We start from the raw sequence: 72,089 nt of genomic DNA, 5'->3' as shown, positions 1-72,089 counted from the left end.
TCTTAGAGTCAGCTCTCTACTTCACTGTGTCATAATGTTTCTAGAGGTTCACAAATCCATGCTAACCACTCCATAAGTTCAAAATATGTTTCTTCCAATTCTGGTCCTTTGTGCTTCCTATAGCTTTCCACCACTTGACGGAGACAGGGAGCAAAGTAAGATAGGATTATTTCAGGCCATTCAAGTTTCATAACCTTCAAACAATTCTCTTCCAGTTGTTTACCAGTTATTTTACCTGCTATCATAAGTTTCAACAATAACACTTCTAGTCTCTTCCAACTCTTCTTGGGTTCTTTGGAGTTGCATAACAACTTCAGGTTACGAGAACACACCAAATTTGTTATGGCTGTGCACTCTGGAACCTCTATCCAGAATTGAGCAAACATATCCAGAACTTCCTCTGTGCACACTTCAGGAGCATGAGTGACTAAGGTAACTGCCCAGTCAACAGTTAAGACTATTATGGCTTTTTTGGCAGAGGACACCAAACTTTTCCACTTTAAGAAGGTTAGTCTCACTGCTTTTATCAATTGAACCACTTCAACGTCACTGTTGCCACATCCATTCCCTACAAGAAGTCTTTTAACAGCATCTTTTATTTGGTTAATAACATCAACTGGTGAGGAGCAGAAGTCCAGTGATTCTTTGCACTGATGTGATGAATCTTCTTCTAAGTTTGAACTTGCATATTCTGACAAGTGAGATTTGAGCAGTTTATCATATTCAGCTTTAAGATCACTCCTGGTGTAGGTATGCGTGATGTTTACCTTCACCCACTGCATCACTTTATCCAATGCTATCCTAGTGGATATCTTCTGAGCCATTACCAACACCAACTCTAAGGTGTCTTCTGATAAAAGTACTTGAACTGCTTTACCAGCTTCTTCTGCACAGTATTTCTGACACATGTGAATAGCTTTAGCCTGAGTTTCTTCACAAAACTGTTTAGCCAACTCATCTATTTGAGATTTTTTACAGGTTGAAACTTTAGATGTGTCAGCAGTATCTGCTTGCAAGTTATAACTCCTAAGTTTTTCTAACACGGAGGTCTTCTCATTAGGAATAATATTTTTCTTGATAGATTTAATGGCTTTTGAAGCTATTCGATCACCAACAAATTCTACTGTCTTTTTCATGGAAGCTGAGTGGATATGGAAGAAGTTTTCTTCCAACTGATACTGAAGATGTTTATCTGTTCCACTCAAAGAACTGGTGCTTGCTGATATTGGTGTTATTTTCCTTACTTCAGCCGTCTTACTTCTGACTCCTGCTAGAAATGTTCCTAATAGCACTTTCAGTTCACTCAGATATGGACAGCAAGAGTATATAATCTGATGATCAATCAAATCAAAACAGTCAAGTTCTTCTCCGATGTTTGATATGTTTTCACTTGGAATAAGCCCAACTTCACTTTTCCAGTTATCTCTCAGAATATCTAAGATTTCAGTGAAGAATTGTGACTGCGGAAAGTTTGGTGTGTCAAACAACCAACCAATCATAAGCCTCAGAAACAAGTGATTTCTAAATGTGATGCTCATGTGACCAGGTACAACCCCTCTGTAAATACAAACTAATAATGAAATTGTGGACTTGTAGCTGTCAAGCTTTGGAGCAACTGGATCCATCATACTTAAAAATTCAACAACCCAAGGCACAGTTAATACAAGACGTCTTTTCAGGTAAGCTTTTTCAACAATTGTAAACAAGTTAATCTGTGGAGATGTTTTGTTTCTCATAGTTTGCTGGCTCACTAACAAGTCTCCAGGAAGACAATCTAAAGTTCTATAAGGGAGAAAGGTAATAAAACCCATAAATTTTCCAAGTAAACGTAGCGTGTGTAATGCAGTAAAAAACTGTTCTCGGATTTCCAGGTCAACCCCAGTTTCTGAATCTGCTGGGATAATTTCTAGTCTGTTTACCTCATATATCTTAGATGCCAGTTGGTCCAGTAAATGTTGATTAAGGGGAGCAGAGGCAGCAGCCACTAAAAAATCATGAAAAAAACCTTGAGCATAAGGAAAACTAGGATTTGGACAAGGTCCTCCAACTTGGGAAGGGGCTGTAAATCTTTCTTGCAGCTTTTCAAATTTTTTGGGAAAAGCTCGTTTTAAAGAAGCAAGCAAATCTTCTGTGCTATCATCTTCTTTCCAATCAACATCTCCAAAACAGGTTGTGAGCAACTGAGAGTGAATTAATCTAGCAAGATGTGCATAATTAGCTGGATTAGGGTTAAGGTTTACTATCTCATGGACTCTCAACCGAAATTTTTCATGTTCTGTCCAACCTGGTGTTAAGTGATGGATCTCCCAATCTCGTAAAAGCTCATAAAAGAGATCTCTCTGTTTTCTAAACATGTGGAATGAACGATCACTGGGAAAATTCTTACGGTTATCTGTTTCTGCTTGAAAAGATACTCCCTGTATAGAAGATACATGAGGCTTTATGGACGGACTCACTTCTTGGTAAAGATGAAGTAATTTGCTTAATAACTTTGAAGAAAAATTCTGGACATTTGGATTATCTGCTAGTAATTTCAAAGTGGCATGGTCAAGAAGCCTCAACAATGGTATTTGATTTTCCAAAATATTAACAGCAAAGAATACACAATTGTGCACAGTGCCAAATAAGTCTTCACCATGCATAACTTCTGACTGTCCATTACACAACTGTTTCAGCCGTGGAGAAAGCAACTGAAACAGGAAATGCAACTCAACAGTTATATTTGGTAGAAGATTTTCACTTAAACAGCCAGAATACAGTTGTACCATTACTAAAATCTCTTCTCTATGTGTGACCATGTCTAACCGTGGTGTTAAAAACTCTTGCTGTGGTGATACATTTTTTGTTGAATCTGATGATAAAAACTTTATCTCGCCTTTTACAGGACTCTGACTATTCTGATCTAGTTCCAACTGTGATTCTAAATGATTAACTGAACAATGATTTTGCACATTTCTTAAAAGCTGGTGTTCTTTTTCAAATCCCAGCTCTTGTTCACCTTTCAGTAGTGTGCCACTAAATACACTACTTGAATTTTGAATTACAGAGGTAGAATTGGTACACAATGGTGAAGTGAAACCAGTTACTGATGTAGATGACTGGTTGGTTAGCTGAATAGCCGTGATTCTACGAGGTGTATTCCTTATGGAACTATAACTACCCATTGGTGGGAATGCTTCCATGTCATTGACATTTGGGGGTGGGTTGGTATCTACTTTAGAAACATTCAACTTTCTTTCCCTGTTTCTTCCACCCCTTCGGCTATGGTGACCAGATATGCTTCCTCCAGATACATTATGTTGAGATTTGGCATCAACATTATGATGTAAAGATTCTTCAAAACCTACATTGTTGCTGTTGTTAAAGTTGTGCAACAGGTGCAGAGATTTATTATCCTTTGAATAGTTTAAGCCTTGATGAAGAAAATTATTTGTGTCAGAAAGTGAACGTAAATGCATCTTTCTGGTATTTTTACAACTATCTTGTGATAATCTTGAATCATGCTTTGTAGCCACAGAATGTTCTTTACATACCTGACTTGACTGATTTCCTTGTTCATTGGAATTGTTTGCATTTATAGCTAAATTACATAGTCCAGTAACTGCTGTGCTGTAACAATATATGTTAGCAGTCGTAGTAGGTTTGGGGCACGTGGTAACTGGAGAAAACTTCAATTCTCTCTGCGATTTCAAATGTCCCTTCTTATTTGTATGTTGTTTAATTTTAGTTGAATTCATAATCTGTTTCATATCACTTTTTAGTTTTGGGTTACATACCACAACCTTGCTACATTTGTTTTCTTTAATACAGTGTGTCCGTCCGCGGTTATATTCAGATTTTTGTACGGTCTTAATAGGAGTTTGGCCAGCTCGAGATGTGCTCTGGGTGATCCACGAACACTCTTCTCGAATGTAATTCAAGAAAAACGGCAAAAATTCCAAACGCAAATCTCTGAGATCTTGTAAATTATTTAAAAAACAATCATCTTTAAAATCACGACCTAATAACCACGTTAAAACTTCAGACGGTGTTATAACCTTCTGAACCAACATATCCAGTATCCCTTCCATCACGAACCATCACATTAAACACTACAGCACCATCTGCTTTTATTAAAAAGGCATAAACATTATTTTTTCATTTTATGAAAATTAAAAATTTATAAATCTGTCTAATCACATTTCCTTTTTATATCGTTTATAGATATAAACGATATCTTACTTAGGGAAGAGGCGGATCATAATTAGAGTTAAAAATAAAACATACAAAGTTTGAAACGACTGTTTTTACATATTACAAACAATTTTTCACAAATCATGGAAAGTTGAATCGAGTTTTCATTAACTACGGTAAAGACAATGTAAAGGTGAACACGATTGTTAGCAATGTATTGTAAATTACATTTCTAATACTTGCTAGAGGGAGAAGCTAATCGCAATGACAGCGTAGTAATCGGGATATATCGACTAATATTTAAATAATTGGTCATTTTGTTATAAACACGAGTGATGATAAGGTTAGTTCAGTGATTGGAATGAGAACTTAAGTAATTAGAGTAAATTCGTTTAAAGTTAACCACAAAAGCTACACAATTGGATATCTGTACTCTGCCTACCACGGGTATTGTAAGTCCGCTAAGCCTTACAATTAGAATGGGGAATTGTTTGTTTGTTTTTTGAATTTCGCGCGAAGCCTCACGAGGGCTATCTGCTCTAGCTGTCTCTAATTTAGCAGTGTTTGTTTGTTTTTGAATTTCGCGCAAAGCTAATCGAGGGCTATCTGCGCTAGCCGTCCCTAATTTAGCATTGTAAGACTAGAGGGAAGATAGCTAGTCATCACCACCAACCGCCAACTCTTGGGCTACTCTTTTACCAACGAGTAGTGAGATTAACCGTCACATTATAACGCCCCCACGGCTGAAAAGGCGAGCATGTTTGGTGCGACCAAGATTCGAACCAGCGATCCTCAGATTACGAGTCGAACGCCTTAACCACCTTGTCATGAAATTATTCTGTAATGATGTGATCCAGATGTCTCGCTTTTTGGTCTTGGACGCAGTGAAATAAGTAGTTAGCGTGCCACTTTTGCGACGCAATTGTAGGTTCATATTACATGTTAATTAATAATTAATGTATAATTACTTCTTTATTAATTAAGGATTAATTAATTAACTGCAAATTATACGCAATTTAATAATTAATGGATAATTAGTCAAAGATTAATTAATTAACTATTCAATTAGATGATAAAAGATATGCAAAATAATAAGTAATATCGAATTAATGGTTTATTAATTACAGGTTAATTCTCGAGACAGCTGATATGGGTGCTAAAACATTATTATAATAGTGTTAATTCCCATACAGTCGTCTTGAGATACATGTTTAGGCACGGCATGGCCAGATGGGTTAAGGCGTTCGACTCGTAATCTGAACACTATTCGTTGGTAAAAGAGTATTTTAAGAGTTGGCGGTGGGTGTTGATGACTAGCTGCCTTCCCTCTAGACTTACACTGCTAAATTAGGGACGGCTAGTGCAGATAGCTCTCCAGTAGCTTTGTGCGAAATTCAAAAACAAAACAAAGGATACATGTTTACTTCAAATGGGCTTATTATCATAATGAATTACAGGTCAATTAGTTAATCGGATGATTAATATGTAAGTACAAATCAAATTAATATCAATAATAAATATACAAGACCCTGACGTTAGAGGACACTCTTTCAAGAAGAATGTTTCTGCTACCAATTCTTAAAAATCGTGTTGTTTCTACTTCGATTGTCTAATCTAATGTATAAGGTTGGTACTTTAGTAATAGGTAAACATTAAACACGCGAGCCCTTGTGACCAGATGCTGTTTTCCAAAAATTACAAGACGGTTTTCACAAGCAATCCGTGGAAATCAGCCTGTGTTTGTTCAATTTCTAAGTTTATTATGTTATCGTGAGCAAACTCTGTATATAAAGGAAGTCGAAACATTCATTCACTCCTGTTCAGTTCTTCTAGTTGGTGAGGACAACACGAAGGTAAGTTCTGGTTATTTGTAAATCATTACATAACGTATTAAGTATCATATTTTCTCAATTAACTCTATAATTATTATGATATAAATCTATATTTATTATGATATAAAGGCAATGTCTTTTTTAACTGTCATATGATTTATTTATTTCCTTTTAAAAAGAAATGAACCACCTTTTTAATATCACTCATATCCACTTCTAAATGACCTATGTAGAGCAATTATCTCATCTAATGATAATTTGAAGGCACATATTAGTTCTCTAATATAAAAGTTTAGAAAAGAGAAATCTAAAACATGTGATATTAAAGATCCCAGTTAAGATTTCCACACGTTCATCGTGTTAGGGGGCATGATGAAGGTATCTGGTTATATCTAAGTGCTGACCTGGCTCAAGTTGGCAAAGCTATTATACTGGTTGTATGTTAAGATAGAACTAGTAAGTTAAATTTATATGAATCTATGGGGTACAGTTGAGATAGATGAGTGTATTCAAGAGTTGTCAGATTTTATCTGTAGATCTTTCACACATTATGAGATCAAACTCTGTTAGATAATGTAATATTTAACTTCTCTTACTGTGTGTACTGTATCATCATTCTGAACAAAGAAAACATGAGATGTATTTTTTGTGTTTATTTATATTATTTCACACGTGGATTGCAAACAATGATAAATACATGAAACGAACGTTCACATGAAAATGTTTGTCAACAAACTTATCAAACGTTGTATGATTACATTCTTGTCAGAATTAAGTTTCTTTAACACTATTTTTATAATCCACGGAAGTTTCTTTAACACTATTTTTATAATCCATGGAAGTTTCTTTAACATTATTTTAATAATCCATGGAAGTTTCTTTAACACTATTTTTGTAATCCACGGAAGTTTCTTTAACACTATTTTTATAATCCACGGAAGTTTCTTTAACACTATTTTTGTAATCCATGGAAGTTTCTTTCACACTATTTTTATAATCCACGGAAGTTTCTTTAACACTATTTTTATAATCCATGGAAGTTTCTTTCACACTATTTTTATAATCCATGGAAGTTTCTTTAACACTATTTTTATAATCCATGGAAGTTTCTTTAACACTATTTTTATAATCCACTGAAGTTTCTTTAATACTATTTTTGTAATCCACGGAAGTTTCTTTAACACTATTTTTATAATCCACGGAAGTTTCTTTAATACTATATTTGTAATTCACGGAAGTTTCTTTAACACTATTTTTATAATCCACGGAAGTTTCTTTAACACTATTTTTATAATCCATGGAAGTTTTCCACACTATAAATGTACAGGTGGAGATGATAAAGGGCTCACAGTTTGTATTTTCACATGCTACAATGGTAATAAGTAAAATATTGTTGACACACGGTCCATGAAGTTCTTTTTAAATATAATTCCACATTCGACAATTCTATCTGATGAATCTACTAATGTTGAGGTTGTCTCGAAGGAGACCTAGTGGATTGAAATATTTGTGTGTTTTTTGTCTTTTGACCAACGGAAATACAGGCCTAATGACTCTCCCAGTTTATGACTCAGATCTAGTTTGAAGATCTAAATCTGTTTGTTTGCACAATCAGGTAGCTAGCAAAAACACCTCCAGATTTCTTTCTGATATGCATATCTTAGGGAGTATTGAAAAAATATCTAAAGTGTTCATAGTTTCTTACATATCAGTTATGATGTTCCTAGACTGATTAATTTTTTAAAGTGGGTTGTAACTCAGCACAAGCAATAATATTTATATTATCGAAGTGCTCTCACCAATTAGATGAATTGTGTACTGGTGAACGAGTGTTTTGACTTCCTTTAATATAACACCTTGTTTTGGAACGACAAGAGACCTGTTGGTCTATCTTGGCTGTCACATCCTAAAACTCAATTATTATAAATTGAATTATGTCCAAAAATATCTAGTTTTTCAATGTTATCTCACCCACACCTTGTTTCATTATTTATTGGTGCTTTCGTACCTACTTCCTGATTTATTAGTTATTTTTTAAACAAACTTGTATCATAGCTTTTCTTTGGTACTAAGTATCGACTAGGCTCTAGGCTTATTCTTCTCGTAGTTTTTTTTTTAATAGAGTTATCTCTCGACGTTTCTTGGTTTTTGCAGCTATCTTTGCTACAGAATTTTTCTTACAATTAATTTAAGGTTTGACCTGTTTGAAGGTATCAAGTGGAGTTCAGTTTCACAGCCCTGTGAGGTGGGGGTGGTCCACGAACCACCACAACTTATAGTATACAAACTGAATTTTTGCATACATATATATTTTATTATAGGTACAGTTATGATACATACTTTTCCAAAAGCTTTTGCATTTCGAAAAGTTTACAAAAAAGCCGACGAGAGTCTCTTATTTCGATTATTTGATGACGTCACAATGTATGTTGATGCCGGAAAGTAACACAAATCTTGAAGATTGACGTATCACGAAGTAAGCTTTCAATGAAGTAGACCTGTATAAATGATATGACGTGGTAAGATTGTGATGAATGATCTATAAATTTACATATGTTTTTGAATGTTCCATAATAGGAGCGTTATCAATGTCTCCTCATATGACAAATCCTCCATCCCAGACATGATAATAGTAACCCCTCCTCTGATCTTTTCCAACATTTCGACATCCTTTCTAGAACGAACAGCTCAGGATTTAACACATTACAATGAATGAGATCTAATAAATGGCGTATATAACTAACTATAATTATAACCTCTTCAGACTTGTCTTCAATATTTCTGTACATACAAGCAAAAAATTCTATTTGCCCTACTATTAGCAACTGCACACTGATTGAAAGGCTTGAGGGAGCTATAAACCATTATATGAAGAGCTCTCTCTTACAACACAATGTTTTTGTTATTCCCATCTAACTTATCCTTATAACTCAAGCTATAATAACGCAAATGCATATCTTACGTTTATTATAAATAAAACCCATTTGTCATATATTTGCCCAATTAACTAAATGATCCAAATCCTTTTGTAAAGCAGCAGCATTCTCATCACAGGTCCCCTAGTGGCAGAGTGGTAAGTCTCTTGACTTATACCACTGACACCGCGTTTGATACCTGTGGTAAGTGGTGAACATATAATCCTTTGTGTAACTTTGCGCTTAATAACAAATAATAACAACAGAATTATCTTCACAGCTAGTAACACCGAATACCTTAATATCATCAACAATTTAACAAATGTATTTACCATTCCTTACATTATTGGTGCAAATAAAGAAAAAGAATAAATGTACTGAGACCGAGCCCTGAGCTTGTGAGATTAATCCTATTGTCCACAACATAACTGTTTATTTTATGTGTGTACGTATATGGTACTGCATTACATTTAAAATTTAAATAACCACTTTACTATCAATGAAATTAACACTATAATGCATGTTATAATTTGAATATTTGATGCTGTTTAAATTTTAATTATTTAAATTGCTATTTTAGTGCCACCTAACACACGCATTTTGAAACTTTTCGACTTATGGCAGCAGTTTACTCGTAGCAGCATAAGCTGGTAACGTACCTGAGTATACCAACGCTAAGTATGTAATATTCAAAACCCTAAAACTGTATTCAGTGAGAAAGAGAAATAAATTTGCGAATCCTTGAAATTTACAACTTGCATGTACTTAGTTGACACCAGTGTGTATAGTCGCCAGAAAGAACTCAATTTGAACTTTCATTTGTCAACATTGGTCTTTTGGTTTTGTGGACCTGGAAGGTTCAGGTGTGGTTTGGTCTCTTCCTCTCTCTATGTATGTTCTTATAATAGAGACTTGTAGTGGTTTCTTTCTTTTTTGTTTTGCTAAATTATCTTTATCAGAACCATGTACATGAATTTTTATCCTGCGGTTGATGTAAGTGACGTTGTGGTATGGGGTTACTTTTATTTTCCTTGGCTTTAGATACTTAATTATTTGTTTGTGTAATATAGGGGCTCATAAAAATTCGGATGAAGTGTGGCAATACATGTATGAAGTATTGTTTAACTGTTTCTATCTAATGCGGATGAAGTATGGCAATACACGAATGAAGTATTGTTTAACTGTTTCTATTTATAGTGTGATACTTCTGCAATAGTTTGAGGGTTTCTGTACTGTTCTATGAAATCTGTGATGTACTTTTAACGACTTCATTCACAGGATTTGTTTATGGACTTTTCGGTTCAGTTACAAATTAATTGGTTGTTGGTTTTCCGTAACTGGGCTTTTGTTGTTTGCATGTTGTAACTGTTTGTTTTTTCTGGGGCCGTTTTGTTGGTTTCTACTTTTGTTGTTGCGACCGTATTGCTTCAGTGTAGGTGCATATTGTAGTCTGTTCAGGTACGTTCTGTGTAGATAACTATATGGTTTTCTGTTATAGATTATTTTTGGTGTGTGTTTGCTTCAGTTTGCTTTGACATACTGTGATTATTGTATATTCTATTTTTGATGTTCTTATATTTAGGGCATCCTTTGTAATTAACTATGTGTTACTGTCGGCAGTTACACCAATTTGAATTACTATGTTCTTTTGGGTGTTCTAAGTTATGATGGTCTTCATCACAGCTCACACATCGTGGGGGCTTTACAAACTGCAACATATTGAAATGTGCAACACCAAGTTATCTCAGGTACCACAGAACAACACCTTCAGATATAAAACCTTGGATGTCCTGCAGCTGATGTGTAGAAAATGTGATTATGTTTGTTGGTGCTTTTCTTCTGTTTGAGACACTTCATTCTGTTCTCATGGATGTGATACTCATTTGTACCAGTTTATGTTCTATTTGTTTCTGTATTAAGATGAGCACTTTTGATTATAAAGGCTTTAACATTTTGTCTCTGGGTATATGTACTGTGATGTCTTTTAGTTTAAATGTGTACGATGGCCATTGTTCTAGAAATAACTTATTTATAATTTAAGTTTCCTTTATCTTTTATAAAGTAATATTTACTGTTCATATACTTTTCGAAAGTCCTGCCAACGGTTAATGTTTATATAAGATAAATTGTACTTCAAACAAACCAAGAATTACCAAAATAGTGCCCGAACTAATTCAGTTACTAATGACAATTAATGAATGCAGAAAACTTTGGTTACTATTTACTGGAAATACAACTAATCATCTTTAGCTAGTCAAGTAACAAAAGAAAATATCGATTTTTAAAATTCTAAAAATCTTATAAGATTTAATTGCTTACCAAGGGTGTATCTAAATTATTTGGCACCCGAGGCAGATCCTTCCTTTAGTCCTCCCCCAATAAATAATTTCAAAATTTAAACACACAGAAAAATATAGCACCTTTGCTTGCGAGTACATTTTTAAACAGTACAGTACTGTAATAAGCAAATTAGAAACAAGAAAAATGCAGGAGATTAAAATTCAGTGAACAGGTAATACTGCATTTTATTTTATACAAAAAAACACACAGAAAATCCAGTCTCAACACTCAGACTATTCTTCACACGTAAATAGAGAGGATTCACAGTTTATGCTTTCGAGCTTTAGTTTCTGCAAATTGATCAACCACCTCATCGAAATTCACGTTCTTTGGATATTCATGTTCAATTGAAAGGAAAGCCAGATTTGTTGATTTTGTCTGACTCATGGTCGTCGAGCGAAATAATTTTTTTGTCAATTTCATTTTGAAAAGAAAACTTCTTTTACCAGAAGCAATAGATAAACAGACAGTCAAAAAGAATCTCAAACAGTGACAAGCTTGTTAGAGAGTCAAGAAAACCTATTTCACAATAAACTCCAGAAACTGCAATGCTGTCCATTTCTTTGCCGCTTCAATATTGATTTTGGCAGCTTCTAAATGCCTTGGAAGTTGTTCAATTGCCACACCGATATTTGCTTCAGATAATTCATTGAAAATCTGAGTTAAATTTGGAATGCATTTCCGAAGTTCTTCTTCTTTTGTAATAACCAAATTCTTTGGTTGAATAACAGCGAAAATGAACAGAATTTGATCCATTGCCTTAGAACGGATCTTTGATTCTTGATGAAACCGATCAAGACATTCAAACATAGCCCTTTTTACTTTATTCAGCAATGTGAAATCAGCATCCCTTGCCTTTTATCCTGACAATGTGAGACCAGCATCACTTGTCGTCTATTCTGACAATATGAGACCAGCATCCCTTGCCGTCTATCCTGACAATGTGAGACCAGCATCCCTTGCCTTTTATCCTGACAATGTGAGACCAGCATTTTTTGCCGTCTATCCTGACAATGTGAGACCAGCATACATTGCCGTCTATTCTGATATCCTTTTTCAGAGCTTTACTCTCTCTTCTCTCTATAGAATTGTTCATTTCCTCACACTTTGTAGTTACATAATGAATGGCCCTTTTCACGGTTTCATTGCAGTGATCTTCAAGAAAGAGTTTTAGAGCTTGGAGCTTCACAATGCACTTTTCAAGACTGATTCAAAATACTTACAAATACTTTTGTGTGATATTAATTTATTCCAATACTTCATACCAGAAAGAAAGAAAACTAAAAAAGAAAAAGAAAAATCACATACAGCAGACAGTAAATTCTGAACTGATCCTTTTAAATCCATATTTCTTTGGGATCGCACAGTACTTCAAGAACTGAAGTCAGATTTTAAAACATATTGGCCTCCCACTAGTACAGCGGTATCTCTACGGTGTTACAACGCTAAAATCAGGGGTTTGATTCCCCTCGGTGGGCTCAGCAGATAGCCCGATGTGGCTTTACTAAAAGAAAAAAACACACACACACTTAAAAGATACTTTCACAGGGTTCACAGAATCATGGTGAACACTCCATGTTGTCTGGGAAAATCTTTTAACTGTCGTTCCTACATTCTTCATCAGCATTTCCTGTTGATGAGGTGAGACTGAAAAGAAGGAATAGACTCTCTCAGAGGTTACTAAAAAGTCACACATGAATAAATACTTCCAACTGAGTTCGCTCTGCAAAGGTTCAGAGGATGATTTCTACAAGGCACAAACAAAGCCTTGGAATTAATTTCTATGATTTTTGCCTGAACATCACCATGAATCCCAGCCATAGTTGAAGCATTGCCATATCGTTTACTACGGCACAGATTTATGTTCAGGCGGTTTCTACAGATGTCTTAGGATATCCTCTGTGAACTCAGCAGCAGTCTTTCCAGTAATAGGGAAGAAGCCCAAGAATGATTCCTTTACTTCAACTTTGTCATGTTCATTATGGAAGTAATTGATCACTTCACACATCTGGTGTGATGTCAACAAGAATCCCGAAATATTTTTGCTTTTTTCATATCAGCCACTATTTTCCCTTTGATATAGTTCTTCAAAAGGCAGGTGAACTCATTCTGAATCTTTGAAGATAAATACGAAGCCACTCTCATTCCACATGGAATAGAATGTTTAAACCTTACAAAATGTTCTGTTAAAACTGGATTATAATTTGACAGCAACTCTACTACTTTCATGAAGTTTCCTTTGTTTGTTGATGAAATATTCTCTTTGTAACCACACAAAAAATAGAAGATTCTGATGAGCCAGAAAGAAGGTTTCGTCCAAGAAGCGATGTAAAATATCCTCCCATTTCTTTCTCACATTGTCCATTGCTGCTTGATGAACTTAATCAATGGTATTTTGAAGCTTCAACCCTACTCTCAAGGTCCTTTGCTTCTCCAGGCATGAGAGATGCTCATCACGGTCAGACATCTTTGGGTTTAGTTTCCACCACACTTGAAACCCAATGACAAAGATTGATGTTCAATTCTTTTGTCATCAAGGGCAAACAGTTTGCAGTAAAAAAAAAAACTTTCTTTTGATGGAGAGTAAACCATTCATCATCTCAAAACACTCTTGCCATTTGGCAGAGCTTTATAGAACCAATGCAGTTGTCAGCTGTCGACTCTTTTATGTAATTTTTATCAAATATTTAATTTTTCGTTGTAAATTTTGTATCGGCAATACAAATAAAAAAATATTTTATAGCAGAAACTAACATTAAGCTGTTGCAATAGTATGAACGTTTTATAATTTTATTTTTTACGTTGGCGAAGTTTACATTTGGTTCGAAAACTTGTACTGGTATTTCAACTCTCCTGATGGTAACTGCTCTCTCGGCTGTCACCGGGGGAGGATCGTCCCCCTCACACCACCCTTGGTATACCACAATTGCTAACTTATTACTTGACGGTAATATTTATTTCTGGCCTTGCATGGCCAAGAGGTTAAGGCACTCGATTTGTAATCCGAGGGTCCTCGTTACACCAAACATGCTCGCCCTTTCAGGCTAGCGCAGATAGCCTTCGTGCAGCTTTGCACGAAATTCAAAAACAAAACAAAGAAACAATATTTATTTATTCCTCTGTACTTTTCATGTATATACAATATATAAAATTCTTATAAATATTCAAAATCTGTGATTGCAAGGTGGCGTTATTATTTGGTAAGGAAGGGAATAACATCTATCAGTAGGATATTCAATTTGAGTTTTAAAAATTATTTTATTGGTAGTTTAATGCTCACACGCAATTCATTTTGTAGCTTAAGTATATTAGCAAGGTATACTATGCATTAAAAACTATCTAAGGCTTTAATGTTCCTTAGTGGAGCTACTTTCAAATTAAGAGAACAGAGATGGTAGAGTAGATATACACTTATAGTATAGTATGCTGTATAATACAGTATATAAAAAATGCAATGAACCTGTTGCAAGTTAGTTTACACATACCACTTGAAACCTCGCTTAGGCTAACCATAAAATACGGTTTGTCCGATTAGAACTATTACTATCGTCGGTTATAGGGGCAATAGGTTTACGTCAGCAAAGCATAAAAGACGGTGTAACTGTTATGGAAAAACTACAAGTCATTGCACTATAACAGTCAATTGTAAGCTGGTTTTGCCAGTATCAAGGCGCGAAAAAAAATTACACAGTTACATTGTGAATGTTATTTTACAGATATTTGTTGCAAATATAACCTAACTGCTTTAGCTTGTTGCCATTGGTATTACAATTACCTGAGGTTTGAATGTTACAGGTAAGTAAAATGAATCATTATTTAAGATATTAATTTATAAAATAGTGTAATGTAGCTCATGATTTATGTACTGGATATCATCACTTTTCACTAATTAACAACAAGAAGCATCTAGACTTATTTTGTTAAAGCAACATGAAGAGCAGTATATTTAAAACAGTATAATTTACTACAAAAAACATAAAAATAATTTACATATTCATGAATACAAAGTTATAGCAGACCAAAGTTTAATAACTGTACTTGGGCCCTATTAATACTAAATATAATTTAAGGAAGAGGAACCAGCTTATTGTTTTACAGTCATAAAGACTATATGATACATTTCCTGTGTATCACAAGCTTCTATAGGTTGTGAATCTAACCAAGGCCCACAGAAGTGGAGGGAATATGGACAATTTAATGAAAAATGGTTAATTAAGTAAATAAAAAAAGTTGATAAGTTTAATAATATCTTGTTTGTTTGCCAGTTAGTACTAATAATCTGTAGTATTTATTAATAGAAGTAATTTATTGTCTAATATCAAGTGTTACTGCTAGATAACCTTTGGTAAATTGTTACTATATCAATACAGTGCTTATTAATATAGTTTTAGAAATTTATTATAGATATTTATTTTATAATTTATTGTGTAATGAAAAAGTTGTGAAAATTGTGTGGGTGTAATAAGAAATCACCAAAACTTGGAACATGTTGCACGTAGTGCATATGATAAACAAAAGTAGTGTGTTAGCTAATCACTGGAAAATAATATTTGTTTAGTTCATATCTTTGTTAGAGATTTATCTGTAGGACATCTTGGTTAACACGTTGGCTCCAAAGCCTATTTTGCTAACACTTTCCATGGGCCACACTAGTCATTTTATAATTACTTATGTTAGAAAGAGTGTATATGTAGCTGTTGTGTCCCAGCCAATAAGTGAACCTTTAATAAGAAAATAGAGCACGACTCACTGTCAAGTGGGAACCAGCACGTTAAGTTTGAATCAGAATATTTAATCCTGTATGAATGTTAAATGCTCCAAAACCTAGTTTCCTGTATAAGGAGGTTGTGATAAAATTATTATTGTTTGTTGCTAAGTGTGAAGTTATTTTGGTAGAATGAGCTGTAGACTAGTGTTCATCATCCAGAATTGTGGATAGATAATTTATAGATAAGCTCAAACCTCCCCAAGTTCACACTGATTGTAGTTATCAGTAGACCTATGTAGTAAGATTCAGTTTCTAAAATTAATTTTGAAGTTGTTGGTTCATTGGATCATTAGTGTGAAAATAGAAATGTTTAGTTCACAATTGATAGTGAATTATGATGGCATTGAATGTTTCCATAATGTATGTTTAACAGCTGTCATTGTTAAAATGTTGCATACATCTCAGTGATTGCACCAGTGATCAAAATATGCTTTAAAAACTAATGTTACTTTAAATTATCAAAACTATTTCCATGATCTGTAGATAAGTGTGCTGTGTTTATAAGACTTACTACAAAACTATTTCCATGATCTGTAGATAAGTGTGCTGTGTTTATAAGACTTACTACAAAACTATTTCCATGATCTGTAGATAAGTGTGCTGTGTTTATAAGACTTACTACATGTGGCTAGAGGGAAGGAACTTGCTTTAGGACCACCATTATATAGTTTGTTGGAGACTTTGATAGGAAAGACTGTTGCTAATAGTTATTTGATAGTTTGACTTAATAAGAATGAAAACATACAAACACCCTTGCTAAGGTCTATTCTGTATTCTTCTGCTCTAATGCTGTTAAAGCAGCCTGTTTTGAGTGGTGTTAAGAACACAGGTTGATCAGACAACAAATACCTTCATAGATGAATTGTGCTTTAGATTGTAGCCACAAACATGTGCCCATTTAGACAAGGATTGACAGTAGGACTATGATGTTCTGATGTCTTTTAACCTTTGTGTGGTATTACATCACACTATGATTTCTATATGTTTAATTTATAACTGTTGGTCTGGCCATAAGTAAAATCATTTGGTGAGATTGTTTTTAATGGATGGTAACATGCACCTACTCTACTCATTAAGTTAGCAGCTTCCTGGAAGAAGAGAATGTTCAGGCAGTGGATTGTCTAGTATGCTTAATGTATGTAATACATGTAATCAAAGCAGTGTTGATGAACTAGGGCAGCTGATGAAGTGGGTTATGAACACCCACACCAGTGCACAAACTGTTTAGTGTCTGAGGTGACCGTTTGCCTTATTCATAAACATTCTCAGGTTATTTATTTGGCTGAAGGGTCTATGGTACCAAATAAGTAATTATGTTTTCATAATTTTCATTTGTTTATCACATCACACCTGGTTATGAGAAACATTGTATGGTTAGAATATAGAAAACCATAATTATCTTTCTTTGTTTTCACCAACGTGATTCATACACATTTTGTATGAGTGTAAATAATTGTAGACTGTTGTGAATTTCTCTTTGAGTTACTATAGGAATAGTAAACTATTAAGTCCAGAGTTTTTTATTGTATAAATTGTTTTCAACGGTTCAGTATTAAAAGGTCATTTTAATTTCTGTGTGTTGCACAGAAAGTTTTGAAGGTTACTTAACCATTGGTCGTTTCTATAATTTAACTTATGAAGTGGAACATAAACTGTTTTTATTGCATTTGAGTTTTTTAACCATATTAATAAAATATTGTACTTTGCTTTAAGATAGAAATTGTCAACTGAAAGTCTCAAAGAAAATTTAAAACAGTGTTTCCATTATGAATAATTCTTTTGCTGTCTCTCTCATATAGAAAATGACAATTCTGACATTTTAAACATAAAGTCTGAAATGTTCTCTTCAAAACTCAAAGGAAATTCAGGAGTGGTGAATTGTGTTAATTTTGTTTGAAACCTCTTATTTTAATAACTTGTTTTAGTTTCAACTAATAATGAGTGAGAATCATTGAACTGAACTGCATTGTTTTCAAGATTTACTAACCAATAGAAAGTGTCATAATGTAATTAGTGTTTCCAAACAGCACACTTGAATCAACATTTTTTTTTCTGAATCGATTAGGTTCCTCTTCGTTTGTAATGAGCACACTGTGTGTGCAGCAGATCACCAGTTGTGGTTAGATTACTTGTGAAAGACATAAGGGGGAAGTCCATTAAATATTTTTGAAGACAAACAAATAAACCAAAATGTCTGAACTAGCTCAGGTTAGTTCCTTCCCACTACCTCCATTGCAGTTTGTCAACTGGTATACAGATGAGAACATTGAACGAGGGAGGGCGCCATCTCCTCCAAAGCCTGTCCTGGATTCCTATACAATGTTTGGTGTTCATCTTCACACTGACGATGTCATAATAAGACCTCTAGAAAGTCAGGGAATCCGCCGTCTCTATCCTCAGAATTATGATCATAAAAGAGAACTAAAGAAACTGAACCATTCAATCCTGGTGAACTTTCTTGATTTGCTTGATATTTTGATACGGTGTCCAGACACTTCAAAACGACAGGAGAAGGAAGATGATATAAAATTACTTTTTATCCACATGCATCATCTGATAAACGAATATCGGCCTTACCAGGCAAGGGACACTTTACGTGTAATGTTGGAAGTACAAAAACGACAACGTTTAGAAACTGCTGAACGTTTTCAAAAACACTTGGACAAAGTTAGGGAACTACTACATAACACGCTGTCAAGTCTTCCAGAAACAGCAGGTCTGGATAGCACTCTGTTAGTACCTGTAGAAAACATGGATAGTACTGAAGCTTATAAAGGAGACAGCCAGGACTGTTACAGACTAGACAAATTAATGTGTAACATTATAGATGCAATTTAAAGTGTTGTTCAGGTTTGCATAATGAAATGATTTATAAAGTAGTACAATTATAAAAATGTGTTGTATTTTAGTTAATGTTCTATGCAAATGGTTCAAAGCAAGAACTTTAAATTAGAGTTATAATTTGTATGTGTATTGTACATTATTGAATGTGTGATGTAGATATTTCTAGAACAAGTGGTGCTGAGAGAAATTGAATTTAAAATTCTAAGTGTTATAGAAATCTTACTAAATATCTTGTAAAGTCACTGGGATGTGTAAATTTGTTCTTCTTGAGTTCTCCAGTGACCATGTTCACAAAGTCCAGAGTAAAATATTTGTATGTACATTTGTTAAACACATGAACTTATGGAGTTCATGAGTACATGTATATAAATATTTGTGTCATCAATATTGAAATGTTAAACAACTGATTATTAGAAATGTGTAGAACATTATAAAGTTTAGCCATCTTAAAACTGAAACGGAACAAAAACAGCCATGAAGAATTGATAATATATCAACTTGTAGATCTATAATATATGTAATGTCACTGAAGACAAACTTGGAACAACTGATATTGTTGATGGGGACTACTGACCAGCAATAAGCCAAGCCAACATTCTCAGAAACAGTGGTTAATGTTCTTGTGGGTCAACATTCTCAGAAACAGTGTTAATGTTCTTGTGGACCAACATTCTTAGAAACAGTGGTTAATGTTTTTGTGGATCAACATTTTTAAAAAACTGGTTAATGTTCTAGTGGGTCAAAATTCTTACAAAAATAATGGTTAATATTTTAGTGGGTCAGGATTCTTACAAAAAGAATGGTTAATATTCTAGTGGGTCAATATTTTTAAAAAGAGTGGCTCAATATTCTTAAAAAAACTGGTTAAAGTTCTAGTGGGTCATCATTCTTGATGAAACAATGGTTAAAGTTCTAATGGGTCAACATTCTTAAAAAAACAGTGGTTAATGTTTCAGCTGGTAAACATTTTTAAAAACAATGGTTATGTTCTTGCACCTATATGTATATGTACAAGTGCTTATATATGATTTAGAGATGACTTTTGTGTGTAGAAATACTAAAACTGACAACAATCTTTCAGTTAGAGGTTATGGGGTATTCTTATTACTATGTATCTAGTTATTGTTGTTTTAAACATTATAGATTTGGTTCTTGTGTCTAGAACATAGAAAATGTTTAATCTTCAAAACCATCAGAGTCTTCAATAGTACATTGTAAATAAAAATTGAGATCTTTGGAAAGCTTTGTACTTGTTAAAATGAAAAATACAGCTCTCATTGATATTGAGGTTTGTATCCAGGAGAGAGACAATTGTCTCTAGATAACACAGAAAAAGAATAAATAAATTTTTTGCAGTAACAAAAGAAAAATGACAATGATATGGTTGGAGGTGAACAGTATATTTAAATTATTGTTTCTTCATATATAAACTTGTAATAAGTTCACGACGTACAAGAAGAGAACTGTGTATATTTCTTCTTAATTGTGTAATCCCCAAAAATAAAAATTCGTGTTTAATTAAGAAAACCTGTATTATACTGACACTAAAATACCTTATATTTCTAATTTTTATGCACAAGTGAATTTCAAAATGCAGTTGAGTAACAATTACAGTACAAGTAGTTTTCAGTTTTTATACAATAATTTCTGCTAAACAAATGTGTACACTGTCAAACAATGTGACTGACATAACACATAAACTTGCACTCATTTTAAATATCATACTAAAATATGATTAATATTCTTACCTGCCAAGAAAGTTTAACATAAATATTCATATACTAATTTTCACACTTTTATAATCTGAAGTAGATGTTAAAAACATGTGTAAAGAGGGCAGTTGGAAATTTGTAAAAAACATAATTTGTGTTTGGCGAAATACTTATTCTGATACAATTGTTAAACAGGACCAGAAAATGTGGTACTGATACTACGGTCTGAAAGGATGTATATAGGACAGGAACAAATAGTACTGACATTGCAGTCTGAAAGGATGTATATAGGACAGAAACTGAAGTACTAATACTAAAGTCTGATAGGATGTATATAGGACAGGAACAAGTGGTACTGATACTACAGTATGAAAGGATGTATATAGGATCAGATGAAGTGGTACTGATACTATACTACACTCTGAAAAGATGTAAATAGGACCAGAAGAAGTGGTACTGACAATATAGTTTGAAAGGATGTTTATAGTTCAGGAAGAAGTATTGATACTACAGTCTGAATGCATGTATATAGGACAGGAAGAAGTGGTACTTATACTATTGTGTGAATGGATGTATGTAGGACCAAAAGAAGTTGTACTGATAGTAGAGTGCAAAAGAATGTATACAGGACCAGAAGAAATGGTACTGAGACTACAGTCTGAAAAAATGTATATAGGACAGGAACAAGAGGTACTGATTCTACAATATGAAAGGATGTATATAGGAGCAGAATAAGTAGCACTGATACTATAGTCTGAAAGGATGTACATAGGACCAGGAAAAGTGGTTCTAATACTGCAGTCTGTTTGCATGTATATAGGATATGAACAAGTGATAGTGATACCATAGTATGAAAGGATTTACATAGGACCAGGATAAATGGTACTGATACTACAATCTGTAATAGATGTACATACGACTGGAACAAGTGGTACTGATAGTACAGTTCTGAAAATATGTACATACGACCAGATGAAGTGGAATTGATACTACAGTCTGTAAGTATGCATATAGGATAGGAACAAGTGGTAGTGATACTACAGTATGAGAGGACATATATACAACAAGGAGAAATGGTACTTATACCACAGTCTAAAGAGAAATACATAGGACAAGAAGACATGGTTCTTATTCTACAGTCTGAAAAAATGTATATAGGACAGGAACAAGTGATACTGATACTAGAGTAAAAGAATATATGCATAGGACCAGAACAAGTAGTACTAATACTACAATTCGACTGGATGTATATAGGACAGGAACAAGTGATACTGATACTAGAGTAAAAAAATATATGCATAGGACCAGAACAAGTAGTACTAATACTACAGTTCTACTGGATGTATATAGGACAGGAACAAGTGGTACTGATATTACAGTCTCAAAAGATGTACACAGGACCAGAACAAGTAGTACTAATACTACAGTTCGACTGGATGTATATAGGACAGGAACAAGTGATACTGATACTAGAGTCACAAAATATATACATAGGACCAGAACAAGTAGTACTGATACTACAGTTCTACTGGATATCTATAGGATAGGAACAAGTGATACTGATACTAGAGTCAGAAAATATATACATAGGACGAGAACAAGTAGTACTGATACTACAGTTCGACTTGATGTATATAGGACAGGAACAAGTGATACTGATACTAGAGTCACAAAATATATACATAAGACCAGAACAAGTAGTACTGGTACTACAGTTCGACTCGATGTATATAGGACAGGAACAAGTGATACTGATATTACAGTCTCAAAAGATGTACATAGGACCAGAAGAAGTGGTGTCAATGCTACCATCTGAAAGGATGTATGTTGGACCAGAAGCACTGATACTACACTCTGAAGGATGTGTATAGAAAAGTACCAAGTGGTGCTGATACTAGAGTCTGAAAATATGTACGTAGGGCCAGAGGAAGTACTGATACTACAGTCTGAAAGGATGTATATAGGGCCAAAAGAAGTGGTTCTGAAACTACAATCTGATAGGATGTATATAGGACAGGAACGAGTGGTACTAATACTACAGTTCTCAGAAGATGTACATATGACCAGAAGAAGTGGTACTGATACTACAACCTGAAAGGATGTATATAGAGAAGGCACAAGAGGTACTGATACTACAGTCTGAAAGGATGTATGTAGGACAGGAAGATGTGGTACTGATACTACAGTATGAAAGGATTTATGTAGCACCAGGAAAAGCGGTACTCCTACTACACTCTGAAATGGTTTATATAAGACCAGATGAAGTGGTACTTCTACTACAGTATGAAAGGATGTATATAGGACCAGAAGAAGTAGTACTGATACTATAGCATGAGAAGATGTATATAGGACAGGAAGAAGTGGTACTGATACTACAGTATGAAAGGATTTATGTAGCACCAGGAAAAGTGGTACTTCTACTACACTCTGAAAGGGTCTATATAAGACCAGATGAAGTGGTACTTATACTACAGTCTTAAAGGATGTATATATGACCAGGAGAAGTAGTATTGATACTATAGCATGAGAGGATGTATATACGACAGGAACAAGTGGTACTGATACTGCAGTATGAAAGGATGTATGTAGGACCAGAAGAAGGGTACTGTTACTTCAGTCTGGAAGGATGTATATAGGACAGGAACGAGTGGTACTGATTCTACAGTCTGAAACGATGTATGTAGGACCAGATAAAGTGGTACTGATACTACAGTATGAAAGGATGCACGTAGGACCAGATAAAGTGGTACTGATACTACAGTCTGAAAGGATATATTTAGGACAGGAAGAAGTTGTACTGGTACTACAGTCTTAAAGAATGTATATAGGATCAGAAGAAGTGGTACTGATACTATTATTTGTAAAATAATATAGATCAGGAACAAGAGGTACTGATACTACAATCTACAATCTGAAAGGATGTATATAGGACAGGAACTGTGGTACTGATAGTACAATCTGAAAGGATGTATATAGGACAGGAACAAGAGGTACTGATACTATAGTATGAAAGGGCCAGAAGTAGTTGTACTGATACTACAGAATGAATGGATGTATATAATAGAGAAAGAATTTGTACTGATGCTGCAGTATCAAAAGATGTACATAGGACAAGAAGAAGTGGAACATATCTATCTTAAATATTTAAGTGTTTATTTTAAGATGTTTTCCACCTTTTATCAGTACTTTCATCTATATAATTCAGTTACCAACTTAGAGCAGATAATACTAGTTTCATTTCTCTAAATTTTGTTGTTTTTTTAAATTTTGAGCCAACATCTTATTATACCTCATCTTCATATTTAATAAAACTACAAACCTAGTGGAACAACTTGCACCCAGATACTTCCACGTCTCTACTATACCAACTATTTACAACAGCGTGTGGCTTGTAGGCTCACTTAGCTAATGAAGGAAACCATCTTGAAATGTTTCTGAGAAGCTGTGTCCTACCGTTTCTCAATTTAAAATCTCTTATATAATCTCTCATTAAATTTATCAGGTGATCTGTAACAAACTCCAACTAAAACCTTTTTCCATTATAACCACTAACTGAAACACAAATAGATTGAACCAAATTGTTATTATCTTTGAGGTACTCAACTTGAACAGGATGTAATTCACATCTGTTCCAGTCGTGTATGCTTGTTAAATATCTGTAATCAAAATTGGATACATATACCAACCAGGTTTTAAGTTATTTTTATAAAATAAAAATCTCTCACAACCAGAGCTCTAATGACATATTTTATTTCATTCAGTTTTAGTGTTACAATAATGAAAGTTTAGCCTGCCATTAAAAACTTGTTCCCCTTTCAGCATGTTATTTGTACTTTCATAATTCTGGTTCTCTCCACAATCCAATCCCAGTTTAAAGTTGCCCTTTAATGATGATTAGAACATTTCTTACAATAGTTTACGCAACTCTACACGTTCAGATACGTGGATGACGCATTTACCATGCTTAAGAAGTGATGAAGTTTCTACTTTTATAATACTTGAAAACTAGACATGTAAGTGTACATTTTACATCACAAAGATTATACACTTTCATTTTATGACACTTTAATATCAGTAATAGTGGTAATGGTAACTTTAACATTAGTAATAATGGTAATAGTAATTTAACATTAGTAACAATGGTAATGGTAACTTCAATATCAGTAATAACGGCAATGGTAACTTTAATATCAGTAATAATACCAAAGGCAACCTTAATATCAGTAATAGTGGTAATGGTAATGTTAATTTAACATTAGTAACAATGGTAATGGTAACTTCATTATCAGTAATAACGGCAATGGTAACTTTAATAACAATAAAAATGGTAACGGTAACTTTAATAACATTAATAACGGTAATGGTAACTTTAACATCAGTAAAAATGGTAATGGTAACTTTAATAACATTAATAACGGTAATGGTGACTTTAATATCAGTAAAAATGGTAATGGTAACTTTAACATCAGTAAAAATGGTAATGGTAACTTTAATATCAGCAATAACGGTAATGGTAACTTTAATAACAATAAAAATGGTAATGGTAACTTTAACATAAGTAAAAATGGTAATGGTAACTTTAATAACATTAATAACGGTAATGGTGACTTTAATAACATTAATAACGGTAATGGTGACTTTAACATCACTAAAAATGGTAATGGTAACTTTAATATCAGTAATAACGGTAATGGAAAGTTTAATAATAAAAACGGTAATGGTAACTTTAATATTAGTAAAAATGGTAATGGTAACTTTAATAACATTAATAACGGTAATGGTGACTTTAACATCAGTAAAAATGGTAATGGTAAATTTAATAACAATAAAAATGGTAATGGTAACTTTAATAACAGTAAAAATGGTAATGGTAACTTTAACATCAGTAAAATGGTAATGGTAACTTTAATAACAGTAAAAATGGTAATGGTAACCTTAATACCAGTAATAACGGTAATGGTAACTTTAATAACAATAAATACGGTAATGGTAACTTTAATAACAATAAAAATGGTAATGGTAACTTTTATATCAGTAATAACGGTAATGGTAAATTTGATAACAATAAATACGGTAATGGTAACTTTAATAGCAATAAAAATGGTAATGGTCTCTTTAACATCAGTAATAAAGGTAATGGTAATTTTAATAACAATAAAAACGGAAATGGTAACTTTAATATCAGTAATAACGGTTATGGTAGCTTTAACAGCAGTAGTATTGGTAATGCTAACATTAACATCAGTAATAACGGTAATGGTAACTTTAACATCAGTAAAAATGGTAATGGTAACTTTAATAACATTAATAACGGTAATGGTGACTTTAATATCAGTAAAAATGGTAATGGTAACTTTAACATCAGTAAAAATGGTAATGGTAACTTTAATATCAGCAATAACGGTAATGGTAACTTTAATAACAATAAAAATGGTAATGGTAACTTTAACATAAGTAAAAATGGTAATGGTAACTTTAATAACATTAATAACGGTAATGGTGACTTTAATAACATTAATAACGGTAATGGTGACTTTAACATCACTAAAAATGGTAATGGTAACTTTAATATCAGTAATAACGGTAATGGAAAGTTTAATAATAAAAACGGTAATGGTAACTTTAATATTAGTAAAAATGGTAATGGTAACTTTAATAACATTAATAACGGTAATGGTGACTTTAACATCAGTAAAAATGGTAATGGTAAATTTAATAACAATAAAAATGGTAATGGTAACTTTAATATCAGTAATAATACTTTATAATGTGTATATGGAGGTAAATTGTTGTTATTACACAACATTCTATTGAGTAGGTGTATGTAAATTGTATTTCTTATACATTATAATGTTCATGTTTCGGTCAGTGGTAGTTATTACAGAACATTATAATGTATGTGTGTGTTGGTAAACTGTTGTTATTATAGAACATTATAATGTGCGAGTGTGTAGGTAAATTGTAGTTTTTATACAACATTATAATGTGTCGGTGTCTGTGTTTGTAGGTAAATTGTAGTTTTTATACAACATTATAATGTGTCGGTGTCTGTGTTTGTAGGTAAATTGTAGTTCTGATACTATATTATAATGTGTATATGTATGTAGATTGTAGTTCTCATACTATATTATAATGTGTATATGTATGAAGATTGCAGTTCTGATACTATATTATAATGTGTATATGTATGTAGATTGTAGTTCTGATACTGTATTATAATGTGTATATCTATGTAGATTGTAGTTCTGATACTGTATTATAATGTGTATATGTATGTAGATTGTAGTTCTGATACTATATTATAATGTGTATATGTATGTAGATTGTAGTTCTGATACAACATTATAATGTGTATATGTATGTAGATTGTAGTTCTGATACAACATTATAATGTGTATATATATGTAGATTGTAGTTCTGATACTATATTATAATGTGTATATGTATGTAGATTGTAGTTCTGATATGTGTATATGTATGTAGATTGTAGTTCTGATTTATAATGTGTATATGTATGTAGATTGTAGTTCTGATACTATATTATAATATGTATATGTATGTAGATTGTAGTTCTGATACTATATTATAATGTGTATATGTATGTAGATTGTAGTTCTGATACTATATTATAATGTGTATATGTATGTAGATTGTAGTTCTGATACTATATTATAATATGTATATGTATGTAGATTGTAGTTCTGATACTATATTATAATGTGTATATGTATGTAGATTGTAGTTCTGATACTATATTATAATGTGTATATGTATGTAGATTGTAGTTCTGATAGTGTATTATAATGTGTATATGTATGTAGATTGTAGTTCTGATACAACTAGATTGTAGTTCTGATAAAACATTATAATGTGTATATGTATGTAGATTGTAGTTCTGATACAACATTATAATGTGTATATGTATGTAGATTGTAGTTCTGATACTATATTATAATGTGTATATGTATGTAGATTGTAGTTCTGATACTATATTATAATGTGTATATGTATGTAGATTGTAGTTCTGATACTATATTATAATGTGTATATGTATGTAGATTGTAGTTCTGATACTATATTATAATGTGTATATGTATGTAGATTGTAGTTCTGATACTATATTATAATGTGTATATGTATGTAGATTGTAGTTCTGATACTATATTATAATGTGTATATGTATGTAGATTGTAGTTCTGATACTATATTATAATGTGTATATGTATGTAGATTGTAGTTCTGATACAACATTATAATGTGTATATATATGTAGATTGTAGTTCTGATACTGTATTATAATGTGTATATGTATGTAGATTGTAATTCTGATACTATATTATAATGTGTATATGTATGTAGATTGTAGTTATGATACTATATTATAATGTGTAGATTGTAGTTCTGATACTATATTATAATGTGTATATGTATGTAGATTGTAGTTCTGATACTATATTATAATGTGTATATGTATGTAGATTGTAGTTCTGAGTGTATTATAATGTATGTAGATTGTAGTTTTGATACAACATTATAATGTGTATATGTAGGTAGATTGTAGTTCTGATACTATATTATAATATGTATATGTATGTAGATTGTAGTTCTGATACAACATTATAATGTGTATATGTATGTAGATTGTAGTTCTGATAGAACATTATAATGTGTATATATATGTAGATTGTAGTTCTGATAGTGTATTATAATGTGTATATGTATGTAGATTGTAGTTCTGATACTATATTATAATGTGTATATGATATGTAGATTGTAGTTCTGATACTGTATTATAATGTGTATATGTATGTAGATTGTAGTTCTGATACTATATTATAATGTGTATATGTATGTAGATTGTAGTTCTGATACTATATTATAATGTGTATATGTATGTAGATTGTAGTTCTGATACTGTATTATAATGTGTATATGTATTATATGTAGATTGTAGTTCTGATAGTGTATTTTATTGTGTATGTAGATTGTAGTTCTGATACTGTATTATAATGTGTATGTAAATTGTAGTTCTGATACTGTATTATAATGTGTATATATATGTAGATTGTAGTTCTGATACTATATTATAATGTGTATATGTATGTAGATTGTAGTTCTGATACTATTATAATGTGTATATATATGTAGATTGTAGTTCTGATACTGTATTATAATGTGTATATGTATGTAGATTGTAGTTCTGATACTGATACATTATAATGTGTATATGTATGTAGATTGTAGTTCTGATACTATGTTATAATGTGTATATGTATGTAGATTGTAGTTCTGATACAACATTATAATGTGTATATGTATGTAGATTGTAGTTCTGATACAACATTATAATGTGTATATGTATGTAGATTGTAGTTCTGATACAACATTATAATGTGTATATGTATGTAGATTGTAGTTCTGATACTATGTTATAATGTGTATATGTATGTAGATTGTAGTTCTGATACAACATTATAATGTGTATATGTATGTAGATTGTAGTTCTGATACTATGTTATAATGTGTATATGTATGTAGATTGTAGTTCTGATACAACATTATAATGTGTATATGTATGTAGATTGTAGTTCTGATACTATGTTATAATTATATGTAGATTGTAGTTCTGATACAACATTATAATGTATGTAGATTGTAGTTAGATTGATATGATACTATTATAATGTGTATATGTATGTAGATTGTAGTTATGATACTATATTATAATGTGTATATGTATGTAGATTGTAGTTCTGATACAACATTATAATGTGTATATGTATGTAGATTGTAGTTCTGATACTACATTATAATGTGTATATGTATGTAGATTGTAGTTCTGATACTGTATTATAATGTGTATATGTATGTAGATTGTAGTTCTGATACAACATTATAATGTGTATATGTATGTAGATTGTAGTTCTGATACTATATTATAATGTGTATATGTATGTAGATTGTAGTTCTGATACAACATTATAATGTGTATATGTATGTAGATTGTAGTTCTGATACTATGTTATAATGTGTATATGTATGTAGATTGTAGTTCTGATACAACATTATAATGTGTATATGTATGTAGATTATAGTTCTGATACAACATTATAATGTGTATATGTATGTAGATTGTAGTTCTGATACTATATTATAATGTGTATATGTATGTAGATTGTAGTTATGATACTATATTATAATGTGTATATGTATGTAGATTGTAGTTCTGATACTATATTATAATGTGTATATGTATGTAGATTGTAGTTCTGATACTATATTATAATGTGTATATGTATGTAGATTGTAGTTCTGATACTGTATTATAATGTGCATGTAGATTGTAGTTCTGATACTGTATGATAATGTGTATGTGTATGTAGATTGTAGTTCTGATACAACATTATAATGTGTATATGTATGTAGATTGTAGTTCTGATACTATGTTATAATGTGTATATGTATGTAGATTGTAGTTCTGATACTGTATTATAATGTGTATATGTATGTAGATTGTAGTTCTGATACTATATTATGTGTATATTTATGTAGATTGTAGTTCTGATACTGTATTATAATGTGTATATGTATGTAGATTGTATGATACAACATTATAATGTGTATATGTATGTAGATTGTAGTTCTGATACAACATTATTATAGATTGTAGTTCTGATACAACATTATAATGTATATGTATGTAGATTGTAGTTCTGATACTATATTATAATATGTATATGTATGTAGATTGTAGTTCTGATACTATATTATAATATGTATATGTATGTAGATTGTAGTTCTGATACTGTATTATTATGTGTATATGTATGTAGATTGTAGTTCTGATACTATATTATAATATGTATATGTATGTAGATTGCTGTTCTGATACTATATTATAATATGTATATGTATGTAGATTGCTGTTCTGATACTATATTATAATGTGTATATGTATGTAGATTGTAGTTCTGATACTATATTATTATGTGTATAAGTATGTAAATTGTAGTTCTGATACTGTATTATAATGTGTATATCTATGTAGATTGTAGTTCTGATAGTGTATTATATTGTGTGTGTAGATTGTAGTTCTGATACTGTATTATAATGTGTATGTAGATTGTAGTTCTGATACTGTATTATAATGTGTATATGTATGTAGATTGTAGTTCTGATACAACATTATAATGTGTATATGTATGTAGATTGTAGTTCTGATACTATGTTATAATGTGTATATGTATGTAGATTGTAGTTCTGATACAACATTATAATGTGTATATGTATGTAGATTGTAGTTCTGATACTATGTTATAATGTGTATATGTATGTAGATTGTAGTTCTGATACAACATTATAATGTGTATATGTATGTAGATTGTAGTTCTGATACAACATTATAATGTGTATATGTATGTAGATTGTAGTTCTGATACTATATTATAATGTGTATATGTATGTAGATTGTAGTTCTGATACAACATTATAATGTGTATATGTATGTAGATTGTAGTTCTGATACAACATTATAATGTGTATATGTATGTAGATTGTAGTTCTGATACTATGTTATAATGTGTATATGTATGTAGATTGTAGTTCTGATACAACATTATAATGTGTATATGTATGTAGATTGTAGTTCTGATACTATGTTATAATGTGTATATGTATGTAGATTGTAGTTCTGATACAACATTATAATGTGTATATGTATGTAGATTGTAGTTCTGATACTATATTATAATGTGTATATGTATGTAGATTGTAGTTATGATACTATATTATAATGTGTATATGTATGTAGATTGTAGTTCTGATACTATATTATAATGTGTATATGTATGTAGATTGTAGTTCTGATACTGTATTATAATGTGCATGTAGATTGTAGTTCTGATACAACATTATAATGTGTATATGTATGTAGATTGTAGTTCTGATACAACATTATAATGTGTATATGTATGTAGATTGTAGTTCTGATACTGTATTATAATGTGTATATGTATGTAGATTGTAGTTCTGATAGTGTATTATAATGTGCATGTAGATTGTAGTTCTGATACAACATTATAATGTGTATATGTATGTAGATTGTAGTTCTGATACTATATTATAATGTGTATATCTATGTAGATTGTAGTTCTGATAGTGTATTATATTGTATTATGTAGATTGTAGTTCTGATACTGTATTATAATGTGTATGTAGATTGTAGTTCTGATACTGTATTATAATGTGTATATGTATGTAGATTGTAGTTCTGATACAACATTATAATGTGTATATGTATGTAGATTGTAGTTCTGATACTATGTTATAATGTGTATATGTATGTAGATTGTAGTTCTGATACAACATTATAATGTGTATATGTATGTAGATTGTAGTTCTGATACTATGTTATAATGTGTATATGTATGTAGATTGTAGTTCTGATACAACATTATAATGTGTATATGTATGTAGATTGTAGTTCTGATACAACATTATAATGTGTATATGTATGTAGATTGTAGTTCTGATACTATATTATAATGTGTATATGTATGTAGATTGTAGTTCTGATACAACATTATAATGTGTATATGTATGTAGATTGTAGTTCTGATACAACATTATAATGTGTATATGTATGTAGATTGTAGTTCTGATACTATGTTATAATGTGTATATGTATGTAGATTGTAGTTCTGATACAACATTATAATGTGTATATGTATGTAGATTGTAGTTCTGATACTATGTTATAATGTGTATATGTATGTAGATTGTAGTTCTGATACAACATTATAATGTGTATATGTATGTAGATTGTAGTTATGATACTATATTATAATGTGTATATGTATGTAGATTGTAGTTCTGATACTATATTATAATGTGTATATGTATGTAGATTGTAGTTCTGATACTGTATTATAATATGCATGTAGATTGTAGTTCTGATACAACATTATAATGTGTATATGTATGTAGATTGTAGTTCTGATACAACATTATAATGTGTATATGTATGTAGATTGTAGTTCTGATACTGTATTATAATGTGTATATGTATGTAGATTGTAGTTCTGATAGTGTATTATAATGTGCATGTAGATTGTAGTTCTGATACAACATTATAATGTGTATATGTATGTAGATTGTAGTTCTGATACTATATTATAATATGTATATGTATGTGGATTGTAGTTCTGATACTGTATTATAATGTGTATATGTATGTAGATTGTAGTTCTGATAGTATATTATAATGTGCATGTGTAGGTAAATTGTAGTTCTTATACAAGATTATAATGTGCATGTGTAGGTAAATTGTAGTTCTTATATAAGATTATAATGTGCATGTGTAGGTAAATTGTAGTTCTCATACAAGATTATAATGTGCATGTGTAGGTAAATTGTAGTTCTTATATAAGATTATAATGTGCATGTGTAGGTAAATTGTTGCTTCTCTAAGTTTTAACCTGTTTTATATCATAAACTTCAATCCTTGAAAGAAATGATCATATTAAAGAAACATATGAAATATTCCAATAATAATTTGTAGGTAGTTTGTTCATTAAATACCGATGGAGATAGATCTATAGTTCCCTTATTAAGTAATATCATGACAACAAACAATAAGCTATTCTAAGTTTGGTTGAGATATGACATTTAAGTGTGTTTAAATCTTCCAACAGTTAAAACACGTCTGGCTTTATAAGAAGATAACTCATTAGAAAGATAAAACTTTGTTAAAACTATGCAGTTATATTGAAAAACGACTTATAGTGTAGTTTTAATCTAGAATATAATGTGTTTCCTTCCAGGTCACTCATGTGTACACGAATAGCTGGACATCTGTTATACTATTATTAGCTCTACTGTTTCGTGTTGAATGTTATTTTCTATCACTGAAACGTGTGTCGTTCGGTATACGTGTATATATATGAATTACATAAGACAGGATATTTCTTTACTTCTGTTGGTATAGATGAATTCAAGGTAGGATCATCAGTTATTTAGTGAATGTTTTAAATTCACATTAGTTTTTAAAAGAATTATTGGATCATAAATGTAATTATTATTATCTTTGATGTGCTTTTGGACGTATATTACTCTGAATCAAATTTTTGTGTTGTAGCCTGATAAGTAAGCTAGAACACAAACTATATATTTTAATTTAATATTTAAGAAAATGCCACATATCAAGGTTCATATATAACAATATGTTTTCTAACTCATTTTGTTAAAAACAAGTTTGATGTTGTTGTTTAATATTAAATGTTTTATTTTAATGGTGAAAAACATATTCACCTTTTCGATTCAAGTTTTTTACAGGTATAGATATCTACATTAAATGTAATATTTAAAATTGCTTTTGTTCAATATATCTGAATGCACGTGTGAATGAGATAGCTTATTATTAACTTCATGTTGCCCTAGTGGTAAATTGTAAGAACTTGAAACTCAGTTATACGTACGTATGACTTGTGAGAAGTATTGTAATTATTTTTCTTTATAGTATATATCAAGTAAAGATATTGTGGGCTGTAGTTAATTCCAAACGTTTGCAAAAAATATGTATAAAATGATATCTGTCATATTTTTAGCATGCTCTAAAGTTTGTGTAGTTTGTTAGTTTAAACAAGTTTACTTTCACAATAGTTTAGAATCTAACTAATTAAAGTTCCGATTAAGTTCTGTTCAGCTTTCAAAATACTGGTTAACGGTTAGGATTACTACAGGTTCTAGCAGTAAAAATGCTGGTTTAACTAGTTAGGATTACTACAGGCTCTAGCAGTAAAAATGCTGAATTAACTAGTTAGGATTACTACTGATCGAAGCAGTAAAAATGCTGGTTTAACTAGTTAGGATTACTACAGGTTCTAGCAGTAAAAATGCTAAATTAACTAGTTAGGATTACTACTGATCCAAGCAGTAAAAATGTTGTATTAACTAGTTAGGATTACCCCTGATCCTAGTAGTAAAAATGTTGGATTAACTAGTTAGGATTACTCCTGATCCTAGTAGTAAAAATGTTGGATTAACTAGTTAGGATTACCACTGATCCTAGTAGTAAAAATATTGGATTAACTAGTTAGGATTACCACTGATCCTAGTAGTAAAAATGTTGGATTAACTAGTTAGGATTACTACTGATCCTAGTAGTAAAAATGTTGGATTAACTAGTTAGGATTACCACTGATCCTAGTAGGAAAAATGTTGGATTAACTAGTTTGGATTACTACTGATCCTAGTAGTAAAAATGTTGGATAACTAGTTAGGATTACTATTGGTTCTAGCAGTAATTTATGTGATTTACTATTTGGTCTTGGATGGATTCATACTAAAAGTATGAATACTGAATACTGAACTACAGAATACTGAAGTTACAGCAGTGTATATGGTTTACCAGTGTACTTTAAGTTGATTGATCTAACAGTTTCACCTATCACTGTAGCTTAGGTTGATTTATTTTATAATATCATCTACTATTGTGTCTTGGGTTGATTTATCTTATAGTATCACGTACCTCTGTACCTTAGATTGATTCGTCTTATGGTATGCATCACTGTATGTTAGGTTGATTTCGCTTATGATATGCATCACTGTATGTTAGGTTGATTTGTCTTGTAGTATCACCCTCCACTAAACGTTAAGTTGATTCGTCTTATGGTATACGTCATTGTACGGTAGGTCTTCAGTATTATATCCCTACACATCTTGGGCTGATTTATCTTATGATATACATCACTGTACGGTAGGTCTTCATTATTATATCCCTACACACATTAGGTTGATTTATCATAGTTTTTTTATTACGTACGTTATTTTAACTTTACAGTCGTCAGGACATGATGACTGAAGATCACACAACACAGAAGTTAGGCCTTGAAGTACCAGTGAAAAAGATTTGTTGTTTGGGTGCAGGATACGTTGGAGGCCCATCCTGCTCTGTAATAGCCTTAAAGTGTCCTGACATCCAAGTTGTTGTAGTTGATAAAATGAAACTCGTATTCAGCAATGGAATTCTGAAGATCTTCCTATTTATGAGGTTAGTAAAGCTGTGATCTTTGTACATGAAGTGAATATTTGCTGTTTATTAAACACTTTGGTTTTACAGAAAACATCAGCTGTGATCTTTGTACATGAAGTGAATATTTGCTGTTTATTAAACACTTTGGTTTTTCAGAAAACATCAGCTGTGATCTTCCTACATGAAGTGAATATTTGCTGTTTATTAAACACTTTGGTTTTTCAGAAAACATCAGCTGTGATCTTTGTACATGAAGTGAATATTTGCTGTTTATTAAACACTTTGGTTTTACAGAAAACATCAGCTGTGATCTTCGTACATGAAGTGAATATTTGCTGTTTATTAAACACTTTGGTTTTACAGAAAACATTATTTTTATGGAGCCGCAGCTTCAACTTAAACATTTCTTTCTCTAATTCGTTGTTTAAAGATGTTTTATTTTTATTTGAGATCAGAGAAGACATGATGAATGTGTTCAAGAAGGCCGTGTTTATCTGCAGTTGTTTTTACTGCTTTATAGTATAGGGTGCTGAATTATATGTGTATTCCACTTCTTGTATAATGTACATACGTCCTCAGAGCCTTTGAGCGTTGCACAAACTGTTTTATATGTATTGAAGGTCTTTTATAATGTACGTACGTCCTCAGTGTATTTGAGTGTTGTTACAAGCTGTTACACAGACAATTTAATTTTCATAAATAATCAGCACGTTACATGAAACTTACAACGGAAAACAGGGATACTGATCACTCATGTGTTAGCTAATTAGATTTGGATATTATGTTTGTAAATAGCAAAGTACAAGTGACTATTTTTGATAACAGAAAGGTACTTCATTTTTCTCATTCTATGCCTGATGTAGTGTAGTACGATATATGATGCTTCAAGGCATCATTATATCACAATTAAAAATATTTATAACTCTGTGTAACAGTACTAACTATTTTATGAATAATGTTATTTTATTCATAAATAAACTAGAAAATAATTGATATAAATTCTGGCAATCGAGAACATTTTTTGTACTCTTTTATAATAAATACGAAAATCCTTTATAAATAAAGTTTCAATAAGGAGAATAACTTTTCTGTCACTAGAGGTAGGTGATTACCTATAATTAATTAATACTCAAATTAGAATCTATATAATGTAGCAGGAACTCGAAAGATTTACTTTAAACAATTGAACTGGTGTCAGCAATCTCATGCTTTACTTGCTTAAGTTCATAATAAGAATACGAAATACGAAGAACGTTTAGGCAGAGCACATAGCTCTATTTAAAATCTTTTATATTTTCTCGAATACTTTTCTCATTTTCTTAGAAAAGAGTGGAGGTTGCAATAAATCTGTTGGAGAATTGTCAGAGTGTTTTGTTATTTTTCTTTTACTGTAGGAACAGTTAGAAACATTAAGGGTGAAATTTGGATAGAACATTTAGTATAAACATTTTTAGGGTACTTTTATTCTTCTACTTCTATTCTAGAAACGATTAGAAACATTAAGAGTGAAGAATATATATGTGAAAATGGCTCCTTTGGGTTGAGAAAATATTTTACGTAGAGGAGCGAACAACGTTTCGTCCTTCTTCGGTCATCGTCGGAAAGTCGAAACGTTGTTCGCTCCTCTACGTAAAATATTTTCTCAACCCAAAGTAGCCGTTTTAACATAAATACTTTTCTCTACAAGTGGATTTTCTCGACATCACTGATTAACAGTGAAGGTTGAAATTTGGTTTAAAATATATTTAGGGTAGTTTTATTCTTCTACTGTAGGAACAGTTAGAAATCTTAAGGGTGAAGGTTGGATGGAAGATTTAGAATAAATATGTTTAGGATAGTTTTATTCTTTTACATCTACTGTAAATACTGTTAGAAACTTTAAGGGTGAAATTTTGTTGGAACATTTGTTTAAAATATATTTAGGGTAGTTTTATTCTTCTATTGTGGAAACAATTAGAAACTTCAAGTGTGAAATTTAGATGGAACATTTGGTAAAAATATTTTTAGGGTAGTTCAATTCTTCTGTTTCTACTGTAGGAAGAATTAAAAGCCTTAAAGGTAAAGGTTGAATAGAGCATTTAGTGTAAATTATTTTAGGGTGGTTTTATTCTTCAACTGTAAAAACAATTAGAAACTTCAGGGTGTAGGTAGGATGGAACGTTTAGTGTAAACATTTTTAGGGTGATTTTATTTTACTTCTACAGTAGGAAGAATTATAAACTTTAAGGATGAAATTTCCATAGAACATTTAATATAAATATTGTTAGGGTGGTTTTATACTTCTACATTAGGAACAATTGGAAACCTGAAGTATCAAAGTTGGAAGGAACGCTTAGTATATATATTTTTGGGTGGTTTTTATTCTTCTACTTCTACTGAAGATACAGTTATAAACTTTAAGGGTGAAATTTCGATGGAACTTTTGATAAAAATATTTTTAGGGTGGTTTTATTTTTCCTCTTCTACTGTAGGAACAGTTAGAAACTTTAGGGTGAATGTTGAATGGAACATTTAGTATAAATATTTTTAGGGTGGTTTTATTCCTTTACTTTTACTGTCAGAACAATTAGAAACCTTAAGGGTGAAGGTTGGATGTAACGTTTATTATATATATTTTTAAAGTTTGTTTATTCTTTTACTTCTACTGTAGGAACAATTAAAAACCTTAAGTGTGACGATTGGGTGGAATGTATAGTATAAATATTTTTTGGGTGATTTTTATCCTCTTACTTCTATGTAGAAACAATTAAAAACTTTAAGGGTGAAATGTGAATGGAACAATTGGTAAAATTATTGTTAGGGTAGTTCTATCCATCTATTCTTACTGTAGGAAGAATTAGGAACGTTAAAAGTGAAGGTTGAATGGCCATTTAGTATAAATATTTTTAGGGTGGTTTTATTCCTTTACTTCTATTGTAGGAAGAGTTAGAAATTTTAAGGATGAAGGTTGGATGGAACAGTTAGTAAAAATATTGTTAGGGTAGTTCTGTTCATCTATTCCTACTGTAGGAAGAATTAGGAACGTTAAAAGTGAAGGTTGAATGGTCATTTAGTATAAATATTTTTAGGGTGGCTTTATTCTTCTACTGGAGGAACAATTAAAAACTTCAGAGTAAAGGTTGGATGGAACTTTTAGTATAAATATTTTTGAGTGGTTTTATTCCATTTCTTTACTGTAGGAAGAATTCGAAACTTTAAGGGTAAAGGCTCGATGGAACGTTTAGTATAAATATTTTTAGGGTGATTTAATTTTTTTTACTTCTATAGTAGGAAGAATTAGAAACCTTAAGGGTGAAGGTTGAATGGAACGTTTAGTATAAATGTTTTAGGGTGATTTAATTTTTTTACTTCTATAGTAGAAAGAATTAGAAACCTTAAGGGTGAAGGTTGAATGGAACATTTAATATAAATATTTTTAGTGTGGTTTTTATTCTTCTACTTCTACTGTAAAAACAATTAGAAACTTTTAGGGTAAAGGTTGGATGGAACGTTTAGTATAAATATTTTTAAGTTAGTTTTACTGTTGTACTTAAGATCAATTACAAACCTTAAGGGTGAAGGTTGGATGGAACGTTTAGTATAAATATTTTTAGGGTGGTTTTGTTCCTTTACTTCTATTGTAGAAACAATTAGAAACTTTAGAGGTTAAAGTTTGATGAAGCATTTGGTATAAATATTTTTAGGGTGGTTTTATTCTTTTACTTTTACTGTAGGAACTTGTAGAAGCTTTAAGAGTAGAATTTGGACAGAACATTTGGTGTAAATATATTTAGGGTAGATTTATTCTCTTCTGTAGGAACAATTACAAACCTTTAGGGTGAAGGTTGGATGGAACGTTTTGATAAATATTTTTAGGGTGGTTTTATTCTCTTCTGTAGGAACATTTAGAAACTTTAAGGGTGAAGTCTGGATGAAACGTTTGTTATAAATATTATTAGGATGGTTTTATTCTCTACTGTAGGAGCAATTAGAAACTTTAAGGGTGAAGTTTGGATGAAACCTTTGTTATAAATATTATTAGGGTGGTTTTATTGTTAAGAATATCGGGATAAGTGCTGCTACCTGTAGTTAGGAATAACTCAAGGAGAACATTATTCATGAGAGGAACAGTAAGTATTGTGATGTCACACTTTGTATTTTTTTTTTACATGTGTACTTAATGAATAAACACATATTAACAGGTTATGGGCTCAGGAATGCTCGAATAGTGCTTAATCAGATGAAACTGGTTTAAAATTGTTAGTACAAGTAATCCAGGAGATATTGAGGATTGCTGTAGAACAGTTTTGGATGACAATTTTTGTTGGATGGCACAGGATTTACATGGATACTTTATCACAAGATAAACTGTAAGTAAAATATTGATTCACACTCTATTTTTTCAAGTCATATAAAGGGAGAAATAGATCTAAATAAAAGAAAGGAATATTACAGTTGTGGTTGAATTAGTTCGACAATGGAAGATAAAATATCAATTGATAAGTTGGGAGAAAATAATTGGGCCACATGAAAATTTCAAATAAAACATTTTTTGAGAGGAATGGCCTATGGGACCATATGACTGAAACAGAAGTATTGGCAGAAACAGCCAACGATCAAACAAGGGCAGTTTCAACAGAAAAAGGGAAAGAACATTTTCAACAATTCTGAATATTCAAGGTGCACAACTCTATCTTGTCACCTCATGCACAACTCCTAAGGAAGCATGGAATGTACTGTGTGCTCACTTTGATAGGAACACACTAGCCAATAAACTATTCCTGCAAAAAGAAGTATTTTCAATGTGAGATGAAAGAAAGCATGACGGTCCAGGAACATTTGAAACAAATGAAGGAGTTAACAGATCAGCTTGCTGCAGTTGGGGCAGAAATAGCAGAAGAAGATTAGATTGTTACCTTACTTGGTAGCCTGCCAGCTAGCTATGATACAATTGTAACAGTCCTGGAAACCAAAATTGATGATGTCTCATTAGAATTTGTGCAACAGGCACTGATCAATGAAGAACAATAGAAGAAAAAAGACCACATCGAATGAAACATCACCAACTGCAATAGTCACTCGCAGCAACTTCAAACCACATGGAACACAAGAAACAAAGAATAGGAGTACCAGTTTGAAGTGTTACAAGTGTTACAGAGAGAGACATATAAAACACAATTGTCCAACACTGAAGGAAATGATCCACAAAGCTAAGAATGTGGATATTAATGACACACCAGAGGAACATATTATAATATTATCACATGTTTAGCACACCTCAGCAAGTTAGGATTGGTGATGGAAGAACTGTTAAAGCTCTTGGAGTTGGAAACTGTAAACTAGAAATGACATTTAAAGTCAGTAATTCAAAGCATGTCAAAATGCAGAGTGTCCTTCATGTACCAAAATTAGCTAGCAATCTATTTTCAGTAGGAGCTGCTACCGAAAAAGGAAATATTGTGCAGTTTGGAATTAATCTCTGTTACATCCGAGGTAAATCAAGACAACTCTATGGCATGGGTACAAGAAAGGATGATGGTCAATACCAACTGGACTGTGAGACCAGTGTTATTGAGAATGCTTCAGTAGCCTCAAACAGCAACATGAATGGCTTGAATATATGGCATCAACGACTAGGGCATGTCAGTGTTTCACAGTTACAGAAGCTTGTCAGGAGTGGAAATGTAAGTGGAATCAAATTATAGAATTCTGATGAAGCCAGTTTCTGTGACGGATGCACTGAAGGTAAAATGCATAGGAAGCCATTTAAGTCAGTGGGAGAAATCAGATCAAAGAGAAGACTGCAACTGGTACACAGTGATGTCTGTGGTCCTATGCAAAATCCATCTATTGGAGGTAGCAAGTACTTTATTATATTTATTGATGATTACTCAAGATGCTGCAGTTTTGTTTGTTTGTTTTTGAATTTCGCACAAAGCTACTCGAGGGCTATCTGTGCTAGCCGTCCTAATTTAGCAGTGTAAGACTAGAGGGAAGGCAGCTAGTCATCACCACCCCCGCCAACTCTTGGGTTACTCTTTTACCAACGAATAGTGGGATTGAACCCCCCCACGGCTGAAAGGGCGAGCATGTTTGGCGCGATGGGGATGCGAACCCGCGACCCTCAGATTGCGAGTGGCACGCCTTAACACGCTTGGCCATGCCGGACCCAAAATGCTGCAGAATGTATTTCTTGAAACAGAAGTCAGAAGTCTTTGAGAAATTCAAGGAATTTGAGAAGTTGTGCTCAAATGAATCTGGAGAGTGCATAAAAACCCTGCCCACAGATAATGGCGGAGAATATACGTCAAATGAGTTCCAGCAATATTTGAAGTCAAGAGGCATTCATTATGAGATGTCAGTAGCATATTGTCCAGAACAAAATGGTGTTGCTGAGAGAAAGAACAGAACTCTTGTGGAATCAGCAAGAAGCATGCTGTCACATGCTAAGTTACCAAGAATCTTCTGTGCGGAAGCTGTAGCTACTGCAGCGTATGTGGGCAACAGAGTATCCACATCGGCAATAAAAGATGGTAGTATGCCATATGAGAGATGGTATGGGAAGAAACCAGATGTAGAACACATGAAAATGTTCGGATGTCTTGCATATGCACATGTGCCAGATGCGTCAAGACAGAAATTAGATATGAAGTCTATGAAGGTACGTTTCATTGGATATGATAACTGCACCAAGGGATATTGACTGTATGATGAAAATCCAGGAAGATTTTCATGCGGCGAGATGTTATCTTTAATGAAACAGAATTTGGTCAAGAGCCTGTGACAAATGAGTATATCTCATCAAGTGAACAGATAGTGGACCAAGAAACAGAAGTTAAAGCTAAAGATAAAGCTGAACGACCAGCAAGAAACAGGAAACCCCCCATCTGCTATGGATATGATGAGTATGCTGATATGGCAGCAGCAAATGAATCAGTTTGTCACACTGCAAACTTATGCAGTGTGTTAGAGCCAAGCACATTATGTGAAGCAATGTCAAGTGACAATGCAAAGGAGAGGAAGTCAGCCACAAATCTGGAATTTGAGTCTTTACAAGAAAATGACACATGGGATCTGGTGGAATTTTCAATTCTGGTGGAAGAAAACCTACAGGTTGTAAGTGGGTATTCAAAGTTAAGTATGGAAATACTGGAAATGTAGAGAGGTTCAAGAGTAAACTGGTGGCCAAAGGTTACTCGCAGAATTATGGTCTGGATTACGAGGAAACCTTCTCCCCAGTGGTGAGCTATGTATCAATTTGCTCCTTGATTGCATTTGCTGTGCAGAACAACTTGAAAATTCACCAGATGGATGTCATAACTGCATTTATGAATGGAAATATGTATGAAAAGATATACATGGAACAACCGGAAGGCTACGCTGTTTCAGGAAAGGAAAACCTTGTGTGTAAACTGAAAAAAAATCACTGTATGAATTAAAACAGTCACCACGCTGTTGGAACAAATCATTTCATGAACAGATGATGGAACTGGAATTTGTTCAGAGTTCAGCAGATCTATGTGTTTACAAACGGAAGGGTGAAAATCTAGCAACAGTTGCAGTATATGTGGATGACATTATTTTGGTTGCTGATAGTGATGATAAAATAATCACTATAAAGAAAGCACTGAAGGAAAAATTCCGCATGAAAGACCTCGAAAAGGTCCATTACATCCTTGGACTCAGTGTTGTTCAGGATGAAAAGAATGGCTGTGTATGGTTAAATCAAAGACAGTATATCCAAACTATGCTGGCGAAATTTGGAATGATTGAGTGTAAGGCAGTTGCAACTTCATCAGATGTAAACGTGAAACTGCAAAAGGATGATTGTGTTAGTACTCAGGTTGACCGCAGTTTGTACCAGTAGTTGGTAGGCAGCCTTCTGTATGTTGCAATGGGAACAATGTATGCTGCAGTGGGAACAAGACCAGATATTGTAGTGGGAGTAATATCTAAATATTGTGTTCAGCCCAACACAGCACATTTGACAGCAGCAAAGAGAATCCTACGTTACTTGAAAGGAACAGCTAATCTTAGTCTTACGTTTGAAAAGGTACCAGGAGACGTCATTACTGGTTACTCAGATGCATATTTTGCTGGAGATCTGGATGATAGGAAGTCCACATCAGGAAATATCTTCATTCAAGCAGGAACAGCTGTAAGTTGGATTAGCAAAAAGCAATCCACGGTGGCCCAGTCCACCTCAGAGGCAGAGTATATAGCTTTGAGTCTTGCAGCACGGGAAACAGTATGGTTGAGAAGACTACTGCAAGAAATAGGTTCCGAAGTTGATGAACCTATTCGTATTATGGAAGATAACCAAGGAACAATCGCAATGGCACAGAATCCAGTGGGTCATGCAAGAACAAAACACATTGATATTCGTTACCACTTCATTCGCCAATGTGTGTAGAACGGATCAGTAAAACTGGAATATTGTCCCAGAAACATTATGACTGCTGACATTCTTACATGACTTACTAGAAATGCATCTGAAACGTTCAGAGATAATGTTGGACTGGCACCAATGGATAAATTAACCAGATAAAGTGAAGCTTATAATAACAAATTGAAAGTAATTGTAAAACATTTAGAATAACTGTCAGATTATTGACAGTAATTGTAAGTTTGTGTAAAACTTAAAATTAAGTGAGAGTGTTAACAATACTGAGATAAGTGCTGCCACCTGTAGTTAGAAATAACTCAAGGAAAATATTATTCATGACATGAACAGAAAGTTTTGTGATGTCACACTTTGTAATTTTCTTTGTACATGTGTACTCAATGAATAAACACCTATCAACATTTATTCCTTTACTTCTTGTGTAGGAAGAGTTATAAACCTTAAGGGTGAAGGTAGATGGAACGTTTAGCATAAATATTTTACGGTGGTTTTATTCTTCTACTTCAACTGTAGAAACTATAAGAAACTTTAAGGGTGAAATTTCGATGGAACATTTTGTTCCATTTTGTTACTTCAGGGTGAAGGTGGGATGGAACGTTTAGTGTAAATATTTTTAGGGTGGTTTGCTTCTTCTACTGTAGGAACCATTAGAAACCTTAAGGGTGCAGGTCGGATAGAACGTTTAGTTTAAATATTTTTAGGGTGGTTTGTTCTTCTATTGTAAGAACCATTAAAAACCTTAAGGGTGACGGTCGGATGGAACGTTTAGTATAAATATTTTTAGGGTGGTTTGCTTCTTCTACTGTAGGAACCATTAGAAACCTAAAGGGTGATGGTCGGATGGAATGTTCAGTTTAAATATTTTTAGGGTGCTTTGTTCTTCTACTGTAGGAACCATTAGAAACTTTAAGGGTAAAGGTCGGATGGAACGTTTAGTTTAAATATTTTTAGGATAGTTTATTTTTCTACTGTAGGAACCATTAGAAACCTTAAGGGTGAAGGTCGGATGGAACGTTTAGTATAAATATTTTTAGGGTGGTTTGTTCTTCTACTGTAGAAACCATTAGAAACCTTAAGGGTGAAGGTCGGATGGAACGTTTAGTTTAAATATTTTTAGGGTGGTTTGTTCTTCTACTGTAGGAACCATTAGAAACTTTAAGGCTGAAGGTCGGAATGAACGTTTAGTTTAAATATTTTCAGGGTGGTTTGTTCTTCTATTGTAAGAACCATTGAAAACCTTAAGGGTGACGGTCGGATGGAACGTTTAGTATAAATATTTTTAGGGTGGTTTGCTTCTTCTACTGTTGAACCATTAGAAACCTTAAGGGTGAAGGTCGGATGGAACGTTTAGTTTAAATATTTTTAGGATGGTTTGTTCTTCTACTGTAGGAACCATTAGAAACCTTAAGGGTGATGGTCGGATGGAACGTTTAGTATAAATATTTTTAGGGTGGTTTGTTCTTCTACTGTTGAACCATTAGAAACCTTAAGGGTGAAGGTCGGATGGAACGTTTAGTTTAAATATTTTTAGGGTGGTTTGTTCTTCTATTGTAAGAACCATTAAAAACCTTAAGGGTGACGGTCGGATGGAACGTTTAGTATAAATATTTTTAGGGTGGTTTGCTTCTTCTACTGTAGGAACCATTAGAAACCTTAAGGGTGATGGTCGGATGGAATATTTAGTTTAAATATTTTTAGGGTGCTTTGTTCTTCTACTGTAGGAACCATTAGAAACTTTAAGGGTAAAGGTCGGATGGAACGTTTAGTTTAAATATTTTTAGGATAGTTTATTTTTCTACTGTAGGAACCATTAGAAACCTTAAGGGTGAAGGTCGGATGGAACGTTTAGTATAAATATTTTTAGGGTGGTTTGTTCTTCTACTGTAGAAACCATTAGAAACCTTAAGGGTGAAGGTCGGATGGAACGTTTAGTTTAAATATTTTTAGGGTGGTTTGTTCTTCTACTGTAGGAACCATTAGAAACTTTAAGGCTGAAGGTCGGAATGAACGTTTAGTTTAAATATTTTCAGGGTGGTTTATTTTTCTACTGTAGGAACCATTAGAAACCTTAAGGGTGAAGGTCGGATCGAACGTTTAGTTTAAATATTTTTAGTGTTGTTTGTTCTTCTACTGTAGGAACCATTAGAAACCTTAAGGGTGAAGGTCGTATGGAACGTTTAGTATAAATATTTTTAGGGTGGTTTGCACCTTCTACTGTAGAAGCCATTAGAAACTTTAAGGGTAAAGGTCGGATGGAACGTTTAGTTTAAATATTTTTAGGATAGTTTATTCTTCTACTGTAGGAACCATTAGAAACCTTAAGGGTGAAGGTCGGATCGAACGTTTAGTTTAAATATTTTTAGTGTTGTTTGTTCTTCTACTGTAGGAACCATTAGAAACTTTAAGGGTGAAGGTCGTATGGAACGTTTAGTATAAATATTTTTAGGGTGGTTTGCTTCTTCTACTGTAGAAGCCATTAGAAAACTTAAGGGTGAAGGTCGGATGGAACGTTTAGTATAAATATTTTTAGGGTGGTTTGTTCTTCTACTGTAGAAACCATTAGAAACCTTAAGGGTGAAGGTCGGATGGAACGTTTAGTTTAAATATTTTTAGGGTGGTTTGTTCTTCTACTGTAGGAACCATTAGAAACTTTAAGGCTGAAGGTCGGAATGAACGTTTAGTTTAAATATTTTCAGGGTGGTTTGTTCTTCTATTGTAAGAACCATTAGAAACCTTAAGGGTGAAGGTCGGATGGAACGTTTAGTTTAAATATTTTTAGGGTGGTTTGCTTCTTCTACTGTAGGAACCATTAGAAACCTTAAGGGTGAAGGTCGGATGGAACGTTTAGTTTAAATATTTTTAGGGTTGTTTGTTCTTCTACTGTAGGAACCATTTGAAACCTTAAGGGTGAAAGTTGGATGGAACGTTTAGTATATATATTTTTAGGGTGGTTTTCTTTTTCTTCTCTAGGACCAAGTAGAAACATTAAAGGTGAAGGTTGGAAAAATATTTAGTACAAATATTCTGAGGCTGGTTTTGTTGTTATATTTTCTAATTTTAATATTAGAAGAATTTCAAAGATAATTGCCTTCTTTCAACTGGCTGCAGACAGTGCAAATCGGTAGTAGTTTACACATTGTTGGTGTAAATCGTCACCTCTGTACCATTATTTTATTTTACACCACTTATTTTTTCATCAACATTTCAATTTTTTCATGTGGGTGGGATATCCACAGCCCCTTTGGTTGCTGTCAGTACAGACACTTTCTATTATGAATGTTTGGTTACAACTGAGTGGATATCCACAACACTTTTGGTTGCTATCACTACAGACACTTTTTATTGTGAATGTTTGGTTACAACTGAGTGGGATATCCACAACTCCTTTGGCTGCTATCACTACAGACACTTTTTATTATGAATGTTTGGTTACAACTGAGTGGGATATCCACAACATCTTTGGTTGCTATCACTACAGACACTTTTTATTGTGAATGTTTGGTTACAACTGAGTGGGATATCCACAACATTTTTGGTTGCTATCACTACAGACACTTTTTATTGTGAATGTTTCGTTACAACTGGGTGGGATATCCACAACAACTTTGGTTGCTTTCACTACAGACACTTTTTATTGTGAATGTTTGGTTACAACGGAGTGGGATATCCACAACACTTTCGGTTGCTATCACTACAGACACTTTTATTGTGAATATTTGGTTACAACTGAGTGGGATATCCACAACACCTTTGGTTGCTATCACTACAGACACTTTTTATTGTGAATGCTTGGTTACAACTGAGTGGGATATGCACAACACCTTTGTTTGCTATCACAACAGACACTTTCTATTATGAATGTTTGGTTACAACTAAGTGGATATCCACAACACTTTTGGTTGATATCACTACAGACACTTTTTATTGTGAATGTTTGGTTACAACTGAGTGGGATATCCACAACATCTTTGGTTGCTATCACAACAGACACTTTTTATTGTGAATGTTTCGTTACAACTGGGTGGGATATCCACAACAACTTTGGTTGCTTTCACTACAGACACTTTTTATTGTGAATGTTTGGTTACAACGGAGTGGGATATCCACAACACTTTCGGTTGCTATCACTACAGACACTTTTTATTGTGAATATTTGGTTACAACTGAGTGGTATATCCACAACACCTTTGGTTGCTATCACTACAGACACTTTTTATTGTGAATGCTTGGTTACAACTGAGTGGGATATGCACAACACCTTTGTTTGCTATCACAACAGACACTTTTTATTATGAATGTTTGGTTACAACTAAGTGGATATCCACAACACTTTTGGTTGATATCACTACAGACACTTTTTATTGTGAATGTTTGGTTACAACTGAGTGGGATATCCACAACATCTTTGGTTTCTATCACAACAGACACTTTTTATTGTGAATGTTTGGTTACAATGGAGTGGGATATTTACAACACTTTTGGTTGCTATCAGTACAGACAGTTTTTATTGTGAATGTTTGGTTACAACTGAGTGGATATCCACAACACTTTTGGTTGCTATCACTATGGACACTTTTTATTGTGAATGTTTGGTTACAACTGAGTGGGATATCCACAACACCTTTGGTTGCTATCACTACAGACACTTTTTATTGTGAATATTTGGTTACAAATGAGTGGGATATGCACAACACCTTTGGTTGCTATCACTACAGACACTTTCTATTATGAATGTTTGGTTACAACTGAGTGGATATCCACAACACTTTTGGTTACTATCACTACAGATACTTTTTATTGTGAATGTTTGGGTACAACTGAGTGGGATATCCACAACACCTTTGGTTGCTATCACTACAGACACTTTCTGTTATGAATGTTTGGTTACAAGTGAGTGGGATATCCACAACACTTTTGGTTGCTATCACTACAGACACTTTTTATTGTGAATGTTTGGTTACAACTGAGTGGGATATCTACAACACCTTTGGTTGCTATCACTACAGACACTTTTTATTGTGAATGTTTGGTTACAACTGAGTGGGATATCCACAACACCTTTGGTTGCTATCACTACAGACACTTTCTATTATGAATGTTTGGTTACAACTGAGTGGATATCCACAACACTTTTGGTTGATATCACTACAGACATTTTTTATTGTGAATGTTTGGTTACAACTGAGTGGTATATCCACAAAACCTTTGGTTGCTATCACTACAGACACTTTTTATTGTGAATGTTTGGTTACAACTGAGTGGGATATGCACAACACCTTTGGTTGCTATCACTACAGACACTTTCTATTATGAATGTTTGGTTACAACTAAGTGGATATCCACAACACTTTTGGTTGCTATCACTACAGACCCTTTTTATTGTGAATGTTTGGTTACAACTGAGTGGGATATCCACAACATCTTTGGTTGCTATCACTACAGAAACATTTTATTGTGAATGTTTGGTTACAACGGAGTGGGATATCCACAAGATCTTCGGTTGCTATCACTACAGACACTTTTTATTGTGAATGTTTGGTTACAACTGAGTGGGATATTTACAACACCTTTGGTTGCTATCACTATGGACACTTTTTATTGTGAATGTTTGGTTACAACTGAGTGGGATATCCACAACACCTTTTGTTGCTATCACTACAGACACTTTTTATTGTGAATGTTTGGTTACAAATGAGTGGGATATGCACAACACCTTTGGTTGCTATCACTACAGACACTTTCTATTATGAATGTTTGGTTACAACTAAGTGGATATCCACAACACTTTTGGTTGCTATCACTACAGACACTTTCTATTATGAATGTTTGGTTACAACTGAGTGGATATCCACAACACTTTTGGTTGATATCACTACAGACATTTTTTATTGTGAATGTTTGGTTACAACTGAGTGGGATATCCACAACTCCTTTGGCTGCTATCACTACAGACACTTTTTATTATGAATGTTTGGTTACAACTGAGTGGGATATCCACAACATCTTTGGTTGCTATCACTACAGACACTTTTATTGTGAATGTTTGGTTACAACTGAGTGGGATATCCACAACATTTTTGGTTGCTATCACTACAGACACTTTTATTGTGAATGTTTCGTTACAACTGGGTGGGATATCCACAACAACTTTGGTTGCTTTCACTACAGACACTTTTATTGTGAATGTTTGGTTACAACGAGTGGGATATCCACAACACTTTCGGTTGCTATCACTACAGACACTTTTTTATTGTGAATATTTGGTTACAACTGAGTGGGATATCCACAACACCTTTGGTTGCTATCACTACAGACACTTTTATTGTGAATGCTTGGTTACAACTGAGTGGGATATGCACAACACCTTTGTTTGCTATCACAACAGACACTTTCTATTATGAATGTTTGGTTACAACTAAGTGGATATCCACAACACTTTTGGTTGATATCACTACAGACACTTTTATTGTGAATGTTTGGTTACAACTGAGTGGGATATCCACAACATCTTTGGTTGCTATCACAACAGACACTTTTATTGTGAATGTTTCGTTACAACTGGGTGGGATATCCACAACAACTTTGGTTGCTTTCACTACAGACACTTTTTTATTGTGAATGTTTGGTTACAACGGAGTGGGATATCCACAACACTTTCGGTTGCTATCACTACAGACACTTTTATTGTGAATATTTGGTTACAACTGAGTGGTATATCCACAACACCTTTGGTTGCTATCACTACAGACACTTTTATTGTGAATGCTTGGTTACAACTGAGTGGGATATGCACAACACCTTTGTTTGCTATCACAACAGACACTTTTATTATGAATGTTTGGTTACAACTAAGTGGATATCCACAACACTTTTGGTTGATATCACTACAGACACTTTTTATTGTGAATGTTTGGTTACAACTGAGTGGGATATCCACAACATCTTTGGTTTCTATCACAACAGACACTTTTTATTGTGAATGTTTGGTTACAATGGAGTGGGATATTTACAACACTTTTGGTTGCTATCAGTACAGACAGTTTTTATTGTGAATGTTTGGTTACAACTGAGTGGATATCCACAACACTTTTGGTTGCTATCACTATGGACACTTTTTATTGTGAATGTTTGGTTACAACTGAGTGGGATATCCACAACACCTTTGGTTGCTATCACTACAGACACTTTTTATTGTGAATGTTTGGTTACAAATGAGTGGGATATGCACAACACCTTTGGTTGCTATCACTACAGACACTTTCTATTATGAATGTTTGGTTACAACTGAGTGGATATCCACAACACTTTTGGTTACTATCACTACAGATACTTTTTATTGTGAATGTTTGGGTACAACTGAGTGGGATATCCACAACACCTTTGGTTGCTATCACTACAGACACTTTCTATTATGAATGTTTGGTTACAACTGAGTGGATATCCACAACACTTTTGGTTGATATCACTACAGACATTTTTTATTGTGAATGTTTGGTTACAACTGAGTGGTATATCCACAAAACCTTTGGTTGCTATCACTACAGACACTTTTTATTGTGAATGTTTGGTTACAACTGAGTGGGATATGCACAACACCTTTGGTTGCTATCACTACAGACACTTTCTATTATGAATGTTTGGTTACAACTAAGTGGATATCCACAACACTTTTGGTTGCTATCACTACAGACCCTTTTTATTGTGAATGTTTGGTTACAACTGAGTGGGATATCCACAACATCTTTGGTTGCTATCACTACAGAAACATTTTATTGTGAATGTTTGGTTACAACGGAGTGGGATATCCACAAGATCTTCGGTTGCTATCACTACAGACACTTTTTATTGTGAATGTTTGGTTACAACTGAGTGGGATATTTACAACACCTTTGGTTGCTATCACTATGGACACTTTTATTGTGAATGTTTGGTTACAACTGAGTGGGATATCCACAACACCTTTTGTTGCTATCACTACAGACACTTTTTATTGTGAATGTTTGGTTACAAATGAGTGGGATATGCACAACACCTTTGGTTGCTATCACTACAGACACTTTCTATTATGAATGTTTGGTTACAACTAAGTGGATATCCACAACACTTTTGGTTGCTATCACTACAGACACTTTTTATTGTGAATGTTTGGATACAAATGAGTGGGATACCCACAACACCTTTGGTTGCTATCACTACAGACACTTTCTGTTATGAAAGTTTGGTTACAAGTGAGTGGGATATCCACAACACCTATGGTTGCTATCACTACAGACACTTTTTATTGTGAATGTTTGGTTACAACTGAGTGGGATATCCACAACTCCTTTGGCTGCTATCACTACAGACACTTTTTATTATGAATGTTTGGTTACAACTGAGTGGGATATCCACAACATCTTTGGTTGCTATCACTACAGACACTTTTTATTGTGAATGTTTGGTTACAACTGAGTGGGATATCCACAACATTTTTGGTTGCTATCACTACAGACACTTTTTATTGTGAATGTTTCGTTACAACTGGGTGGGATATCCACAACAACTTTGGTTGCTTTCACTACAGACACTTTTTATTGTGAATGTTTGGTTACAACGGAGTGGGATATCCACAACACTTTCGGTTGCTATCACTACAGACACTTTTTATTGTGAATATTTGGTTACAACTGAGTGGGATATCCACAACACCTTTGGTTGCTATCACTACAGACACTTTTTATTGTGAATGCTTGGTTACAACTGAGTGGGATATGCACAACACCTTTGTTTGCTATCACAACAGACACTTTCTATTATGAATGTTTGGTTACAACTAAGTGGATATCCACAACACTTTTGGTTGATATCACTACAGACACTTTTTATTGTGAATGTTTGGTTACAACTGAGTGGGATATCCACAACATCTTTGGTTGCTATCACAACAGACACTTTTTATTGTGAATGTTTCGTTACAACTGGGTGGGATATCCACAACAACTTTGGTTGCTTTCACTACAGACACTTTTTATTGTGAATGTTTGGTTACAACGGAGTGGGATATCCACAACACTTTCGGTTGCTATCACTACAGACACTTTTTATTGTGAATATTTGGTTACAACTGAGTGGTATATCCACAACACCTTTGGTTGCTATCACTACAGACACTTTTTATTGTGAATGCTTGGTTACAACTGAGTGGGATATGCACAACACCTTTGTTTGCTATCACAACAGACACTTTTTATTATGAATGTTTGGTTACAACTAAGTGGATATCCACAACACTTTTGGTTGATATCACTACAGACACTTTTTATTGTGAATGTTTGGTTACAACTGAGTGGGATATCCACAACATCTTTGGTTTCTATCACAACAGACACTTTTTATTGTGAATGTTTGGTTACAATGGAGTGGGATATTTACAACACTTTTGGTTGCTATCAGTACAGACAGTTTTTATTGTGAATGTTTGGTTACAACTGAGTGGATATCCACAACACTTTTGGTTGCTATCACTATGGACACTTTTTATTGTGAATGTTTGGTTACAACTGAGTGGAATATCCACAACACCTTTGGTTGCTATCACTACAGACACTTTCTATTATGAATGTTTGGTTACAACTGAGTGGATATCCACAACACTTTTGGTTGATATCACTACAGACATTTTTTATTGTGAATGTTTGGTTACAACTGAGTGGTATATCCACAAAACCTTTGGTTGCTATCACTACAGACACTTTTTATTGTGAATGTTTGGTTACAACTGAGTGGGATATGCACAACACCTTTGGTTGCTATCACTACAGACACTTTCTATTATGAATGTTTGGTTACAACTAAGTGGATATCCACAACACTTTTGGTTGCTATCACTACAGACCCTTTTTATTGTGAATGTTTGGTTACAACTGAGTGGGATATCCACAACATCTTTGGTTGCTATCACTACAGAAACATTTTATTGTGAATGTTTGGTTACAACGGAGTGGGATATCCACAAGATCTTCGGTTGCTATCACTACAGACACTTTTTATTGTGAATGTTTGGTTACAACTGAGTGGGATATTTACAACACCTTTGGTTGCTATCACTATGGACACTTTTTATTGTGAATGTTTGGTTACAACTGAGTGGGATATCCACAACACCTTTTGTTGCTATCACTACAGACACTTTTTATTGTGAATGTTTGGTTACAAATGAGTGGGATATGCACAACACCTTTGGTTGCTATCACTACAGACACTTTCTATTATGAATGTTTGGTTACAACTAAGTGGATATCCACAACACTTTTGGTTGCTATCACTACAGACACTTTTTATTGTGAATGTTTGGATACAAATGAGTGGGATACCCACAACACCTTTGGTTGCTATCACTACAGACACTTTCTGTTATGAATGTTTGGTTACAAGTGAGTGGGATATCTACAACACCTTTGGTTGCTATCACTACAGACACTTTCTATTATGAATGTTTGGTTACAACTGAGTGGATATCCACAACACTTTTGGTTGCTATCACTACAGACACTTTTTATTGTGAATGTTTGGTTACAACTGAGTGGGATATCCACAACACCTTTGGTTGCTATCACTACAGACACTTTTTATTATGAATGTTTGGTTACAACTGAGTGGGATATCCACAACACTTTTGGTTGCTATCACTACAGACACTTTTTATTGTGAATGTTTGGTTACAACTGAGTGGGATATCCACAACACCTTTGGTTGCTATCACTACAGACACTTTTTATTATGAATGTTTGGTTACAACTGAGTGGGATATCCACAACACTTTTGGTTGCTATCACTACAGACACTTTTTATTGTGAATGTTTGATTACAACTGAGTGGGATATCCACAACACCTTTGGTTGCTATCACTACAGACACTTTATATTGTGAATGTTTGGTTACAACTGAGTGGGATATTTACAACACTTTTGGTTGCTATCACTACAGACACTTTATATTGTGAATGTTTGGTTACAACTGAGTGGGATATTTACAACACTTTTGGTTGCTCTCACTACAGACACTTTTTATTGTGAATGTTTGAGACTTAATGTATGTGAAATTTGTTTATTATTTTATAGTGTTGATATTAATCTTTTCTTTAGAAATTATGTTGTTGATATAATAATTGTTTTTAAACTATTTTCTTTATGTGTTTTCTGTGTATGTAAATGTATGTGATGAATGTAGTTTGCTTATCTTTATCTGTATATTAGTTGTTCTCAACTTGTTCAGCTTGGATAGCATTTTACTCTCTAATTTTTATTATCAAGTAGCAGAGTGCCAATTATTGCTCTTATGAAAATGTTTTTAAATATCACGAGTTGTTTTGATTAATTCAGAAATATGATTTTTTTACTTTATTAAATATTTTGATTAAAATTAATAAAAATAACAATTTACAAGAAAATAAAAATTTGTTTAAGGTATGTTGATCATGTCAAAACCAGGTAATATTATTTGCTTTCTGCATCTCTTTTGCATGAGATTTAAAGCTTCTAAAATTACCAAAATTTTGGTGTTTTGGTTTCTACTGTGTGGTCAAACGTTTCAATTTACTCTTGTTTCATTTTATGAACAATTGATTTATTCTCTTCTTGTTGTAATGTAGTGTAAATGTTGTGATATAAATGTTGTAATGTAATGTAAATATTGTAATATAAATGTTGTAATGTAATGTAACTGTTGTAATATAAATGTAGTAATGTAATGTGAATGTTGCAATGTAATGTAAATGTTGTAATGTAATGTAAATGTTGTAATGTAATGTAAATGTAGTAATATAAATGTTGTAAAGTAATGTAAATGTTGCAATGTAATGTAAATGTTGTAATATAAATTTTGTAATGTAATGTAAATGTTCTAATATAAATGTTGTAATGTAATGTAAATGTAGTAATATAAACGTTGTAATGTAATGTAAATGTAGTAATATAAATATTGTAATACAAATGTTGTAATGTAATGTAAATATTGTTATATAAATGGTGTAATGTAATGTAAATGTTGTAATGTAATGTAATTGTTGTAATATAAATTTTGTAATGTAATGTAAATGTTCTAATATAAATGTTGTAATGTAATGTAAATGTAGTAATATAAATGTTGTAAAGTAATGTAAATGTTGCAATGTAATGTAAATGTTGTAATATAAATTTTGTAATGTAATGTAAATGTTCTAATATAAATGTTGTAATGTAATGTAAATGTAGTAATATAAATGTTGTAATGTAATGTAAATGTAGTAATATAAATATTGTAATACAAATGTTGTAATGTAATGTAAATATTGTTATATAAATGGTGTAATGTAATGTAAATGTTGTAATGTAATGTAATTGTTGTAATATAAATTTTGTAATGTAATGTAAATGTTCTAATATAAATGTTGTAATGTAATGTAAATGTAGTAATATAAATGTTGTAATGTAATGTAAATGTAGTAATATAAATATTGTAATACAAATGTTGTAATGTAATGTAAATATTGTTATATAAATGGTGTAATGTAATGTAAATGTTGCAATATAAATGTAGTAATGTAATGTAAATGTTGCAATATAAATGTAGTAATGTAATGTAAATTTAGTAATATAAATGTAGTAATGTAATGTAAATTTGGTAATATAAATGTTGTAATGTAATGTAAATGTATTAATATAAATGTTGTAATGTAATGTAAATGTTGTAATGTAATATAAATGAGAATTTTCTGATATCAAATGTTTGTGTGTAACTGTCATTCAGCTAGTTCTTCTGAGTACATACAAACAAAACAAAAGTTATGGTTGTATCTTTAGTTGAGGGTGTGTGTGCCCACGTTTCAGTTAAGGGAAGTTAGTGACTTTGTGTGTTTGTGTAGAAGAGAGAGAGTGGAACAAGAACACAAATGAAACCTCCATGAAATTTTAACACATAATTCATAAGAAACATCTTGCATTTTTAATTTGAAACTAGTTTGTCATTATGTTTGTCAAAAATTGCTATGCTGGTCACTTTTGCTTCAATTTGGAGCCTCAAAATATCATCTGAGGCTCTGACCACATAGCTCATGTTACTTCACATACAAAGTTGTATCTGTAATCCAAGATAGGAGTTTATAACTTTGAAAATGTGGCTGTGCATAAGCAACAGACCCACATAGAAAAGGAAATTTCCACTTATAACTACCGTTTAATTTTTAAAAAACAGAAAGCTATTTTATCACTTACTCTTTAATGTAAAGGATGTGAAATTGTTTTACTTCCCAATTCAAAATGTGTGGTGTAATATTTGATGAAAAGAAATAACTGGGTGCAGAACCTAGAAGGAGGAGGTGTTTTATACAAGAATATTAAACTAAAGTTATGTTTTTTACATTAATTTATTTGTTACACAGTTTGAGAATTACTGTGGTGTAAACTAGTCAGCATGGTGTGTGTGTGTTAATGTAAATACAGATTGCTGTAGTGAATTATATATTCAAAGAGTTTAGAAGTTTCTTATGTGACAAAAATATTTTTCTATATTTTAGTGATCAGTAAAACAAAGTAGATCAGAAACATTTTTAACACCAAGCAAGAGAACTGTTGTTGTTTCCATTAAATGATTTTATTGACTTCTGTCTTTTTTACAATATTCTCATTTTGTATTTGTACATTCAAATGTCTTCCTGTACCTGTAATTTATCTCAGCAATTTTGTAATTAGATCTACACCTATTTAACCACTTAACCAATATGTTGCTGACTGTTTTTTATTTGTTTCTACAGCCTGGTTTGTATGAAGTTGTGAAGGAATGTCGTGGGAGAAATCTCTTTTTCTCAACTGATGTTAATACCGCTATTAAGGAGTCTGATTTAATATTTATATCTGTCAATACCCCGACAAAAACTTATGGGTTTGGAAAGGCGAGTACTTTTTGATTTGATTTTGTAAATTAAAAACTTTGTTACAGTACAGAATGTTGTATCATGTTTACTGTCATAATTTACTCACCAGGGAAAATTGTTCTGTTAAAAGTTGGTGTAAAACATTTAAAAGTTTTGTTAAACTTTTGTTAATAATATGTCTGTTGTTGTTAATAATGTCTGTTGTTCAGTAATTTAAAAGTTTTAACTTTAATCTTCACACTTCTAACTTGTTTTTACACTGTTCATTGTCAGTAAGGCTCACCATTGGATCATATTAATTTTGCTTTTTTTTCCTTTTATAGCAATGAGTGTAAAGTGTTAGAAGAGCCTAATTTATAAAATAAATAGAGGATCTCTGTAGCAGAATTAACTGTCTTTCTTGTTTACACTATAGTAATTAGCAGAGTTAACTGTCTTTCTTGTTTATGCTATAGTACTTAGCAGAGTTAACTGTCTTTCTTGTTTACACTATAGTAATTAGCAGAGTTAACTGTATTTCTTGTTTACACTACAGTATTTAGCAGAGTTAACTGTCTTTCTTGTTTACACTATAGTAATTAGCAGAGTTAACTGTCTTTCTTGTTTATGCTATAGTACTTAGCAGAGTTAACTGTCTTTCTTGTTTACACTATAGTAATTAGCAGAGTTAACTGTCTTTCTTGTTTACACTATAGTAATTAGCAGAGTTAACTGTCTTTCTTGTTTACACTATAGTATTTAGCAGAGTTAACTGTCTTTCTTGTTTACACTATAGTTATTAGCAGAGTTAACTGTCTTTCTTGTTTACACTATAGTAATTAGCAGAGTTAACTGTCTTTCTTGTTTACACTATAGTAATTAGCAGAGTTAACTGTCTTTCTTGTTTACATTATAGTAATTAGCAGAGTTAACTGTCTTTCTTGTTTACACTATAGTTATTAGCAGAGTTAACTGTCTTTCTTGTTTACACTATAGTAATTAGCAGAGTTAACTGTCTTTCTTGTTTACACTATAGTAATTAGCAGAGTTAACTGTCTTTCTTGTTTACACTATAGTAATTAACGAAGTTAACTGTCTTTCTTGTTTACACTATAGTAATTAGCAGAGTTAACTGTCTTTCTTGTTTACACTATAGTATTTAGCAGAGTTAACTGTCTTTCTTGTTTACACTATAGTAATTAGCAGAGTTAACTGTCTTTCTTGTTTACACTATAGTAATTAGCAGAGTTAACTGTCTTTCTTGTTTACACTATAGTAATTAGCAGAGTTAACTGTCTTTCTTGTTTACACTATAGTATTTAGCAGAGTTAACTGTCTTTCTTGTTTACACTATAGTAATTAGCAGAGTTAACTGTCTTTCTTGTTTACACTATAGTAATTAGCAGAGTTAACTGTCTTTCTTGTTTACACTATAGTAATTAGCAGAGTTAACTGTCTTTCTTGTTTACACTTTTCTGTAAAAAGGCATTAACCCTGAAGTTATAAAATTATATTTGAATAACTGATATAAGGTACAGTTTAATGTGGTCTGAGAGAAAATATACTATAAAGTATGCCTTAGAATGTATTGAAAATTTTATGTACTATAGTAAAGTATGTGTAATAACCTATGTTTGTTTGAATCTACATAAAGTTGGTTTTCATTTCAATTAAATACTAGCTTTATATACATACAGATTTTATATAACTTGTTAACATTGTATGTTTTGATGGTTTTACATAATGTAATAATGCAGGCCTGCGATGGTTTTACTGCAATGTTAAAATTTCAGTGGTCTGGTGTGAGCCTATAAACTACTGAGACGTCTGCTATCACTGCAAGAAATAAAAGATACTTTTTATCTGAACTTCCAGTCTGCTATAAGACCTGACTTTCAGTCTGTTTTAAGACCTGTTACTTATGGAACTGATGTACTCTGAATCCATTTTTCTCCATCACCTACAGATTTTTCACAAAATGCTATATACATTTACACAAGTGAATAATATTCCTTGTAATTGGGTCACATTTTGTTATGCTTAAGATGTTGACAACAACTGGCTATAAATTTCTCTAGACCAATTGTGATGTGATAATTTATTTCATTCTAGAACTCATGAGAAATACACCATTAGTATATGAATGGTTAACAGGACTCTTGACATGTCATTTCTGGATAGTATCTGTATTTGTTTTTCAGTATTATTTATTGGTTGTTATGGCAACAAAAGGTTGTCTAAATGACCCAGACAAATTCTTTTATTTGTTGTAAATTTGTTGTAAAGACACAAGGGCAAAACATTACAGCATTTGTCAGAAAGCACGTTATAAAAATTTGGGAATAAAGCAAGGGGACAAATCAAGTGCCCAACACAGAGTTTGCCTCATTTGTGTCAAAGATTTGAGACAATGGAATAAAAGTAAAGAGAGTTTTTGCCTGTTAAAATTTCAGTCGTCTGGTGTGAGTCTATAAACCTCTTAGACGTCTGCTATCAATGTAAGAAATAAAAGATACTTGAACTTCCAATCTGCTATGAGACCTGTTGTACCTGACTTTCAGTCTGTTATAAGACCTGTTGCTCATGGACCTGATGTACCTGACTTTCAGTCTCTTATAAGACTGGTTGTTTATGGACCTGATGTACCTGACTTTCAGTCTGTTATAAGACTGGTTGTTTATGGACCTGTTGTACCTGACTTTCAGTCTGCTATAAAAACTGTTGTTTATGGACCTGATGTACCTGACTTTCAGTCTGCTATAAGACCTGTTATACCTGACTTTTAGTCTGCTATAAGACCTGTTGTACCTGACTTTCAGTCTGCTATAAAAACTGTTGTTTATGAACCTGATGTACCTGACTTTCAGTCTGCTATAAGATCTGTTGTTTATGGATCTGATGTACCTGACTTTCAGTCTGCTATAAGATCTGTTGTTTATGGACCTGATGTACCTGACTTTCAGTCTGCTATAAAACTGTTGTTTATGGACCTGTTGTACCTGACTTTCAGTCTGCTATAAGACCTACTGCTTATGGACCTGTTGTACCTGACTTTCAGTCTGCTATAAGAACTGTTGTTTATGGACCTGAAGTACATGACTTTCAGTCTGCTATAAGATCTGTTGTTTATGTACCTGATGTACCTGATCTTCAGTCTTCTTTAAGACCTGTTGTTTATGGACATGATGTACCTGACTTTCAGTCTGCTGTAAGACCTACTGCTTATGGACCTGTTGTACCTGACTTTCAGTCTGCTATAAGAACTGTTGTTTATGGACCTGAAGTACATGACTTTCAGTCTGCTATAAGATCTGTTGTTTATGGACCTGATGTACCTGATTTTCAGTCTTCTTTAAGACCTGTTGTTTATGGACCTGATGTACCTGACTTTCAGTCTGCTATAAGACCTACTGCTTATGGACCTGTTGTACCTGACTTTCAGTCTGCTATAAGAACTGTTGTTTATGGACCTGATGTACATGACTTTCAGTCTGCTATAAGATCTGTTGTTTATGGACCTGATGTACCTGGTTTTCAGTCTTCTTTAAGACCTGTTGTTTATGGACCTGATGTACCTGACTTTCAGTCTGCTATAAGATGTTGTTTATGGACCTGATGTACCTGACTTTCAGTCTGCTATAAGATCTGTTGTTTATGGACCTGATGTACCTGACTTTCAGTCTGCTATAAAAACTGTTGTTTATGAACCTGATGTACCTGACTTTCAGTCTGCTATAAGATCTGTTGTTTATGGACCTGTTGTACCTGACTTTCAGTCTTCTATAAAAACTGTTGTTTATGGACCTGTTGTACCTGACTTTCAGTCTGCTATAAGACCTACTGCTTATGGACCTGTTGTACCTGGCTTTCAGTCTGCTGTAAGACCTACTGCTTATGGACCTGTTGTACCTGACTTTCAGTCTGCTATAAGAACTGTTGTTTATGGACCTGAAGTATATGACTTTCAGTCTCTATAAGATCTGTTGTTTATGGACCTGATGTACCTGATTTTCAGTCTTCTTTAAGACCTGTTGTTTATGGACCTGATGTACCTGACTTTCAGTCTGCTATAAGATGTTGTTTATGGACATGATGTACCTGACTTTCAGTCTGCTATAAAAACTGTTGTTTATGAACCTGATGTACCTGACTTTCAGTCTGCTATAAGATCTGTTGTTTATGGACCTGATATACCTGACTTTCAGTCTGCTATAAGACCTGTTGTTTATGGATCTGTTGTACCTAACATTCAGTCTGCTATAAGATCTGTTTTTTATGGACCTGATGCACATGAGTTTCAGTCTGCTATAAGATGTTGTTTATGGACCAGTCTGCTGCTATAAGATCTGTTGTTTATGGACCTGTTGTACCTGACTTTCAGTCTGCTATAAGAACTGTTGTTTATGAACCTGATGTACCTGACTTTCAGTCTGCTATAAGACCTGATGTACCTGAATATCAATCTGCTATAAGATCTGATATACTTGAATTTCAGTCTGCTATAAGACCTGATGTACCTGACTTTCAGTCTGCTATAAGACCTATTGCTTATGGACCTGTTGTACCTGACTTTCAGTCTGCTATACGATTTGTTGTTTATGAAGTACATGACTTTCAGTCTGCTATGGACCTACTGCTTATGGACCTGAAGTACCTGACTTTCAGTCTGCTATAAGATCTGTTGTTTATGGACCTGATGTACCTGATTTTCAGTCTTCTTTAAGACCTGTTGTTTATGGACCTGATGTACCTGACTTTCAGTCTGCTATAAGATGTTGTTTATGGACATGATGTACCTGACTTTCAGTCTGCTATAAAAACTGTTGTTTATGAACCTGATGTACCTGACTTTCAGTCTGCTATAAGATCTGTTGTTTATGGACCTGTTGTACCTGACTTTCAGTCTGCTATAAAAACTGTTGTTTATGGACCTGATGTACCTGACTTTCAGTCTGCTATAAGATGTTGTTTATGGACCTGATGTACCTGACTTTCAGTCTGCTATAAGACCTGTTGTTTATGGACCTGTTGTACCTGACTTTCAGTCTGCTATAAGACCTGTTGTTTATGGACCTGATGTACCTGACTTTCAGTCTGCTATAAGATGTTGTTTATGGACATGATGTACCTGACTTTCAGTCTGCTATAAGATCTGTTGTTTATGGACCTGATGTACCTGACTTTCAGTCTGCTATAAAAACTGTTGTTTATGGACCTGTTGTACCTGACTTTCAGTCTGCTATAAAAACTGTTGTTTATGGACCTGATGTACCTGACTTTCAGTCTTCTTTAAGACCTGTTGTTTATGGACCTGATGTACCTGACTTTCAGTCTGCTATAAGATCTGTTGTTTATGGACCTGATGTACCTGACTTTCAGTCTGCTATAAGACCTGTTGTTTATGGACCTGATGTACCTGACTTTCAGTCTGCTATAAGACCTGTTGATGACCTGATGTTTATGGACCTGATGTACCTGACTTTCAGTCTGCTATAAGATCTGTTGTTTATGGACCTGATGTACCTGACTTTCAGTCTGCTATAAAATCTGTTGTTTATGAACCTGATGTACCTGACTTTCAGTCTGCTATAAGATCTGTTGTTTATGGACCTGATGTACCTGACTTTCAGTCTGCTATAAGACCTGTTGTTTATGGACCTGTTGTACCTGACTTTCAGTCTGCTATAAGATCTGTTGTTTATGGACCTGATGTACCTGACTTTCAGTCTGCTATAAGATCTGTTGTTTATGGACCTGATGTACCTGACTTTCAGTCTGCTATAAGACCTGTTGTTTATGAACCTGATGTACCTGACTTTCAGTCTGCTATAACTGTTGTTTATGGACCTGTTGTTGCTTTATGGACCTGATGTACCTGACTTTCAGTCTGCTATAAGATCTGATATACTAAGACCTGAATTTCAGTCTGCTATAAGACCTGATGTACCTGACTTTCAGTCTGCTATAAGACTGTTGTTTATGTACCTGTTTATGGACCTGTTGTACCTGACTTTCAGTCTGCTATAAGACCTGTTGTTTATGGACCTGATGTACCTGACTTTCAGTCTGCTATAAGACCTACTGCTTATGGACCTGTTGTACCTGACTTTCAGTCTGCTATAAGAACTGTTGTTTATGGACCTGATGTACCTGACTTTCAGTCTGCTATAAGATCTGTTGTTTATGGACCTGATGTACCTGACTTTCAGTCTTCTTTAAGACCTGTTGTTTATGGACCTGATGTACCTGACTTTCAGTCTGCTATAGATATGTTGTTTATGGACATGATGTACCTGACTTTCAGTCTGCTATAAAAACTGTTGTTTATGAACCTGATGTACCTGACTTTCAGTCTGCTATAAGATCTGTTGTTTATGGACCTGATGTACCTGACTTTCAGTCTGCTATAAAACTGTTGTTTATGGACCTGATGTACCTGACTTTCAGTCTGCTATAAGATCTGTTGTTTATGGACCTGATGTACCTGACTTTCAGTCTGCTATAAGACCTGTTGTTTATGGACCTGTTGTACCTGACTTTCAGTCTGCTATAAGACCTGTTGTTTATGGACCTGATGTACCTGACTTTCAGTCTGCTATAAGATGTTGTTTATGGATGGACCTGATGTACCTGACTTTCAGTCTGCTATAAGATCTGTTGTTTATGGACCTGATGTACCTGACTTTCAGTCTGCTATAAGATCTGTTGTTTATGGACCTGATGTACCTGACTTTCAGTCTGCTATAAGATCTGTTGTTTATGGACCTGATGTACCTGACTTTCAGTCTGCTATAAGACCTGTTGTTTATGGACCTGATGTACCTGACTTTCAGTCTGCTATAAGATCTGTTGTTTATGGACCTGATGTACCTGACTTTCAGTCTGCTATCTTTAAGACCTTTCAGTCTGCTTAAGAACTGTTGTTTATGGACCTGATGTACCTGACTTTCAGTCTGCTATAAGATGTTGTTTATGGACCTGATGTACCTGCTTTTCAGTCTTCTTTAAGACCTGTTGTTAATGGACCTGATGTACCTGACTTTCAGTCTGCTATAAGATGTTGTTTATGGACATGATGTACCTGACTTTCAGTCTGCTATAAGATCTGTTGTTTATGGACCTGATGTACCTGACTTTCAGTCTGCTATAAGATCTGTTGTTTATGGACCTGATGTACCTGACTTTCAGTCTGCTATAAGATGTTGTTTATGTACATGATGTACCTGACTTTCAGTCTGCTATAAGATCTGTTGTTTATGGACCTGTTGTACCTGACTTTCAGTCTGCTATAAGATCTGTTGTTTATGGACGTGATGTACCTGACTTTCAGTCTGCTATAAGACCTGTTGTTTATGGACCTGATGTACCTGACTTTCAGTCTGCTATAAAAACTGTTGTTTATGGACCTGATGTACCTGACTTTCAGTCTGCTATAAGACCTGATGTACCTGAATATTAATCTGCTATAAGACCTGATATACTTGAATTTCAGTCTGCTATAAGACCTGATGTACCTGACTTTCAGTCTGCTATAAGACCTACTGCTTATGGACCTGTTGTACCTGACTTTCAGTCTGCTATAAGAACTGTTGTTTATGGACCTGATGTACCTGACTTTCAGTCTGCTATAAGACCTGTTGTTTATGGACCTGATGTATATGACTTTCAGTCTGCTATAAGATCTGTTGTTTATGGACCTGATGTACCTGACTTTCAGTCTGCTATAAAAACTGTTGTTTATGGACCTGATGTACCTGACTTTCAGTCTGCTATAAGAACTGTTGTTTATGGACCTGATGTACCTGACTTTCAGTCTGCTATAAAAACTGTTGTTTATGAACCTGATGTACCTGACTTTCAGTCTGCTATAAGATCTGTTGTTTATGGACCTGTTGTACCTGACTTTCAGTCTGCTGTAAGAACTGTTGTTTATGGACCTGATGTACCTGACTTTCAGTCTGCTATAAGTCTGTTGTTTATGGACCTGATGTACCTGACTTTCAGTCTGCTATAAGATCTGTTGTTTATGGACCTGATGTACCTGACTTTCAGTCTGCTATAAGACCTGTTGTTTATGGACCTGATGTACCTGACTTTCAGTCTGCTATAAGATGTTGTTTATGGACCTGATGTACCTGACTTTTTCAGTCTGCTATAAGACCTGTTGTTTATGGACCTGATGTACCTGACTTTCAGTCTGCTATAAGACCTGTTGTTTATGGACCTGATGTACCTGACTTTCAGTCTGCTATAAGATCTGTTGTTTATGGACCTGATGTACCTGACTTTCAGTCTGCTATAAGATCTGTTGTTTATGGACCTGATGTACCTGACTTTCAGTCTGCTATAAGATGTTGTTTATGGACCTGATGTACCTGACTTTCAGTCTGCTATAAGATCTGTTGTTTATGGACCTGTTGTACCTGACTTTCAGTCTGCTATAAGACTTGTTGTTTATGAACCTGATGTACCTGACTTTCAGTCTGCTATAAGACCTGTTGTTTATGGACCTGATGTACCTGACTTTCAGTCTGCTATAAAACTGTTGTTTATGGACCTGATGTACCTGACTTTCAGTCTGCTATAAGACCTTATGTACCTGAATATTAATCTGCTATAAGATCTAATATACTTGAATTTCAGTCTGCTATAAGACCTGATGTACCTGACTTTCAGTCTGCTATAAGACCTACTGTTTATGGACCTGTTGTACCTGACTTTCAGTCTGCTATAAGATTTGTTGTTTATGGACCTGATGTACCTGACTTTCAGTCTGCTATAAGACCTGTTGTTTTATGGACCTGATGTACCTGACTTTCAGTCTGCTATAAGATCTGTTGTTTATGGACCTGATGTACCTGATTTTCAGTCTGCTATAAGACCTGTTGTTTATGGACCTGATGTACCTGACTTTCAGTCTGCTATAAGATGTTGTTTATGGACCTGATGTACCTGACTTTCAGTCTGCTATAAAACTGTTGTTTATGGACCTGATGTACCTGACTTTCAGTCTGCTATAAGATCTGTTGTTTATGGACCTGATGTACCTGACTTTCAGTCTGCTATAAAACTGTTGTTTATGGACCTGATGTACCTGACTTTCAGTCTGCTATAAGATGTTGTTTATGGACCTGATGTACCTGACTTTCAGTCTGCTATAAGACCTGTTGTTTATGGACCTGTTGTACCTGACTTTCAGTCTGCTATAAGACCTGTTGTTTATGGACCTGATGTACCTGACTTTCAGTCTGCTATAAGATGTTGTTTATGGACCTGATGTACCTGACTTTCAGTCTGCTATAAGACCTGTTGTTTATGGACCTGTTGTACCTGACTTTCAGTCTGCTATAAGACCTGTTGTTTATGGACTATGATGTACCTGACTTTCAGTCTGCTATAAGATGTTGTTTATGGACCTGATGTACCTGACTTTCAGTCTGCTATAAGATCTGTTGTTTATGGACCTGATGTACCTGACTTTCAGTCTGCTATAAGAACTGTTGTTTATGGACCTGATGTACCTGACTTTCAGTCTGCTATAAGATCTGTTGTTTATGGACCTGATGTACCTGACTTTCAGTCTGCTATAAAATCTGTTGTTTATGGACCTGATGTACCTGACTTTCAGTCTGCTATAAGATCTGTTGTTTATGGACCTGATGTACCTGACTTTCAGTCTGCTATAAGACCTGTTGTTTATGGACCTGATGTACCTGACTTTCAGTCTGCTATAAGATCTGTTGTTTATGGACCTGATGTACCTGACTTTCAGTCTGCTATAAGATGTTGTTTATGGACCTGATGTACCTGACTTTCAGTCTGCTATAAGACCTGTTGTTTATGGACCTGATGTACCTGACTTTCAGTCTGCTATAAAAACTGTTGTTTATGGACCTGATGTACAGTCTGCTGTACCTGACTTTCAGTCTGCTATAAGATCTGATATACTGAATTTCAGTCTGCTATAAGACCTGATGTACCTGACTTTCAGTCTGCTATAAGACCTACTGTTTATGGACCTGTTGTACCTGACTTTCAGTCTGCTATAAGAACTGTTGTTTATGGACCTGATGTACCTGACTTTCAGTCTGCTATAAGACCTGTTGTTTATGGACCTGAAGTACCTGACTTTCAGTCTGCTATAAGATCTGTTGTTTATGGACCTGATGTACCTGACTTTCAGTCTTCTTTAAGACCTGTTGTTTATGGACCTGATGTACCTGACTTTCAGTCTGCTATAAGATGTTGTTTATGGACATGATGTACCTGACTTTCAGTCTGCTATAAGACTGTTGTTTATGGACCTGATGTACCTGACTTTCAGTCTGCTATAAGATCTGTTGTTTATGGACCTGATGTACCTGACTTTCAGTCTGCTATAAAACTGTTGTTTATGGACCTGATGTACCTGACTTTCAGTCTGCTATAAGATCTGTTGTTTATGGACCTGATGTACCTGACTTTCAGTCTGCTATAAGATCTGTTGTTTATGGACCTGATGTACCTGACTTTCAGTCTGCTATAAAAACTGTTGTTTATGGACCTGATGTACCTGACTTTCAGTCTGCTATAAGATCTGTTGTTTATGGACCTGATGTACCTGACTTTCAGTCTGCTATAAGATCTGTTGTTTATGGACCTGATGTACCTGACTTTCAGTCTGCTATAAGATCTGTTGTTTATGGACCTGATGTACCTGACTTTCAGTCTGCTATAAGACCTGTTGTTTATGGACCTGATGTACCTGACTTTCAGTCTGCTATAAGATCTGTTGTTTATGGACCTGATGTACCTGACTTTCAGTCTGCTATAAGATCTGTTGTTTATGGACCTGATGTACCTGACTTTCAGTCTGCTATAAGATCTGTTGTTTATGACCTGATGTACCTGACTTTCAGTCTGCTATAAGACCTGTTGTTTATGGACCTGATGTACCTGACTTTCAGTCTGCTATAAGACCTGTTGTTTATGGACCTGATGTACCTGACTTTCAGTCTGCTATAAGACCTGTTGTTTATGGACCTGATGTACCTGACTTTCAGTCTGCTATAAGACCTGTTGTTTATGGACCTGATGTACCTGACTTTCAGTCTGCTATAAGACCTGTTGTTTATGGACCTGATGTACCTGACTTTCAGTCTGCTATAAGATGTTGTTTATGGACCTGATGTACCTGACTTTCAGTCTGCTATAAGATCTGTTGTTTATGGACCTGATGTACCTGACTTTCAGTCTGCTATAAGACTGTTGTTTATGGACCTGATGTACCTGACTTTCAGTCTGCTATAAGATCTGTTGTTTATGGACCTGATGTACCTGACTTTTTCAGTCTGCTATAAGACCTGTTGTTTATGGACCTGATGTACCTGACTTTCAGTCTGCTATAAGAACTGTTGTTTATGGACCTGATGTACCTGACTTTCAGTCTGCTATAAGATCTGTTGTTTATGGACCTGATGTACCTGACTTTCAGTCTGCTATAAGATCTGTTGTTTATGGACCTGATGTACCTGACTTTCAGTCTGCTATAAGATGTTGTTTATGTACATGATGTACCTGACTTTCAGTCTGCTATAAGACCTGTTGTTTATGGACCTGATGTACCTGACTTTCAGTCTGCTATAAAAACTGTTGTTTATGAACCTGATGTACCTGACTTTCAGTCTGCTATAAGATCTGTTGTTTATGGACCTGATGTACCTGACTTTCAGTCTGCTATAAAACTGTTGTTTATGGACCTGTTGTACCTGACTTTCAGTCTGCTATAAGACCTACTGCTTATGGACCTGTTGTACCTGACTTTCAGTCTGCTGTAAGACCTACTGCTTATGGACCTGTTGTACCTGACTTTCAGTCTGCTATAAGAACTGTTGTTTATGGACCTGAAGTATATGACTTTCAGTCTGCTATAAGATCTGTTGTTTATGGACCTGATGTACCTGATTTTCAGTCTTCTTTAAGACCTGTTGTTTATGGACCTGATGTACCTGACTTTCAGTCTGCTATAAGATGTTGTTTATGGACATGATGTACCTGACTTTCAGTCTGCTATAAAAACATTTGTTTATGAACCTGATGTACCTGACTTTCAGTCTGCTATAAGATCTGTTGTTTATGGACCTGATGTACCTGACTTTCAGTCTGCTATAAGACCTGTTGTTTATGGACCTGTTGTACCTGACTTTCAGTCTGCTATAAGACTTGTTGTTTATGAATCTGATGTACCTGTTTTTCAGTCTGCTATGAGACCTGTTGTTTATGAACCTGATGTACCTGACTTTTAGTCTGCTATAAGAACTGATGTACCTGAATATGAATCTGCTATAAGATCTGATATACTGAATTTCAGTCTGCTATAAGACCTGATGTACCTGACTTTCAGTCTGCTATAAGACCTATTGCTTATGGACCTGTTGTACCTGACTTTCAGTCTGCTATAAGAACTGTTGTTTATGGACCTGAAGTACATGACTTTCAGTCTGCTATAAGATCTGTTGTTTATGGACCTGATGTACCTGGTTTTCAGTCTTCTTTAAGACCTGTTGTTAATGGACCTGATGTACCTGACTTTCAGTCTGCTATAAGATGTTGTTTATGGACCTGATGTACCTGACTTTCAGTCTGCTATAAGATGTTGTTTATGGACCTGATGTACCTGACTTTCAGTCTGCTATAAGATCTGTTGTTTATGGACCTGTTGTACCTGATTTTCAGTCTGCTATAAGAATTGTTGTTTATGAACCTGATGTACCTGTTTTTCAGTCTGCTATGAGACCTGTTGTTTATGAACCTGATGTACCTGACTTTTAGTCTGCTATAAGACCTGATGTACCTGACTCTCAGTCTGCTATAAGACCTATTGCTTATGGACCTGTTGTACCTGACTTTCAGTCTGCTGTAAGAACTGTTGTTTATGGACCTGATGTACATGACTTTCAGTCTGCTATAAGATCTGTTGTTTATGGACCTGATGTACCTGACTTTCAGTCTGCTATAAGACCTGTTGTTTATGGACCTGATGTACCTGACTTTCAGTCTGCTATAATGGAACTGTTGTTTATGGACCTGATGTACCTGACTTTCAGTCTGCTATAAGATGTTGTTTATGGACCTGATGTACCTGACTTTCAGTCTGCTATAAGACCTGTTGTTTATGGACCTGATGTACCTGACTTTCAGTCTGCTTTAAGACCTGTTGTTTATGGACCTGATGTACCTGACTTTCAGTCTGCTATAAGACCTGTTGTTAATGGACCTGATGTACCTGACTTTCAGTCTGCTATAAGAACTGTTGTTTATGGACCTGATGTACCTGACTTTCAGTCTGCTATAAGATCTGTTGTTTATGGACCTGATGTACCTGACTTTCAGTCTGCTATAAGATCTGTTGTTTATGGACCTGATGTACCTGACTTTCAGTCTGCTATAAGATCTGTTGTTTATGGACCTGATGTACCTGACTTTCAGTCTGCTATAAGATCTGTTGTTTATGGACCTGATGTACCTGACTTTCAGTCTGCTATAAGACCTGTTGTTTATGGACCTGATGTACCTGACTTTCAGTCTGCTATAAGACCTGTTGTTTATGGACCTGATGTACCTGACTTTCAGTCTGCTATAAGACCTGTTGTTTATGGACCTGATGTACCTGACTTTCAGTCTGCTATAAGATGTTGTTTATGGACCTGATGTACCTGACTTTCAGTCTGCTATAAGATCTGTTGTTTATGGACCTGATGTACCTGACTTTCAGTCTGCTATAAGATCTGTTGTTTTATGGACCTGATGTACCTGACTTTCAGTCTGCTATAAGACCTGTTGTTTATGGACCTGATGTACCTGACTTTCAGTCTGCTATAAGATCTGTTGTTTATGGACCTGATGTACCTGACTTTCAGTCTGCTATAAGATCTGTTGTTTATGGACCTGATGTACCTGACTTTCAGTCTGCTATAAGACCTGTTGTTTATGAACCTGATGTACCTGACTTTCAGTCTGCTATAAGAACTGTTGTTTATGGACCTGATGTACCTGACTTTCAGTCTGCTATAAGACCTGTTGTTTATGTACCTGTACCTGACTTTCAGTCTGCTATAAGATCTATGGACCTATACCTGAATTTCAGTCTGCTATAAGACCTGATGTACCTGACTTTCAGTCTGCTATAAGACCTTACTGTTTATGGACCTGTTGTACCTGACTTTCAGTCTGCTATAAGACCTGT

The 72,089-nt window shown here is 33.7% G+C and overlaps 2 protein-coding genes and 1 long non-coding RNA gene across 5 annotated transcripts in view; 2 read left to right on the top strand and 1 right to left on the bottom strand.

Moving 5' to 3' along the window:
- The window catches only part of dlt (codanin-1 like protein dlt), a 6,168-nt gene extending 2,079 nt beyond the window's left edge, over positions 1–4,089 (bottom strand). Inside the window, exon 1 of the mRNA XM_076503096.1 lies at positions 1–4,089. This exon is cut by the window's left edge and continues 2,079 nt beyond it. Coding sequence (XP_076359211.1) covers positions 30–4,070 — 4,041 coding nt within the window. The 5' untranslated portion in view covers positions 4,071–4,089 and the 3' untranslated portion in view covers positions 1–29.
- A 10,348-nt stretch (positions 4,090–14,437) lies between these two features.
- LOC143251838 (mediator of RNA polymerase II transcription subunit 7-like) lies at positions 14,438–20,242 on the top strand. 3 transcript variants are annotated; one of them, XM_076503094.1, is made up of 2 exons: positions 14,438–14,460; positions 18,094–20,242. In XM_076503094.1, exon 2 carries the CDS (start codon positions 18,219–18,221, stop codon positions 18,864–18,866), a length of 648 nt encoding a protein of 215 aa, XP_076359209.1. In that variant the 5' UTR covers positions 14,438–14,460; positions 18,094–18,218; the 3' UTR covers positions 18,867–20,242. The 3 variants fall into 3 exon arrangements, with proteins under 3 accessions (XP_076359209.1, XP_076359208.1, XP_076359210.1); XM_076503093.1 differs by having other exon boundaries at positions 14,447–15,055; XM_076503095.1 differs by lacking the exon at positions 14,438–14,460 and adding an exon at positions 15,582–15,605.
- A 13,231-nt stretch (positions 20,243–33,473) lies between these two features.
- LOC143254470 (uncharacterized) lies at positions 33,474–57,899 on the top strand. Its single transcript, XR_013030207.1, has 3 exons — positions 33,474–33,580; positions 35,424–35,633; positions 57,767–57,899. It is a non-coding gene; the product is annotated as an uncharacterized LOC143254470 (long non-coding RNA).
- The last annotated feature ends 14,190 nt before the right edge of the window (positions 57,900–72,089 follow it).

This window comes from Tachypleus tridentatus, chromosome 6, assembly GCF_004210375.1.
Source record: "Tachypleus tridentatus isolate NWPU-2018 chromosome 6, ASM421037v1, whole genome shotgun sequence".
Taxonomy (NCBI): domain Eukaryota; kingdom Metazoa; phylum Arthropoda; class Merostomata; order Xiphosura; family Limulidae; genus Tachypleus; species Tachypleus tridentatus.
The sequence above is the reverse complement of the archived record's forward strand: the minus strand, read 5'-3'. Positions and strand labels throughout refer to the sequence as shown.

Excerpts from the sequence above, each read along its gene's own strand:
- LOC143251838 (XM_076503094.1), top strand. The coding sequence starts at position 18,219 with ATGTCTGAACTAGCTCAGGTTAGTTCCTTCCCACTACCTCCATTGCAG.